This window comes from Zingiber officinale, chromosome 8B, assembly GCF_018446385.1.
Source record: "Zingiber officinale cultivar Zhangliang chromosome 8B, Zo_v1.1, whole genome shotgun sequence".
NCBI lineage: Eukaryota > Viridiplantae > Streptophyta > Magnoliopsida > Zingiberales > Zingiberaceae > Zingiber > Zingiber officinale.
The window spans coordinates 57,671,979-57,732,926 of NC_056001.1; the positions used below are offsets into that span (position 1 = coordinate 57,671,979).

Sequence of the window (60,948 nt, forward strand, 5' to 3'; positions counted from 1 at the left end):
TATGCAAACTCTAAATCCGCCTAAGTACCCCACAACATGAGTATAATCGTCATGACACCTCCACATATCCCACCAAACACATATATACAACTACACATGTATAATCAACCAAAAATCTCCAATAACTCCACCAGACACACATACACAACTCCCCATGTACAATCAACATGTATCCTCTAGTAAAAACACATTAGACACGTGTATAAACCACAGATATACAATTAACACAACTCCTCCAACAGTACATAACAAATACGTGTGTACATACAACATGTAAATGTAAGGTCAACATGATGACTCCTATAACACATACCATCCTACGTACAATCCCCGTCATATGCACAATCAGCATGATAATACAAACAACCCGACAATCCCTACTATACATATTCTACACGTGTGAACATAGCAGAGTAGATATCAAGAGTAGAGACTGTATATGATATAACTAGAAAACCTCAAAGATCAAGCATAAGTATCAAGTAGGGGAAATAACAAACGAACACGATATAAGGTACAACAGCCTAATCCATCACATAAAACCATGCATTAAGCTCAATAAAAATCTACATAGAGCCAAGGAAGAAATACCCGTCTTATAATGTAGATCGTGCAAAGTAATCCCGCGTTGAGACACTTGTCCCGAATCCAAGTCCTGCAACAATCAATATGTTTATATTTTATTTAGCTAAATTCATATGAATTAAATAGCTAAATAAAATCCCTAACCCAATAGGTTCACTCCAATCGAATCTGATCTCTGACTAATCCCCCAAATCAACACATCCTTTAATCCAATAACAAATTCATCTCTCTAATATCAATTCATCTCATAATGATATCAACCCACAATAACCTATCATAAAATCAAATCTCTACCATAAATCCACAACAACCTAACATCATCATCAATAATTAACCAAACCACCACATCTGATAACCCAACCAACAATCAATCCAATGATCCAATGAATGATCACATAACAATCCATATCAACCAATCACTATATCCACAAAGTCCAACCCAATACAAACCCTAATCAATCTACAATTTACAACTAAGCACAGTTAACTCCACTAAAACCCTAATTCCAACCCATTCTCTTTTCATAATCCCTCCACATGTTTCTATGTAATCAAAACTAGACAAAATCTAATAACCATTAGCAATCCTAACAAAATAGATTAATAACTGATCAGAAAAAGCACACTTACCCTGATGTGCCAACAATGATCAGATGCCTATCCCCCAGCCAAACATTGCTCTGCTAATATCAACCCTAGCAAAGAATCCATTCCTTCAAGAATCAATCCAATAAAGCAACAAATGGAACCATAACAGAGCAAGAAGAGGTAAGGAGACAACCATACCTTCTTGTGGCAGAACTCCCTCATCAAGCCATAGAATGGATGGGATCAGTTGTCCCGGCGATCAGAGATGATTGATGGCAACCGGCTCATACTCACAGTGGAAACCGACCAAGAAGAGAGAAGCTAGGGCTCGGTTGAAGGGAGATGGTGGCGCTGCCCAAAGCTAGGGCACAACTCCAATAAAGGCTCCGGCGTCCCGTGGGTCGATGGTTCGCAGCGGCTCGAGTGGGAGAGGGAGGAGGGAAGCTCGGCCGACGGTGTGTCGATGCGATCGAGATGCCAGCGGTGATGGCGCAACAGCAAGGGAAGAATCGGAGAGGAGAGGAAAAGGAATCGCAACACCATCGACCTAAAAGGGTCGGCTGAGGCCCCCTGGAGAAGACCGTTGCCGACAGTCAACGTTGATGCTCGGCGATCGACAATGAAACTGGATCGCGAGGGAGAGGAGTCGGGGAAGAGGATATCGCGCGAGAAGGGCTTCGGGAGATGAAATGGGAAATTTAGGGATTAAGGTTTTTAATTAAATACTTAGGTCAACTTAATTAAATCCTAAGTTAACCTCTTAATTAACTCCCAACTTAAATGGGTATTCCAAACAAGCTTCGCTTAGCCCCACCGATTCATCCCCTCAAAATGAGTCATACGGACCCCGTTTAAATCTCGAATTCTAAAAATTCTCGAAAAATCCCATAAGATTATTTCTCAAATAATCTTTTTTTTTTTGTTTGTGATATCTTACATCCACCACCTAGCTTCACTCAGTAGGGTCCGACTTCACTCATCGGGACTTCCACCACCTAGCTTCACTCACTAGGGCCCGGCTTCACTCACCGGGACTTTCACTTTGCCTAACCTTTGGTTAGGACTTACCTTTGCTAGTCATCTAGTCCTGACTAGACTTCTCTCTCCCAAACATCAAGTCCTATTTGGGTCAACCCTTGGTCATATTGTCAAACATTGAAACCCTAGAGGTCCAAACCTTTGCTAGTCATCTAGTCCTGACTAGACTTCTCTCTCCTAAACATCAAGTCCTGTTTGGGTCAACCCTTGGTCATATTGTCAAACATCAAAACCCTAGAGGTTGATTGCACCAACAATCTCCCCCTTTTTGATGTTTGACAATTTTTTTAAGTTAGGCTTGGGTCTTTTAATGGTTAATTCTCAAGATTTGAGAAATTCGAGAAAGTTTGAGAGAGGTTAGGAATGTTTTAACTTTTCTAACTTAAGATTTTTCTAACTTAAGATATCACTCTCCCCCTTTGGGACACATCAAAAGAACATGAACTTAAGGTTAGTTTCTATTAGGTTTTGCACCAACAATGTGTGAAAAAGACTTTCCAAAGTGTTTGTAAAAACACCTTTCAACGTATATTTTAACATATATTTTTCAATGTATATTTTGAAAGTTTAAGTATATTTTTTTCAAAGTATTTTTCAATGTGTTTTCATAAACAATTGTAAAGTAAAGAGAGATTTTGTAAAAGATGATGAAAATAATTTTTCAAACTTAGTTTCGAAGATTTGCAAAAGTAATTTTTAAAGATTACTTTTAGTCTTTTAATCAGGGCTCCCCCTCAACTTGACATATTCTTAGGACTTCATAAGTAAAACTTTTTATGTGTCAAGGGGTTTGATCCAAGTTAAAAGAACACAAAGTTTGAAGGTGAGTTTTCAAAATATTTTAAAAATTTTGAAAGTGATTATGCACCAAAACCTTTTAAGAAGACCTTGTCAACTTAAGTTTTAAAATGTTTACTAAGTAACAAAATAATTTTTTAAAATATGTTAAGTCGTAATGATTTTTGAAAAGCATAGAGTGTTTTTTTTATAAAATAGATTTGTAAAATGATTTTCAAAATGATTAAAAAAGTTTTGAAAATATTTTAAGAATATTTTTCAAATAAAGTGTGAGAAGGTTATTCAAATATTTTCATATTTACAAAATTTTCAAATATTTTTATAAAAATAATTTTTCAAAAGATTTTACAAACATAATTCTCAAGAACACTGATAACCATGATTTTGCTATATTATTTTGATTCATAATGTATGTTTTTATTGGTCTATTCATAGCTTAAACTCATTATTACTCCACATTTACAAATTGCATTTGATTTTGGATTTAATTATAAATTAGCCAGTTATCATGGCATTTGATGCTAATATTTGATTATTATTTTGTATGCATCAAAAGGGTCATGTACCCGATCAGATCATGCCACATTTGGGCTCAAATATAGGGCTAAACGAAGTGATCAAGTTTTGGATCGATTTGGACCGTTCATTGAAGATCGAAGAGATCTGAGCCATCCGTTAAGAATCTGGTCCATCCGACCTAATGAGGAGTAGATCTCGTCCGTTGATGAAGATCCAGAGGTTTTGATCTAGATCTGAGTTCATCCAGCCGTTGATCAAGCCCCGAGCAATCTGGACCGTCCGATCAAATGTGAGGAGGTTTAAATAGCGTGAGAAGCTATAGTGTGAAGTTGTCGCAATTTTGACGAAGGGGAAGAACGCAATCACCGGAATAGAGGAGTTCTTCAACCTTCCGTCGCCGACCACCGGAGTCCACCCACCATCGGGAAGAGTAGGAGGGGTTCTCTTAGCTAGTCCCAATCCATCCTCATCTTTATCCGCAAGCCACAAGCTCCGGGTACCGTCTTCACCGTCCAGACGTGCACAGCAGAGGACACACACTTCATCTTCTCCATCCGCCTTCCGCCGGTCACCAGAGTCCTTCCACCGCTGGAGTAGGGTAGTGGGGTTCACTGCTTTATTCTGCTTCAATTCCGTCCAAGTTTGGGCCATAATTCAGCTATCTCCGCCATTATCTCTTTCGTCACAGAGCACTGCCGATCCAGTCATTATCTTCCTTGTCTGGACAGCGTCATTGAATTATCCTCCCTTTGTGTTGATTTTCATGTTTTGGATGAATTAGCATTGGTTAAATTTCCCTTGTTTTAGATTTGTTTCATATTTGAATGCTCAACTTTGATTCATGTTGATTGATTGTAGATTGTTTATGTTCACGTTGAGATATCATGCATTTACCCTTAATTCATTGGTGCTCGTTATGTGTTCGCTGGAATGTTTCTTAGACTTTAGTTTGGTAATTCCTTAGTTAGTTACTTGCATTGTTTGTTAATGTTGAATCCATTATGTTTGAGCTTTACTTTGAACACAATTAGATTAGGTTTTATTATATGCTTTAGGTTCAGTTTCATTAAATGTTCACTTTATGTTTTCTGTAATTTTAGTGCAATTATAATTTAGATTAGGTTAGTTTTCCTTTACTTCATTGTCTTTCATTTACTAGGATAGATTTCATTTAATGTTTTGCTATTTCACTCCTTAGTTTAATTCCGTTAATGGCGAAATCGTAGCGTAGAGTGACGATGCGCTATGAGATCACTATTAATAGATAGATAGGATGTCTTTCATTAATTAGGATTAGATTTCATACTTGCATTGCTCTTTTGTTTCTTAGGTTTAATTTCATACTTGTTTGTTATTTCATATCGTAATTCAAAATTCAAAACCCAAACCCCCAGTTTCATATCAAAAACCTAAAGCAATAATCAATCCTGAAGTTATCATCCTATTGTTACATTCTTTGGGGAGACGACCCGAGTCATTTCTATACTACTTTAGTGTAGAGGGATTCAGTAACTTTAATTGTAGTTTGATAAGCTCCCGTAGCACGACACTCAAGCTCACATCAAATTTTGGTGTCGTTGCCGGGGATTAAATTGTAAAGGTGTTTGATAATTTTATGATTGTTCTTTATTTTGGAAAACTTAAAAATTTTGTTGTTTTGATTGCTTTCATGTCATATATCCATGTGTTTGATTGTATTTGTTCCTGAGTCTTCTAATTTTATTTGCTTATTGTCAGTGTAAGAATAGGAAATTTCTTTACCATGGATCCATATCAGTATTTTGGAGATTGGAGGGAGAGCTATTATTATCAGCCTCAGTCTAGGTATGAGGATGTACAAGAAAAATTTACAGAGTCAGTTTGGAAATTCAATGAAGTTATGCATCAAATGAGTGAGCATCAAGAGCAACGATTCTCAAGGATACAGAATATACAGAGTCAGTTAGATCAAATTGCATCATCCATCAACCAATTACAAGCGCAAAACTGCAGTGGAGAGATGGAAAGTAGTGATTTTGTCAGGCCTGACCCTACTTCCATTTATTCACAAGATTTATCTAGTTTTATTTGTGATGATGATGTAGTTGTTCAGATTTCTGATTCTACTAATAGTGTTGCTTTAGATGATGTGAATGTTGCAGATGCAAATACAAAAAATGATTTAAGTGTAGGGGATTGCTTACTGGAAGCATTACCTCAAGAATCACCAAGAATTGAAGATGTAAGTATAGGGACTTGCGCTATGGAGTCAAGCACCCAAGAATCACTACATGAAGTTATACATTCATCAAAACCAGAGCTTAAGCCATCACTTGATAAGAAAGAGGTAACAATCACCACTCCAGGTACCTCTCAAGATGACAAGGTGAGTGTTTTTTGTGATTTTTCAGAAAAATTAATAGAGGTATCATTTGTTGATTTTATTAGATGTAATTCATTTCTTAATATATTTTCTACCCATACTAATGTTCACCTATTTTCTTCTTATCCTACATGTGAGTGGGAGGTGTTCTCTTTGATTGATATTGTAGAAGAGCATAAGCTTCCGGAGTGGATGCTTACACTGAACCGCCTTAGACCTCCAGAAAGAATTTTGAATGGAAAAATTAAGAATAAAAAGGATTTGATTGGAATCACAATTCCTCCATTTCCGGGGTGGCTTCTTCTTTTAAATCTACTACAACCACCGGGAAAAAAGGGAGTTTGTTCCAACTTAATTTCCTTTTGCATTTCAATTCATGCTTAATGTTTAGTCTTTTCTTTAATAAATTCTTTTAGTGTAAAGGTTGATTTTCTTATGACATTTAGCTATGTTTACAATTGGCAATTTTCTTATTGCATTTGATTTTGAGTGTGAATAAGAAAATGATACCCCTAGCAATTTCTCTATAACATGTTAGAAGTAGGGAATGTGAGATAGATTTGAGAATCTATTTTGGAGCTTAATGTCAATAATGGATTTTTAATTTTCTTAAGGTTTCTACTTAATGATGAATGATCCGGCGGTAATGACGGGGGACCCCCTTTGAGGGAAGTCAACGCCACGTGGAGGTCAAAGGTTAAACGGCCGACTGGAGAAGGGGATGCCGACCGGACGAGCGGGATCCTAGCGGAATCAAAGACGACCCGACGAGGACTCGGGGTTCCGACGCTCATGGGAACAGGGTGGCCTGGCCGAGCGCTTAGGCCCGGTCGGACGATTACTAACATAGACTACTAACAGACTCTCTGTGGTTAGGCCCGGTCAAAGACCTATACTTATGCCCGGTCGGACGATTGTAGATGACCGAGCGCTTGGACGCTTGGCGTCAGAAAAAAGAAGACAAGGGCAAGGGGACATTAGGGAACATCATTTTCTGACAGCAGGTATGTTTGACGACCAGGCCATATATAGAATCGTACGACGAAAGGATCTGCTGTCCCATCAAAGATGTGATCAGACTGTATAGTATGGTGCCAGGCATGTTCCTCTGACAAGCTCATGCCAAGGTATGGTACCAGGACGCATGTACACCTCGGTAGGTGTGCACGAGTCTCCCCACAACTCTATATAAGAGCCTTCATACTTCGCCGGAGGTACGCGATCTCATACATTTGAAGCCACTCCTTAGTTTCCTCTTGCCTGACTTGAACGTCGGAGGGTCGTCGCCGGGAACCCCTTCCCGGCCCGACTTCCTTACAGGTTCGCCGGAGGTCCATACGATCGGTCGGAGATCTACGTCAGCAACTTGGAGAGCGCCACGTGCCCAGCGTCCATTGATTCAGCGTTCGGACAGGATCAAATTGGCGCCGTCTGTGGGAACGCACCTACATCCGAGCGGAAGCAATGGACGAAGCTGGACGACCGCATACGGTGATGCTCTCCACGGAGGAGCTCGACGCTCTGATCGAGACAAGAGCGGCCTAGCTTGTGGAACAAAAACAGAATGCACAAGCCGAGCGGATCGAGCAACAAGCAACGTCCGCATCGAGAGGCCGAGCGGAAGCACCGCCCGCCACAGTTCCATTTCATCGGGCCCTATTTTGTACGCCTCCTGAAGCCGCAACAGTTAATCGTGACTGAAGATCTTCATCAGATGAGGTGCCTATGCGAGACAGCAGAAAAGGCAAGGCCCCCCGAACGGACGCCTCCCCTGAGCGGATCAACCGACAATTTTCAGAGGCCATCCTGCGGGACCCTCTACCAAAGCATTATGTACCCCCTGCGATCGGTGAATACAATGGAACCACCGATCCGGACGATCATCTGGGTAAGTTCGACAACACGGCTACCCTACATCAATACACAGATGGAGTAAAGTGCCGGGTATTCCTTACCACTCTCTCGAGATCGACGCAATGGTGGTTTCGAAGGCTGCCGGACGGATCCATCGCAAGTTTCAGGGACTTCCGCATGACCATCCTCCACCATTTTGCAAGCAGTCGGCGTTATCAGAAGACTAGCGTCAGCCTATTTGCCATCAAACAAGAGCCCAGAGAGCCGCTCAGAGCTTCTATCCAACGGTTCAACCGAGTGGCCATGGATATTCCAACGGCCACCTCAGAAACGATGATGAATGCGTTCACGCAAGGCCTCGTGGACGAGGACTTCTTCCGTTCACTTATTCGAAAGCCGCCCCGAGACTACGATCATATGTTACACCGGGCTAATGAATATATCAATGTGGAGGAAGCCCAGGCGGCCCGAAGGAAGGAAGCTCCAACTGAGCGTCCACCCCCTGCCGAGCGGAAGTCGCACACTGCTCATCAGCCGCCCAGAGGACCGTGAGCTGAAGCAGCCCGCCCCAGCAACATGCAAGATCCCACGCCATTCAAGAAGTATCTGCCGAGCGGCCCAAACCTAAAAAGAAGGTATGGACCCCCAATGTTTTGCTCATTCCACCAGACAGACACGCATAATACAAGAGATTGCCGGAGCCTTCCCCTGATCTCCCACCCCGTGCCCCGGGGTGGCCACCGTCGATCGCCATCGTCCGACAGGCGACAGTGACACCATGAAGCTTATCGACGCCAGTCTCCCGAGTGGTATCACCCTCAGAGGCACGAGAACAATATTAGATTGTATACTAAAAGCCTAGCTTTTGGTATAAATATTTATCTAGAAATAAGAATCACATTGGTCAAATGTCTACATATATGATAAATGTAGTTGCTCAATTAATTTATATTGTAGATAACATGGTGTGTGGTGTCACACACAGAAGATCATGTTATCAATACCTTATAAATTATAAACAGTAGCTCACGACCATGATGGAAAGGAACAAACCATTGGAAGGTCGTAGTGTAATTAGGTATTAGTTTATATTAACTATATAATTACACTAGTACACTTAGAGTGTATTGAGTAGGACCATTAGAGGTCGTTTCTTTTATACTGACTTTATAAAGGAACAAAGACCTCAGTTATTATGGAAGTGTGTGCTCTTAATCCTAATATAATAACAAGCACATATATTTGATATTTATTTCTTTAATTTATCAATGGGTGAGATTTAGTTCGATGAATCAATAAGCCCGATAAGTTGGGAAATGATATCACTTATAGTGTGTGTTGTTGATTATAGAAGGAAACTGTGTCCTAGTAATCTAGGTTGAGAATGTCCCCAAGAGGAGCTCATAAGGATTGTCATGTTAAACCCTGCAGGTGGACTTAGTCCGATATGATGATGAAGTTGAATGGTACTACTCTTGAAGCTAGATATTAATTAAGTGAGTTGTCAGTAACTTACTTACTTAGTGGACATTTGTTATCTTAAACACAGGGAGACTAACACACTCATGATAAGAAGGAGCCCAAAATGTAATTTGGGATTGGTGCGGTAGTTCAATAATAGTTCTCTAGTGGAATGAATTATTATTGATAAAATTAAGTTGTGTGTTCGGGGCGAGCACGGGATGCTTAATTTTATCGGGAGACCAAAACCAATTCCTCCTCTCGGTCCCTATCGTAGCCTCTAGTATATAGAGATTTATACTCACCGCATACCCACCTTCTTACCCATCCAATGGGGCCGGCCAAGCTAGCTTGGAACCCAAGCTAGGGCCGGCCAAGACCAAGTGGATGAGCCATGTAGGTGGCCGGCCAAAGCTTGGGTCCCAAGCTTAGGTGGCCGGCCACTAGAATATTAAAAAGGATTTTTATTAAAATTATTTCTTATGTGGATATCATGATTTTAAAAGAGAGTTTAAAAATTAAAAATTTTCTTTTATAGCTTTCTATAAAAGATTAAGAGAAGAGATTAATCTCTTTCCTTATTTGTAGTTTAAAAGGATGGTTTTAATTTTTTGGTAAAAACTTTCCTTATTTGTAAATCATCTACATGTTTAAAAGAGAGTTTAAAATTTGAAATCTTTCCTTATTTGTTGATTAAAGGAGGATTTTAAATTTTAAGAAAACTTTCCTTTTTAACCATGTTCATGATTTAAAATAAAGTTTAAAAATTAATAATTCTTTTTTATTAGTTTCTACAAAAGATTAAGAAAAGACTTGATATCTTTCCTTATTTGTAGATTAAAAGAGATTTTAATTTTTAGAGATAACTTTCTTTTTATCCACATGTTTAAAATAAATATTTTAATTTATTAAATTCCTTTTTATAAACCAATCATGAAGAGATTAAATTATTGGAGAAATTTTTATAAATTTCCGGAAACAAATTAGGAAGTTTTAATTAAAACTTTCCTTGATTTGGGGCTTGAGGTGGTCGGCCATTGTATTTGAAAAAGAAAATTATTTTAAATTAAATAATTTTTCCTTTTCAATAGAAAAAGAATTAAGGAAATTTTTATTAAATTTTCCTTATTTGTCAAGACCAAGGATTATAAAAGAGGGGGTAGAGAAGGCTTCATTGATAATAATCTCTATTCTTTTCCTTCCTCTCCTCTTTGGTTTTGGTGGCCGGCCCTATTTCTCTCCTCTCCTCTTGTTGGCTGAAATTTATCTCTTGGTGGAGCTTTTGTTTGTGGCCGGATCAAGGAAGGAGAAGAAGGAGAGAAAGCAAGCCTCGTTTCTAGCATCCCTTGGAGCATGGTGGTGGTGGCCGAACCTCTTCATCCTAGAAGAAGTTTTGATGGCCGAAACTTACAAGGAAGAAGAAGGTGCTTGGTGGTTCTCATCTCGGAAGATCGTTGCCCACACAACGTCCGAGGTTAGAAGAGGAATACGGTAGAAGATCAAGAGGTTTTCTAAAAGGTATAACTAGTATTTTTTCTTTCCGCGTCATACTAGTTATTTTTGGAAATAATACTAAATACAAGAGGCATACGATTCTAGAGTTTCGAATTTGTTTTCGATATAGTGTTCTTTTGTTTTTATTTTCCTTGTGATTTGATTGTTCTTTTCGGTTAACCTAAAATTATTTTAGGAAATTAAATATTAGCTTTCTATAAAAGGTTTTGTCTAGTCGGTGGTGGTTGCTCCCATATCCAAGAAGACCATGTGCCTCGCCACGTCAGTACTAGGAACCAATTATGGAAATTAATATTTAATGGAATTAATAACTTAAGGTGACTTGGGTCGAACGTGTTAAGTTCCGCAGGAGATCCAAGTTAAAACCTAAAAGAACAAATAGATTAAGTTTTGGATCAAACGTGTTAAGTTCCGCAGGCGGTCCAAAATTTAATTTAAAAGAACACATGGTGGCTAGGAAAAGGTTCAGACCTTTGTACAAATTTTTTGTACAGTGGAACCTCTAGGTTTTCCGAGTAGCAACCAACAATTGGTATCAGAGCTAGGGTTTTGCCTCTGTGTATTTAGTATTAGTTTAATTATGCACATGTCATACATAATTTAGGCAGGTTAATAGTAGGATGTGCTAACTTTGTGGATGCAGGATCCAACTATTATGGCTTATAGTTATTATGTGTGTGATTGGACCCTTGGACATGTCAAGGGCATTTTATTGTGTGTGCATGATTGTATTATAAAATACAGCAGGAGCTGTATTTAATTTTATTAGGATTTTATTTTTGATCTAGTTACATGTACATTCCTTTTATGGAATATAGGATCGATGGATGTAAATTTTATTTTATGTTCGATCTAGTTTACATGTACATTCCTTTGAGGAACATAGGATCAAAATGTAAAATTCTATTTATGTCGCGGATCGAATCTTGCAAAGCGTGGAACCTTCTAAGGACTAGAGGCGCAGCGGAACTAGGAGCAAGATGGATGCGACAGCTAGACCCAGTGGCAGTGGCCAAATATGACAGCAGCTTGGGATGACAACACACGGAGGACAACAAGAGATAAAAGCCATAATAGTTGAAAATTAGATTTTCTATTTATTGCTTTTATATTGTGCTGTGTGTGCATGTTAGTTTACATATTTAGTAGGCTAGCATAGTTAAAATTCCTCATTTATAAATAACTAAGTGGGAGAGGGATTTTTAAGTAAATCCCATGGTCTCCATTACTGGTTTGTAAGTGATGCAAACAAGTTTGCGCGTTGGCTATGAGTGCCTTCCTCCATAACGGATGAGCTTGTTTGTGGATCACTAGAACAGACTTCCATTTTTGGATGACTATAGGAAGTTAATTAAGAGCGTGTGATCTTCCCCAACGGAAGGGGCATAATCTTATTAATGGACTTAGTGTCAAGTAATGGTATACACTTAGACACATCTAATAGTATCCTACCCATCGGAGTCACTGCTATTATTTGTGTGACCAAATGATACCAACTATTAATTTTATTTGTCAAAAAGTTAGGTTGACAAGATAATAAAATTAATGGGTTAAAATCCTCCTTTTACAAATGTTGAATTTGTATAAGTCCACACTAACGTGGCATGCAAAATTCACGGTGTTTGAGGTGTTGGTGAATTTAAATAATATTGTTTGAGGAATCAATATTTTTTAAATTCAAAAGTTTTTGACCAAATATTTGATCAAAGATAGATCAACTATTAATTTTATTCGTCATAAAGTAAAGTTGACGAGATAATAAAATTAATGAATAAAATCTCCTCTTCGATTTTGTATACGTCCACACTATCGTGGCATACAAAATTCATGGGGATTTTTAAGGAGTTGATCTTGACCAAGTATTTTTGTGATTCTTAGGATTTAAAATGTTTGTTAATCCCCTAGTAGTCATACTATAAGAAAGACTTAGTAATCCCAATTGTAATGATTGGAAATAGGACTTGGACATTAAGGTAAACTGTCTTCTTATAACTAAGAACAATATAGGTGTATTTAATTAATTAGTTGAAACATGTTTAGTGGTGTTATCTACCAGAACCTGGAGTGTAGATACAGATGCCATTAATCATGTCCGCAATTCATTGTAGGGTTCCAGGAAACCCGACAACTAAATGAAAAAAAAACACTGTCTACATGGGCACTACTGTAAAAATGGTAGCTGTTGCAGTGGGAGATGTTTATCTTTTGATAAGAATAAAACATGGATTTTTGAGTAATTGTCTTTACGCACAAAGTTTAGAGAGAACTAGTTTTCAGTTTCTAAACTATTCAAAAAACTTGATATTCTGCCTCTTTTAATAACAAAGTTGTTATTAAGAAAAAGAGGGAAGTTATCTGTTCTGGTACGTTGGTTGGCAATTTATAAATCCAATAACTCTCACGATGCAACAAATGGAAATTAGTAACACATCTTCTAACTTTAAGAGAAAGTTGTTAGGATGTATACTAAAAGCCTAGCTTTTGGTATAAACATTTATCTATAAATAAGAATCACATTGGTCAAATGTCTACATTTATGATAAATATAGTTGTTCAATTAATTTATATTATAGATAACATGGTGTGTGGTGTCACACACAGAGGATCATGTTATCAGTACCTTATAAATTATAAACAGTAGCTCACGACCAAGATGGAAAGGAACAAACCATTGGAAGGTCGTAGTGTAATTAGGTATTAGTTTATCTTAACTATATAATTACACTAGTACACTTAGAGTGTATTGAGTAGGACCATTAGAGGTCGTTTCTTTTATACTAACTTTATAAAGGAACAAAGACCTCAGTTATTATGGAAGTATGTGCTCTTAATCCTAATATAATAACAAGCACATATATTTGATATTTATTTCTTTAATTTATCAATGGGTGAGATTTAGTTCGATAAATCAATAAGCCCGATAAGTTGGAAAATGATATCACTTATAGTGTGTATTGTTGATTATAGAAGGAAACTGTGTCCTAGTAATCTAGGTTGAGAATGTCCCCAAGAGGAGCTCATAAGGATTGTCATGTTAAACCCTGCAGGTGGACTTAGTCCGACATGACGATAAGGTTGAGTGGTACTACTCTTGGACTAAGATATTAATTAAATGAGTTGTCAGTAACTCACTTAATTAGTGGACATTCGACATCTTAAACACAGGGAGACTAACACACTCATAATAAGAAGGAGCCCAAAAAAAAATTATAATTTGGGATTGGTGCAATAGTTCAATAATAGTTCTTTAGTGGAATGAATTATTATTGATGGAATTAAGTTGTGTGTTCGGGGCAAACACGGGAAGCTTGATTTTATCGGAAGACCAAAACCAATTTTTCCTCTCGATCCCTATCATAGCCTCTTGTATATAAAGAATTATATCCATCCAAGCCTATCTTCTAGTTCATGTTGTTGTTGGTGTTGCTTCACATTGTTGAAATCAACGTGAACAGAACAGCAACTCACGGGAAGCTTATGAACGTTTTGCTTGCCAATTAAATCAACGTGAGAAGCTTTAGCAATTCATGTTCAATTAAATCAACGTGAGAAGCTTTAGCAATTCACGTTTCTTCTCAATTCACGTTTTTGCTTTCCAATTAAGTCAATGTGAGAAGCTTTGCCAATGCTGATGTGTCAACGTGATCACATGGAATTAAAAGGAGAAGAGTTATAATTAAAATCTTTCTTTTTGTGAAGACATGTTTTAAAAGGATGGTTTAAATTTTAGTAAAAAATTTTCTTTTTAGTAAATCATCCACATGTTTAAAAGAGAGATTTTAATTTATAAAAATTTCTTTTTATAATCCACCATGAAGGGAAAAATTATTGAAGAAATTTTTATAAATTTCCGGAAACAAATTAGGAAGTTTTAATTCTTGTTTAATTAAAACTCTTCTTGATTTGGGAAAATAAGTGGCTGGCCATGTTATAATGAAAAGAAAAATTATTTTTTAAATAATTTTTTTCCTTTTCATGGCAAAAGAATTAAGGAAGTTTTTATTAAATTTTCCTTATTTGCCAAGACCAAGGATTATAAAAGAGGGGTAGAGGAGGCTTCATGGTGAACGACTCTATTATTCTTTTCCTCCCTCTCTTCCTTGGTGGCCGGCCTCTTCCTCTTCTCTCTTCTCCTTCTTGTGGCCGAACCATCTTGTTCTCTTGGAGTCCTTGTGGTGGCCAGATCTAGCTTGGAGAAAAGGAGAGAAAGGAGGCTTCGCTCTTGCATCCCTTGGAGCTTGGTGGTGGTGGCCGAACATCATCCTTTCTTGGAGTCATGTGGTGGCCGAACCTTGCAAAGAAGAAGAAGGTGCTTGGTGGTTCTCATCTCGGAAGATCGTTGCCCACACAACGTCCGGGATTAGAAGAGGAATACGGTAGAAGATCAAGAGGTTTTTCTAAAAGGTATAACTAGTAATTTTTCTTTCCGCATCATACTAGTTATTTTTGGAAATAATACTAAATACAAGAGGCATACGATTCTAGTGTTTCGAATTTGTTTTCGATATAGTGTTCTTTTGTTTTTCTTTTCCTTGTGATTTGATTGTTCTTTTTGGTTGACCTAAAGTTATTTTAGGAAATTAAATATTAACTTCCATAAAAGGTTTTGTCTAGTCGGTGGTGGTTGTTCCCATATCCAAGAAGGCCATGTGCCTCGCCACGTCAGTACTGGGAACCAATTATGGAAATTAATATTTAATGGAATTAATAACTTAGGTGATTTGGATCAAACGTGTTAAGTTCCGCAGGAGATCCAAGTCTAAACCTAAAAGAACAAATAGATTAAGTTTTGGATCAAACGTGTTAAGTTCCGCAGACGATCCAAAATTTAATTTAAAAGAACACATGGTAGCTAGGAAAAGGTTCAGACCTTTGTACAAAATTTTTGTACAGTGGAACCTCTAGGTTTTTTGAGTAGCAACCAACAAAAGTAACCTTCGAAAATGAACCAATTATATCTTTGGCTTCTAAGGCTAGGTTATATTAACTTGAGTAGGATTCATTGGTAGCTGATGAACTTTTGGGTTCATTAGTAGTGGAAATCTTTCCAACCTACGAGTCTTACTTGGAAGGAAAAATAACCAAGAAGCTTTTAAGTCGGGGTATGGAGTCAAAGATATATTGGAATTGGTTCATTCTGATTTGTGTGATCCTATGAGCATCCAGGCAAGATGTTGTTTCAAATATTTCATCTATTTTATAGACAACTATTTGAGATACGGATATATTTACTTGATGTGCCGCAAGTCTAAGTGCTTTGATTAGTTCAAAGAGTACGAGGCTGATGTGGAGAAACGACAAAGTAAAAGTATCAAGACACTACGGTAAGATCGTAGTGGCAAGTACCTCTTGGGAGAATTTAGGAGTCATTTATCAGAAGTAGGGATTCAATCCAAACTAACTGCACCTGGTACACTCCAACAGAATGGTGTAGGAAAAGGAAGGTATATGACTCTTATGGAAATAAGTAGATTGATGAGTTATTAAGAAAATTATCAAAATCATTTTAAGGATATACTCTGGAAACGGGAGTGAATATAGTACCTTCTAAAGTCAAAACTCTCTACTCATATAGAATTGCTGAATAGGCGTAAGCCTATTTCGAAGCATATTCGGATTCGGGTAGTCCAGCACATATGCAGAAGAGAGACAATGATAAGTTGGACAGGAATTCACTTGTTTGTGGGTTATCCTAGTAAAATGAAAGTAGGTTTATAGTCTTACAAATCAGAAGGTCATTGTTAGCATCAATGACCGATTTTTAGAAAAGGACTATGTATCCTCGTTTCTAGCATCCCTTGGAGCATGGTGGTGGTGGCCGAACCTCTTCATCCTAGAAGAAGTTTTGATGGTCGAAACTTGCAAGGAAGAAGAAGGTGCTTGGTGGTTCTCATCTCGGAAGATCGTTGCCCACACAACGTCCGAGGTTAGAAGAGGAATACGGTAGAAGATCAAGAGGTTTTTCTAAAAGGTATAACTAGTATTTTTTCTTTCCGCATCATACTAGTTATTTTTGGAAATAATACTAAATACAAGAGGCATACGATTCTAGAGTTTCGAATTTATTTTCGATATAGTGTTCTTTTGTTTTTCTTTTCCTTGTGATTTGATTGTTCTTTTCGGTTAACCTAAAGTTATTTTAGGAAATTAAATATTAGCTTTCCATAAAAGGTTTTGTCTAGTCGGTGGTGGTTGCTCCCATATCCAAGAAGATCATGTGCCTCGCCACGTTAGTACTGGGAACCAATTATGGAAATTAATATTTAATGGAATTAATAACTTAAGGTGACTTGGGAGAATTTTACAAACATAATTCTCAAGAACACTGATAACCATGATTTTGCTATAGTATTTTGATTCATAATGCATGTTTTTATTGGTCTATTCATAGCTTAAACTCATGATTACTCCACATTTACAAATTGCATTTGATTTTGGATTTAATTGTAAATTAGCCAATTATCATGGCATTTGATGCTAATATTTGATTATTATTTTGTATGCATCAAAAGGGTCATGGACCCGATCAGATCAGGCCACATTTGGGCTCAAATCTAGGGCTAAACGAATTGATCAAGTTTTGGATCGATTTAGACCGTTCATTGAAGATCGAAGAGATTTGAGCCATCCGTCAAGAATCTGGTCCATCCGACCTAACGAGGAGCAGATCTCGTCCGTTGATGAAAATCTAGAGGTTTTGATCCAAATCTGAGTTCATCCAGCCGTTGATCAAGCCCTGAGCAATCTGGACCATCCGATCAAATGTGAGGAGGTTTAAATAGCGTGAGAAGCTACAGTGTGAAGTTGTCACGATTTTGACGAAGGGGAAGAACGCAATCGCTACAACAGAGGAGTTCTTCAACCTTCCGTCGCCGACCACCGGAGTCCACCCACCATCGGGAAGAGTAGGAGGGGTTCTCTTAGCTAGTCCCGATCCATCCTCATCTTTATCCACAAGCCACAAGCTCTGGGTACCGTCTTCACCGTCCAGACGCGCACAGCAGAGGACACGCACTTCATCTTTTCCATCCGCCTTCCGCCGGTCACCAGAGTCCTTCCGCCGCTGGAGTAGGGTAGTGGGGTTCACTCTTTATTCTACTTCAATTCCGTCCAAGTTTGGGCCATAATTTAGGTATCTCCGCCATTATCTCTTTCATCACAGAGCACTGCCGATCCAGTCATTATCTTCCTTGTCTGGACAGCGTCATTGAATTATCCTCCCTTTGTGTTGATTTTCATGTTTTGGATGAATTATCATTGGTTAAATTTCCCTTGTTTTAGATTTGTTTTAGATTTGAATGCTCAACTTCTGCGGTTAGGCAAAGGGAAAACCTTAGGGGGTGGTAACCCTAGGTCCTAGAGGGTGGTAACCCTAGGCGGAAAGCCTTGGCAGATCGATGTCTTCAGGAAAAAGTCTTAGAGTAGGATACTCTAGGTGGAAAGTCCTGGTGTCGCGAACCAGGTGGAAAGTCTGGACAGATCGTGGAGCGGATGTCCAACGGAAAAACCTGAAGATTCGGGCACTGAGAAAAAGTCCAATCGGTCTGGAGGGCCGGACTGGCAATAGGTATACTCTCCTGAGTGGAGTAGGTGAGGACGCGCTCCCCGCTGAGGGAACAGTAGGCGTCAGTTCGATCTAGGGTTTTCGGTAGGAAATCTGAAGTCAGGATCGGACAGTCCAGTGACTGTCAGACTTCCATATTCATGTTATTATATGCTAACTTTGTGTTGCAGGATATTTTTGGGACTAACATATCTTGCAAGGACAAAGGAGCAAGCTTTGCCTCGGATGAACAATACCCGAGGTGCCCTCCATGGAGCTTGGAGGCGCCTCAGGTGCAAAGGCTGAGGATTGCGCGCAACAAAGCTAGAGGTGCCCTCATGAAGTGCTGAGGCGCCTCAGATGGCATTGAAGGCGCCCTCAAGGAGGTTGGAGGCGCCCTTAAGTGGATAGGAGAAGACTGTTTTGGAGCTGATCCACGTTGTAGATCCGGTGGTGATGGAAGCACCCTCAAGGGGCTTGAAGGCGCCCTCAACAGCTTTTATAAGGCAGTCTCGACCAGCAGCTTGAGCAATCACATTCTGAGTCATATTTCTTCAATGCACTGCTAACGAGATGATCTGGGAAAGCTGTAACGACATTTCGACGACATGAAGCTTCGAATTTACGATTTCTTTATTGTTGATATATTTCTTTATAGAATTCTAAATTGTAATACTTTTTTTAATATTTCAGAATTGATAATAAATTGGCCAAAGTAAACGCTCAATGAGCGTGGGCCTTGGAGTAGGAGTCGCCCTAGGCTCTGAACCAAGTAAAACCAACCTGCGTACTTGGTGTGTTCTTCTTGTGTTGGTTTTCTTTTATTTCCGCTGCATTTACTCGATAGTTTTTCAAATACTAAAATTGAAAGCTACGAGCGTTATTCACCCCCCCTAGCGCATCTTGATCCAACAACTTATAACTCACCCGAACTGGTCGAGAGTCTTTGACAATTAGATGTGAGGTCTTTGCTAGCTAACTTGGCTGAACGGCTCAACAGTCTGAAGGCATGAGAGCTCAGCTCACTTATAACTCTCCTGAATAACCCAAGAGTCTTTAACACTTAGACGCAAGGGCTTTGCTTGATTATAACTTGGCTGAACGGCTCAAGAGTCTGGAGGCGTGAGAGCTCAGCTCACTTATAACTCGCCCGAACGGGTCAAGAGTCTTTGACACTTAGATGTGAGGGTTTTGCTAGCTTATAACTTGGCTAAACAGCTCAAGAGTCTGGAAGCATGAGAGCTCAGCTCACTTATAACTCACCCTAACGGGTTGAGAGCCTTTGACATTTAGACGCGAGGGCTTTGCTCGTTTATAACTTGGCTGAACGGCTCAAGAGTCTGGAGGCGTGAGAGCTCAGCTCACTTATAACTCGCCCGAACGGGTCGTGTAACGACCCAATTTTCCTCATTAGGAGTTCTAAAAGTTCTTAAAAATATTTAGAAATATTTTAGAAATATTCTAGAGATTTTTAGAATATTTTTATGTAATTTTTGGAGGTCGTTTGGTATTTTTACTAAACGAAGGAAGTTTCGACAAAAAAATGTCCAAGCCGAGAATTGAACCCACGACCTTTGACTCGGTCAAAACCCAGTTGACCAGGTGTGCAAACAGATTTTTCTGTTTAGAAAAGGTAGCGAATTTATTTAAGATAGTTAACAGAATATTATAAAAGGGATAAGTTGATGTTGGATTTGTCTGTTTAGAAAAGGTAGCGAATATATTTAAGATAGTTAACAGAATATTATAAAAGGGATAAGTTGATGTTGGATTTGTCTGTTTAGAAAAGGTAGCGAATTTATTTAAGGAGTTAACAGAAATATTAAGTTATAAAAAGGGATAAGTTGATGCTATGTTTTCCGGTGACTTAAACGATTCTCTCCTTCTCTTCTGCGTACGATGGCGGAGCTCGGGCAGAAAACGAAAGGGAGTTAGGGCATCATCTCCGACGGCCGGCCAAGGTCCGAGAAGCCCTTTTTGTTCGGTTATGAGTCCAAGAAGCAAGGTAAGTGCTTCTCACCTGCAGTAAGAGTAGTTTTGGACCTTTGTTCTTCTTGAATTCGAAGCATAAGAAGCGTTTATAGTGTAGATTTTTAATTAAGCCTATAGTGCAGATTTTAATTAAGCTTATAATGCAGATTTTTATGTAGAGCTTATATTGCAGATTTTAATTAAGCGCTTATAGTGCAGATTTTTAATTAAGCCTATAGTGCAGATTTTAATTAAGCTTATAATGCAGATTTTTATGTAGAGCTTATATTGCAGTTTTAATTAAGCTTATAGTGCAGATTTTTAATTAAGCCTATGGTGCAGATTTTAATTAAACTTATAATGCAAATTTTTATGTAAGCTTATAGTGCATATTTTAATTAAGCCTATAGTGCAGATTTTAATTAAGCTTATAGTGTAGATTTTTAATTAAGCTTATAGTGCAGATTTTAATTAAGTTTATAGGTGCAGATTTTAATTAAGCCTATAGTGCAGATTTCAATCAAGCTTATAGTGCAGATTTTTATGTAAGCTTATAGTGCAGATTTTAATTAAGCTTGTAGTGCAGATTTCTTAGAGCTTAAAATGTAGATTTCTTTAGAGCTTGTAGTGCAGATTTCTTAAGAGCTTATGGTGCAGATTTCTTTAAAGTTTATAGTGCAGATTTTTGGTGGAACTTATAATGCAGTTTTTAAAGAAAAAGATTATAGTGCAGTTTGGTTAAGTATTATAGTGCAGAATTTATGTTTGCATAGTATGCAGAAATAGTGTAGCATAGAATGCAGAACCTTGATTAGAATAGTATGCAGAATTTTGATTAGCATAGTATGCAGATTTTTGTTTATGCATTTCAAAGTTAGAATTTGTTTAAACATTTCAGTTTTTAAAGAAGCATTCTTTTATTAGAAGTATTAACAAGTGTAAGAAAGATAAAGAAAAGAAAGAGAAAGGCCAAGGCCTTAAGTAGATCACAAAGTCAAGACTTTAGAGATTTTGGCACACAAGGTGCTTAAAGAAAATGCCGAGGCATTATATATTAGAAGTAATAAAATATAACAAGTATTTTACTTTATTTAAGAGGCTAGTACCCGACTTCCGAGGTTGTCGTTAAACAAATCCAGGTGTCCAATTCCGAGGTCTTGGCCCTGGTAGACCGAGGTCTGCTCTTTTAGGATTGGTGGCTCGCTACCCCAACCTATTAGGGAACGCGCATAAGATGGTACTACGCCTGAGCCCAAGAAGAAAGTTGATTATTATTTTGAAGTATTAAAGTATAAGTTTTCAAACAAAAGAAATAAGCTTCACATAAGTTTAAAATTCAGCAAGTTTAGCTTTCTTATATACTGACATGTTGTTTAGATTTACTTACATGTTTAGTATTTCAGTATGCTATGTTTCATTTGCTATTAGATGAGCATTCAGTTTCTAGATTTCTTTCAGCTTACATGCATACTCGAGTTTTGTGAATTAGATAGCGCTTACTAAGCAATTTTGCTTATAGATGCATTTCCTCTTACTGCAGATAAAGGAAAGGAAAAGTTATAGCAAAGGAAGGCGACAAGGAGGTGCGGATGGATGTGTGATGCCTGGACTATAGAAGCCTTGGGATTTAGCATAAGAATTTATTAACAAAGAGTTGAGTAGAATGTATTAGATGAGTCATTTAGTCTTCCGCTGCTAGTTAATTGTATGTTTTGAGTTTTTTTTAGAGTTTATGTATTGATCTTTACATGTGAACAACTCTAATTAAGTAAAGTTAGTAGTCCAGTAGTGCTCCGCCCTCACAGTCCAGTAGTGATGAGGGTGGGGTGTTACAGGTCGAGAGTTTTTGACAATTATACGTGAGGGCTTTGCTCGCATATAACTTGGCTGAACGACTCAAGAGTCTCAAGGCGTGAAAGCTCAACTCACTTATAACTCCTCCGAACAGATTGAGAGTCTTTGACACTTAAGTGTGAGGGCTTTGCTCGCTTATAACTTGGCCAAATGACTCAAGAGTTTGGAAGCGTGAGAGCTCAGCTCACTTACAACTCGCCCGAACGGGTTGAGAGCATTTGACACTTAAATGTGAGGGTTTTGCTAGCTTATAACTTAGCCGAACGACTCGAGTCTGGAGGCGTGAGAGCTCAGCTCACTTATAACTCGCTCGAATTGGTCGAGAGTTTTTGACACTTAGACGCAAGGGCTTTGCTCGCTTATAACTTGGCAGAATGACTCAAGAGTCTGGAGGCGTGAGAGCTCAGGTCACTTATAACTCGCCCGAACGGGTCGAGAATTTTTGACACTTAAATGTGAGGGCTTTGCTCGCTTATAAGTTAGCTAAACGGCTCAAGAGTCTGGAGGCGTGATAGCTCAGCTCACTTATAACTCACCCCAAACGTGTTGAGAGTTTTTGACACTTAGACGTGAGAGATTTGCTCACTTATAACTTAGTCGAACGACTCAAGAGTCTGGAGACGTGAGAGCTCAACCCACTTATTATTCGCTCGAACGAGATGAGAGTCTTTGACACTTAGACATGAGGGATTTGTTCATTTATAACTTGGCCGAACGACTCAAGAGTTTAGAGGTGTGAGAGCACAACTCACTTATAACTCGTCCAAACAAGACAAGAATCTTTGACACTTAGACGTGAGGACTTTGTTCGTTTATAATTTGGTCGAATAATTCAAGAGTCAGGAACACTCAATAACTTTTCATTTAAATTTTCCTACATTCATGGAACAAATATTTTTACAATTTATATGAATTTAATTGCAAATTTACTACTTGATTCGATAGGGCTGTAGATGGTTCGTGCTCCAAAATTGTTCTAGATTTATCTCATTTTCATTTTGTAAATAATCAGATCTTGAACTGAGCTTCTAGATTACTTTATATAATCCTCTTTAAAGGACTTCTAATTTACTGACGTCGCCGACCAACTTGACTCTTTTCAACTCGCCGACCAACTTGACTATTTTCCAACTGCTTCTGGCTGCTTCGTGCGTAAGTTTCTCAAATTTTACATCATAAAAATTTATTTACATTTGTTCAATGTGAATAAGGATGATGAATTATTCATAAATAAAATTTATGAATCATTTTAAAAAATAATATGTATTTATAAACTTGTTCGTAGCTCTATGGAGTTTAAGAGACGATTTTCAAGAAACTCCAAGATCGATAACTTTCAAAAATAACCATATAGTTCATTAATTTCAAAAAAAGTGTATTCATATATATATCAATTAGTTGCTAAGTATCCTGAAGATGGTGCTGCTTTTAGACTAACTAGTTTACTCCTATCTAACTAAATACATTATATCTCTCAATAATATTACTTAAAAACTTAGATTTAATATTAAATTTCACTCATAATTTCTTGTTGATACTTTCATTCCTCTCGACCTCTTATCAAGTTGGCCTAGAGTCCAATTTACTAGAGATTTCAATCTCTCAAATTCTCTATCATCTTTTAGCCAGCCTTGTAACGAGTTATCAAGTCCTTGAACGAACAAATGCTCCATGCATGCCCTTGTATATTAAAGTTAAACTTCTTCCACCACTTTTGAGTTCACTTTGTTACGAATTATAATTCATCAAACATAAACCATCCAACTTAAGTGCGTACATCAAAATAATATGATCGAACTAAGTTATTTTACCTATCTAACTTGATGAATGAGTGTGATATATTGCACATAAAACTTTTAAGATTATGAAGTACATTTTGATCATATAATTAAGCAAAAAGATTAGCATCAAGTTGACCACTTTGCACTAGCATCAATCAATAACCCTAATCTCTACTTTAATTACTCAAGGAATCCCTTTTGTGTCATCAACATAATAATACTAATAATAATAATTATTATTAACTAAAACAAAGAATAAAGAAAAGAGTGAATAATCTAAAATAATCTTAATTGCCTTTCCTACAACATGCTCCATTAGATTCTTTATGAGGAACTGTTTTATAGGCATCATCTGTCTCATTGAAGCACTAACCTCTAATAATTGACATAATTATATGATTAACTTTAATTAGTTGAGATAATTATCTTAACTAATTATGCACGTGCCGAGGATCCAATTCTCTGTCGGCTAATACAAGTATAATTATGTTTGACTTGACAATGAGCCCACTAATATTATAGTAATATATATAAATCTAAAAAATATTAAGGTTGTTTTTTTAAAAAAATAACTTTAGTTGGACCTTTTTAGATATAATTCATATTTAAAACCATGAATCCGGAATCCCTTTGTGGGCTCCTTTCTTTACTCCTGATATTATTAATGTTTGATAATTTTAAAACAAATAATAATAAAAGCGAGAGATTACCATATTCTCGAACATGTTTTAATATTTTATTTTATTTTATTTAAAAAACTCAGCCTTAATCAATTTGACTTGCAAGGGCAATTTGGACATTTCATCCTTTGCTAACTTTAATGGCGAGAGCGTGCACCTGTCGATTATTTATTAATTATTTTGTTCGCGGCTTTTTTTTCTTCCGGGGGCAAGTCGACGTGCAGAATTTAAAATCACGGCGTGGCGTTATCACCATTCCCCAAAACACATTAAAAATATTCTGCTGCTTTCTGTGATCCATAGCCCACTCTGCTACGCGCATCGTGATTGGACGTCGCACTCGGCGGCAGTGGGACCCGCCACCTAGTAGACGCTTCAGGTGGGAAAAGCTGCGGGACGGTTCAGTCGGTTACCGGTTCGGCCGACCCGACACGCTTTTCTCCGGTTTCCGATGTGTTACAAATAAAGTTAATCCTCCTTTTTCGCTTTTATGGAAATTGTATTAGTTTATTCGAGGAGCTTTTGTATTGTCCTCTAAAATTTATTTCCTTGCTCAATTTACATTCAAAGTTTTTACAAATTACAAATCACTTCCTTAATGATGGTGAGCTTACCAGCTCAATTAGATTCATTTTTTTAGCTGACCAGGCTCTGACCCATTGTATCGATGGGAGAAATTCCATAGCTAGTATATGATGTATTGTTATAATAAGATTTGAAGTTCGAATTTTGATAAAGTCGAGATAAATATTTTCCTTATGTACTAATCATTATTCCAAAGGCTAGTAGTCGTCCATGATTTACTTCCTCTGTGTTGGCCCTGGGACGGATTGGCGGGGGGAACTGGGGACGAACGTATTCACCTTTTAGTACAATAAAAGGACGGATCCTTTGGTCCGCAAATTGTGGAACAAGGGATGATCCACTTTTTTAGACCATTGATTTGGATGAACCCCACCTAGTTAAAAATGGGATTCATCCAAATCAATGGTCCTCATGCAATGAATCATTATCTAATCACAATTTACGGATCAAAAGATTCCTATTGATCTACTAAACAGATGGGAATTAATGAATCCGTCCAATCACTATCCTGGATCCAAGAATGGACCAAGATAGATAGGATCAGAAAATCCCACATGTAATTAAATGTAAAAAAAAATAACTCATTAATAAATACATTTGAATACATATTCAATTCGTAAATAATACTAATGAATTGTGTCTATCAAAGTTAAAAATATCATAAATACATAATACAATGTTAAATTTAGAAAATCTCAAAGAGCGATTGATAAATATTCAAAAGATAAATTTAGAACCGAATCAAATAAAATCATCGGAGTTAAATGAATCAAGATTAAAAATAATTTCTTTCCATTAACATTGTTCGTCTTCTTTACTTTCTATCGTTGCACCACGAAGTTAACTTTTGATTCTCGAAAGTTTATTGAAATCATATGTAATTTAGCAAATTAAATTGGGGTTAAGTGAAAATGTTACTAAACTCAAGCTAATGCCCAAGTCGGTTGACCTTGACTTGAAGACCGACAAAGTGAACCGGACCGAGCCGAAATCACGCGTTCCAACGACAGCGAGTCGCCAAACCTGCGGGTCCCATACAAAGAACACGCGTGGGATCATGACCGGTGGGCATATATTAATAATCTTGTCCTTGATAAAACAGCGGATCTGAGAACCTGCAACAGCCGAAAGCAAACACGGGGGGAGCACCGAGCACTTTCCTAGGAACATTTCATGTTGCCCCCTAAAGAACTATCAACTTTTCACTTCTCTTCAACTAGTTTGAAAAATAACAATATTTTTTCTCTAGATTTTCTATGAATGGTAATATTTTTCTACAATATTTCATCATATTAAATTAGAAATAATTAAATAATACAACGCAATCAAAATGCAATTTTAAACAAAGAAATTTATATAATTTTAAAAGGTTTTGTTACTCTGTATGATGAAATGTGAATAGATTGTAGAACTATTTTGAACTTTGAAGGGTACAAATGATATCAGAATACGAAAAGGGAGCAAAGCGAAAGTTTATCCTCCGTGTTCTATACGCTCTGTCGACGCCGCCCTTGACGGCGTCTAACGCCTCGTGACGCCGTCACGTCGAGTGGCAGAGAATGGTAATAAAACGACTGCTCGGCGACGCTGGATCGGATTTAACGGGGCTCTGAATTCCATCTTCCGAGAGAGAGAGAGAGAGAGCGAGAGACAGCGTTTTAGCGGATTGCAGCGCGGAGTCCTGGCTTTCTCTTAGGGTAGATCCCCTCGAGCTGTTCCCTTTCCGACGAGACTCGTAAGTTTATCTAGGAGATTCAGGGATTTCATGCGCGGTTTTCGTTGCAGTTTACTTTAGGAAGTTTTGACCAAAAAAAAAAAACATTTTGTCTTGTTGAATTAAGCGATCTTGGAGCTATCTTACGTTAACTGGGAAAAAGAAGTTCCTTTTTTTGGTTCTGTTGTCTCATTTCCTCATCGAAACCTGATAAAGTAGGGAGAAGATTTGGGGAAAACCCTAACCTTATGCATCTTTTTACATGTGTCGGTATTTTCTCGCTTGTTTTAGATTTATAGGGTAGAGTGATATGGTAGTTGAGTTTTATCATTCGTGATCCGAGCTTAGTGAATTCCTTGCTCGATCTTGCTGGTCTATCTCTGGCATCTTCTTGTCTGATCCGAGGACAAGATTTTTGTTTGCAAATCCAAGCTTCTGTGATCTCTCATACACACTTGTTTATCTGATACTTGAACATACAGAAATCAAGGTAAATCTGAGGCTCGTTTGGTATTTGTGTGAGTGAAACTGAGCCATAGTTTTCTTACACTAAACTAGTTTGTTAGTAGCAGCATAGCTTTTTTCAGGCTGCTTTTTTCTGCATGGACACTTGCTTTATGGTTTACTCCTTTATAATTGGTTTCTTAAAAAAGTTATTGTAAATGATTGTGTTGTCCATGAAAGTATGTGCCAAGCTAGTCTTTTAATTTACATTAACCATTATTGTGTTTGTTGGCATGCTATGTTCTTACATAACCTTTTTAGACTTCACAGTTAACACTAGAATTTTGTGTAGTTCAATTTCTGAATTCAGAAGAATAGAGTTACAAAAGAAGTGGACTTGTACATTTATCCCTTGGCTGGTTCCTTTCTGTCTTTGGCTTCTCCCTTTCGGGGTGCAATTAGCCTAGATGTCGTTCCGTAGTATAGTTCGTGATATAAGAGATGGCATCGGGAGCCTGTCAAGGCGAAGTTTTGAAGTGAAACTTGGGAGTCTTTCAGGACATCTCAGGGGAAAGTCTCAAAGCTTTGTCGCTGAGCCACATGATTCATCTCCTGTTATTCAGTCGAGTCGTTGGGCTAGCCTTCCACCAGAGCTTCTTCGGGATGTCATCAAAAGACTGGAGGATAGTGAAAGCACCTGGCCATCCCGAAAACATGTTGTTGCCTGTGCAGCTGTGTGCAGAGCTTGGAGGGAAATGTGCAGAGAGATAGTACGAAGTACAGAGTTTTGTGGGAAGATAACTTTTCCAATCTCATTGAAACAGGTTAGTGTTTTCTCATTTTCCCTCCTTTGATTTTATAACAGTAATAATATGAACTAGAACACACTGTATGGACAATTGCACATGATGTCTTTGTTCTAATTTGCATTTGCTTTTGCAGCCTGGCCATCGAGATGGAATGGTCCAGTGTTTCATCAAGAGGGACAAATCCAAATTAACTTACCATCTCTATCTTTGTCTTAGTCCTGGTAAGCTTGCTCTCAAACATCATTTTTTGTTTGTTTGGATATTGTAATGGCACAAAGATCATTACCTGTCACCTTGTAAGTTGATGACACAAACTTACAGTAGCGTAAAACAAAGAGCATCATCACAACTAATATGTTCGTTGTCCATTTTATTTACAACCAATATCTCTGTAGCAAATTTTATACTTTTGTCAGTCAAGTCCTTCCTAGAACATTAGAAGTTTGAACTTCTCAGTCCTTTGGGTTATGTATCACACTCATTGTGTTCCTCATTGTAATAGAAGACTAAACTGAGATATTAACATATCAAAGACACCTTTGACTAGTTAATCCAAATGGAAGATCACATGATAAAGGTATAAGTTTTGGTATGCAAATTAAGTTAACTCTAAATATCCTGCAAATATGCCTGGAACTTGTTGCCCGGTTAAAAATGATTCTATGATGAGCCCAGGCTCTCTATACTTGGTGTTTGAAGTGCATATGCTTTCCTTGTATCTAGGCTTTCTTCTGTGATGCTTCATGTTGGCATTCTTCTTCCTTTGCTGAGAAATGAAGCTATTTATTATTCCATTCTTACAATTTGAGTTGCTTTTCCTCTTTTTTTTCCTTCTGATTTAATAATTGGTGATCATACAGTTAGTTTATGCTAGTCGGATTCTTATCTCATTGTTTCCTCTATGGGAGTTTAAGATTGTTACATAGTGCTAATGATCATTTGATCTCAACTAATCATGCTCATGTTTGATTTGGGTGTAGCTGTGCTTGTAGAGAATGGGAAATTCCTTCTCTCGGCAAAAAGAATTCGTAAAACAGCACGTACTGAGTATATCATATCTATGGATGCTGACCACATATCGAGATCGACCAATACCTACATTGGGAAGTTGAGGTATTGAAATTTATTGGTAAAGTGGTCGTTGAATTGGCGTTGGTAAATAAATTAATTGCTCTCTGTTACATTTGCAGGTCCAATTTCCTTGGTACTAAGTTTGTAATTTGTGACACTCAGCCTCCATACAATGGGGCTGCTATCTGTCCGCCCGGACGGACAAGCCGCAGGTTTTACTCAAAGAAAGTTTCTCCTAAGGTCCCATCCGGCAGCTACAACATAGCTCAGGTGTCATACGAGCTGAATGTTCTTGGCACGCGGGGACCTCGTCGAATGCATTGCGTTTTGCACTCTATTCCTGCTTCAGCACTTGAGCCTGGTGGCATAGTTCCTGGTCAGCCGGACAACCTTGTTTCTCGCTCACTGGAGGAGTCCTTCCGCAGCATGTCCTTCTCCAAGTCCATGGACCGTTCCATGGATTTCAGCAGCGCTCGCTTTTCTGATATCATTGGGGGAACTCAAGATGGGGATGAGAGTATCGAAGCCAAGGAGCGACCACTGGTTCTTCGGAACAAACCCCCTAGATGGCATGAACAATTGCAGTGTTGGTGCTTGAATTTTCGAGGTCGGGTCACCGTCGCCTCCGTAAAGAACTTTCAACTCATTGCCGCAACGCAACCTTCTGCAGGTGCTCCTACTCCATCCCAACCAGCACCCGCAGAGCACGATAAGGTCATACTTCAGTTTGGCAAGGTCGCAAAGGACATGTTCACTATGGATTACCGCTACCCACTCTCAGCATTCCAAGCTTTTGCTATCTGTTTAAGTAGCTTCGACACCAAGCTGGCTTGTGAATAAACAATGAAAAACTCACTCTATTGTCAATTCATCATGGCTATCCAAGTACAATTAGTGTCCATGATAAGTATGGGGCAACACCCCATGCCCTTTGATAAGTATGCATCTTGATCAAGTCATTGAAAACTTATCAACGGTACCTTCCAATTGTGAGCTAGAAGTTAAAACCTTAACTCACTAAATATTACCGTCAAGGCATTTACTTCCCCCAAGTATTTTCCTAAAGTTGGTCAGAGCAGTGTCACACTAAATGATAACTCACTTTTCCTTTATTTTTTCGTTCTTTTTTTTTCCTTTCTTTCTTTTTCTTTGTGGTGGCCAGGGCTGTTGGGGTTTACTTTTGACTGTTCACCAGTTCAGCACACATGTTTGTTGTCTAGATTTGTGTAGGAAATCTGTCCTTTCATTGGAATTGTATGTAAGCTTTTCATACCAGCTGGGAGAACAAAGTCTTGTGACCAGAGGAGGAGAGGGGAGGTAAAGAGTACAGCTGGTAAGCACTCAATGACAGTGTTGGTCCTTGGCTTTTCTATTGATTGGATAAGATAAACTACACATGGAGATCTGTGATCAGTCTGCAAGGGTTTGGATTGGCATAGAAAGAGTACAAAGCAACTGGTGTCTCCCCTGTCTTATTGGGAATGAATAAGAAAATTAGGTTTGTGACTTGTGCTTCAAAATAAATATTTTGAAAAAATTAGCTATGATCTTGTGATCAGCAACTACGGCGTAGTTGGCTCACCTGGTGTGGTTGTTGTTTAATACAATGTTAAGTGTTCAAAAGCAACATGATAGATTTCCAGTATCTAGATGGATTGATACAGCTGACATGTTAACTTAGTAAACTAGAGTCTACCAACAAAAAACAGTACTAACTCTTCTTAAAATTTGAGAAGAAATACTAGGTTAAAGAAAAAAATTGAATCAACTAAAACCATCTTATCCATGCCATGTAATGTTGCCATCAAGGGTGGAAAGAATCAGCACCTTGCTCGACATCATCAGTTTCTATTCCTCCATTCTGAGCCATGAGTATCCTGTACACTCTCTTCGAACAAACATCGCCAAGCCGCCTTACTTCCGTGCCCAGTGCTCCCTCTATCATTAGATCTTTGAGCAGAAATTCCTTCTCGTGTACCTGAGATAACCAAAGGGAAGAATTTCAGTATCAACTGTAAGACCAAGCATATTTCATTTGGTTATGACACTAACCGACTTAGTTGGATCCATATACACGTTCAATAGGGATCTCATAGTTGGATATTTCTTCCAAATGGCAACGGCATACCTCGGTTGAACCTTCGGAATGGCTATCAAAGCTTTAAGCCTGACAAAAATAAAAGCAAGTGGTAGTCAAATTTGGTTAGTTAATTCAGAGCAAAAGTGATGAAAGGAAATCACAATTGGATCGAAAGAATAATCAAAAGACAACCGGTAGTAGGGAATTAAGGTTGAAGCTGAGAGATTCATAGACATAAAAAAATCCTAGAAATTACTTAACCAATTTTTAAATTATATTGAGATTTATAATTTATCATATACAAACAAAAGTTCTAGGAATCCTAGCCTAATTTAGTTTTTAATTGGGATCTAGATTGCCTAAGCTAATTTGAGTGACCATCATTAGGGCAAAAACTCCAAATCCAAATCTTAAAATATGAGGGAAAGTGATACAAAAGATGTTTAAATGATAGAGCTCTATACTTAATTTTATCATTCCTTCATTCTCCCGCTCCCTCCTTACTTCCCTCCCAAGTAAACAGAAAACTGAAAAGTATTGTATGCAGTGAATTAAGAAACAAGCTAGGAAGAAACAATCTCTCTAGTAATTTTGAGAGTAGAAAAAAGGAAAATTATGTGAAGAATATGGATATGCACGCATGGAAAGGTAAATTATCACAAATAGAATGAGTAAAGATTGTTGTACCAGACACTTCCTTTGATCAACTTCCTGTCAATGAAATCCTTGGGAATAATGGTCCCATTAGCATGTACAGACAACCAAGTCGGCTTCTTTCTGCACCACAATTGAAAGGCAGTTGTGATACGATACGACAAGCGGCAAATCACCAGGAGGTAAACTAATCTTTCAACTCAAATTTCTAATGACATGCACAAGAATCTGTAACTTGGCAGTATCAAGCTAAAGAAAACATCATCAACAACCAAATGTAGTAGGTATAAAGATTGAGGATAAATATAAAGAATCACAGATTCTTTCTACATGGGTAGTTGATGTTGTTATTGTTCTTTCTCTAGAACTATGAAGGAAAAAAGGTTCAAGATGTTTTGTTTCTTAGTATCTTTTCTGATCAAATAGTTATGCATGCAGTGGGAATCGTTAGCAAATTTAGTTGAGACCATGCTCGTGACTTATCAGGAGACCCCAAATTACTATGATTAGCTTCAACTTGTTTGTAAGCAAAAATCTACATGCCATCGCCTAATATTTTTACCAATTGTATCATTGCATTATGGTAGTTTTCTCATAGTTTTACTAAAAGGCAAGTATCTGGTTCGACATGAATTGATTTTTAACAGAATCCTTCAATTGATTGCAATTAGAATATTAACCTACAGTATATGACATTCTACGAACTCATACCATTGGGAAATAACAATTTTCTCGTTTCAATTTTCTAGGTATACTTTTGGTTGAAATTTTGACATTGAGAATCAGGTTTTGAATAAAACAAGTGGCATTCACCCGGTAGACTGGTTTTTACTAAGAACAGCAATAAACACAACTGTTGATGGACTTATGACTTTAAACTAAGGTTTTTAGTACAGAGCATACTCTCTCTCTCAGGCCAGACAAGGTTATTGAATGATCCGTGCCATTTAAGGTGCAAGCTAGTACAATCAAGAACCTATTTGTGATCTAATGAACAAAACTATAAACAGTGATCTTCATGCCATAACATTGTCGCTTACCTAAATTGACAATTAGCGAGGCTGAATGTTAAGCCAACAATGGTTTCTGCTACTTCTGCTTCATCTATGCAATCCCTGGAGTGAACTTCTGAGTAATGAGTTACCAATTTCGATAGAACCTATGTAAAAATATGCCAAACCTTAGAGGTGAAATAATTTAATTAGATGATCTCTATGATGCAACTCAAGAGCAAGTATGATGAGGATACAGACCTCCTCAACAGGTGGGCGTCTCCAGTTACAGACATTTGATGGATTTTTGTATTGAGCCTGTTCACTAAGAAGGAATCAAATTTGTATTAGAATATGAACTGTTTGGATTTTTAACATCCGAGAAGAACAAAAACTGTAAGATCAAACTAGCAATGGAGTTATTATTGTCAAACTACAACAATAAAATAAGAAAAGTATACCCATATCTTCAAATAAGACATGACCACTCGTAGTGCCACCGATTTCACATAACAACACAAATCACAAATGCCAGAAATTTTACATAGAACTAGGAGATGGCGTGAAACTAAAACAAGAAAAACCTTGCTTGAGACAAATAGATAGGGGACCAACAGGATTATTAACTATGATAAAAGAAGATTGTGCGATTAAGAAGACAAGTTAAAAAGTGTTTTGCTCATCTGGTTGCTCCACAAGAGGAGCATTATTTAATTTTTAAATAAATATTTATTAAATAAGTAGAATTGGTCTATAATATTATTGGAAGAAAAGTTTTCAGATTGTTTATTTGTATCAAAGAAGGAAGCCAAACAGCCTTGTTTGAAGAAAACAACACTAACCATAAGCATGAGGCACCCAAATGTGATTAGCTGAACTCAATGTTGGTCAAAAGAAGGGAATCTACCTAGTGGACAATTAATAAGTTTAACAATGTATCCTTGTACTGCAGATCTACAAGGATATCTAACCATAGGATGATACAGGTGGTAAGTTGATAACCGTCATGTTGTCATGATATTTTAACTCATATACGCATACTATTTAATCTTCTCATGTGTTAATTCCATATTTATATCACATTTCATGAGTTGCATTTATTTTTGGACTTAATTGTGAATTATCTTATATTTATAGTATTTGATGCTAATATTTGGATATATTCTTTGTAGACATCAAGGATTATGGATCCGAGTCAGATTAGACCAAGTTGGACTCAAATCTGCATTTAGATGAGAAGATCAAGCTCTAGAGCAATTTTGACAGTTCATTCAAGATCTGAGGAGATCTAAATTATCCATGAAAGATCTGTTCCATCCCATTTAAAGAGAGGGAAGATCAAGGCCATTGATTAAGCTCTGGAGCTTTTGATCCAGATCTTATGTGATCCCGCCGTTAGATAAAATCTGAGTTGATTAAAGCCGTTGATCTAGATTTGATGAGATTTAAGAGGGAATTGAAAAGCTACAGTGAGAGGTCTTTGTCAATTAGCTACAATAGCAGAGGGAGGCAGGCACGATCCTGCTCTAGCGATCCCGGTCCAGTTTCCACCGCCAGCAACCAATGGAGGTCAGGGGCGCTTGCCTTCCTCCGGTCATCATACATCTTCAAGTCGGCGACACCACTTCAACCATCTGATCTCTAGCTTAGTCGCGATTTCTGAGCGAAGAGGAAGAAGCGGAGAAGTGGAGCAATCTGGAGGTTTGAGCCGATTCGTTTTCCTTCCAGCCGGAGATCTTCTTCCTTTGAAGCTCTGACCACAACGAATGGCGAGAGACATTTCTTTCTATTTCCTCTTCTGATTTACAGCTTCATTTTATTGCATCTGCTTGAACCAAAGAATATGATCAGTTCATCACCACTTGTGTGACCCAGACATCTTCGTCCAACCCAATGAGTGCTTGGGAATGCTCCAACTCACCTTGGTTCATCACTTCTCCTGGATTTCATTTCTGTATTTCTGTTTTTCCAATTTGCAGTTTCTATTTTCTCGACTGTTCAATTTCATAGGCTCGAATTGGTAGGGTTGGATGAAGTTTAGATATGTTTTCCTTATCTTCAATTCATCTGAATGTTTGCTAATTCCCTGAGTAGAGATCTGGATATGATGTTTGTGCTTGGTTCTTGAGCTGTTTTCTAGTAACTGTTCATCTGAATTCGAATTTCCTATTTCAATAATTGATTGAATCTAATTAGATTTTGTTCTTGTTTAGTATTGTTAGTTTCTGTGGCATTCATCTTCATGAACCTAGATAGATCTCCTTCCATGTGACGAATGGTTGGATTTCTATTCCATGTTCTTGGTATCAAGAGGAGTTAATTCTGTTTTGCTCTGGTTTTGTTCCTGTTTTGATTCTGCTATGTTTAGCTTTGTTCAATTCAATATGCAGTAGTTAGGTTAGTTTAGTTTCATACTTGTCTTGCTATTGCGTTCCTTAGTTTAATTCTGTTGATGATGATTTTCATAGTGTAGGGTGACAATACGTTGTGGATTCATTGTGGATGATTAGTTAGGATTTCCTTGTATTGCATTAGGTTTAGTTTCATTATTTGCTTTACTTTTCAGTTGTCAGGTTAAGAACTCAACAAAATCCCAAAACCCCATTTTCATATCAAAAATCCAAAAGCAATAACAAATCAATCATGAGATACCATCATTGCTACATTAGTTGCGAGACGATCCGAGTCATCTCTATGCTACATTAGTGTAGAATGAATTTGATCACTTAATTCTTTTGATACCCATTTCACAACAAAATTGTCCACTAGGGAATCTACCTATTGGACAATTAATAAGTTTGACAATGTATCCTTGTACTGCATATCTCAAGGATATCTAACCATAGGATGATAGAGGTGGTAAGTACATTTTATTAATTAAACTCGGTAAAAGTTCCTCCACCCCTTCCTCTCCACATCTCTTTTCCCTTAAAAGCATGCTTGAGATTGTGAAAATTCTGATCATTTTCTGTCCACTTCTAAAATCAACTAGTTAGATCCATCATAACATCCCAAGGCTAAAAAATTTTGGCCATCCATCGGCTGTTGAAAATTGTCACAGAACCAACACAACACCAAATTAATTTCCAACAACAAAACTTAGATTAGGAAAATGGAAATTTTGAAGAGCGTTTGATTGCTATTTTTATTTTTTGAAAAATGTGCATTTTTTTTTTTAGAAAATGACTTTTAGACGTTCGCTATTTTCCCATAAAATGATATATCCTTTTCTAGAAAACAAATGTGAAAATTGCCAACCAAATAATGTTTTTTATTTTCTCAGAAAATGAAAATAGAAAATTTACAAACCAAACGTTGCCTTACACGTGCACTAAAGAACTAGAAATTTGAAAATAGAACAAAAATATAGCAAATTTGATATTTAGAGGGCAAACAAAATTTGAATATGGAGACCAAAGATTAAATACTCAGAAACAAAGTCAAAAAACAGAAATTACAAAGTTACCAGCATGTGAACAAGAACAAAGAACTAACCATTTCTTGATGTAACTCATTAGTTTGTTGGTGAGATAACATATTGTGAAACCTGGATACTTATTTTGAACTATCTGGATATTGGCAAAAAGGGATCCATTAGACACAAGGTCACAGAATTCCTCTGCCTGATGCACTAGGAGTATGTATGGCACGTCTGATCCAAGAAGTGAAAGCTGCATATAATAGGCAAAGTTCAGTTACAAGCCAATAATTAAACCACAAAATGTATAAAGGGAAATTTGGCTCATATTTTGATATAATAATTTAATGATTTAGAAAACGCAAAACAATAGCAGATTGAACTTCAAAAGTAAATATAATTTCTCACCTCTGTGCTATACATCATATTCTAAGTTTGCTTTCTGTTTGCATCTGTGCCGAAGTGTTCTATCCTAGACAATTTTTATGGTGGTAAATTATATCCAAATTAAGTTTCACACTTATACATTTTCAAACCTCTAATAAGCAGTCCTCTATCCCACTGTTTAATGTTCCCACGTGGATCTTTCAGATAAGCTTAGGTCTTGAAGGATCTTTGCAATTGTTGGATTGAAGCAAAACTATAGAGGCACCACTACTGAACTCTGCTAACAAACAAAAATATATTAACATAAATTAATATTGGACCTCCTAATGCTTTAGCCACCTTCCAATCTTCGTAGGAATAAGTAGTAAAGAAAGGTGTTTTAACAGAGAGAAAATGATAAGAACCATATTGATTAAGAATGTAATCAATATTCCACATAGTCCTTTATTATAGAGATAAGACTCAGAGATCACGGAGAGCCTCCATTATGTTAATTTATCTAATACAATCCAATCTTCAAGATTCGTGAGATGGGCCAAGAGGCTTCAAAATATAGAATAATGATTGGGCTAAACACCAAGTTAGTTTAATATAAAGTGTAAGCAGCCTTTCTTAGTTGGAGCATCAAATTAGTAGGTTGGAGCTGAAAAAAGAATTCAATGTTGAGTGCAGTAAGATTGAACTGAAGCCACACTTGTCTCAAACAAACCAGGGTACCAAAGACTGGCCAGTAAATGCTGAAAGGTATTTGGATATAGGTTCAAGACATAACTAATAAAATATTTGCCACCAAGATCTACAAGCATCCATTTTTTCAAGTAGACATAACTCATCAAATATATGTCACCAAGATCTACAAGTGTCCATTTTCTCAAGACGTGCACCATCGGAGCTATGCCAATAGTCGCACATTAACAACTATAGAGAATAGTGATCCATGTTGGCTATAATCTACATATCAAAAGAGGGTGTCTCCATCTCAAGTCGTATTCATTTTGGGATGGAATGAACTCCAACCCACTTCGACATTTTAAGTAATGATGTGTATGGAGGGGGGCATACTAAAGTGAGGTTGCTTTAGGCCCCTTCTTAGTGATTATGAGTTTAGCATAATACCGTCAGTTGTCAGTAACGGAACATTGAACGAAATCTGTCCAACTAAAAAGCCTCCTTAAAGCTTTACATTAACAAGCACAATTCAAATTTATACATTCATGATACCATCTAAAACTTATAGAGAAACACATAAAATATAATAAGAATAATTCATCTCTACCCCCCTAATCCTTCAGTGTTCCTATTTGAATTCAGATCATTGTATCATTCCATTAGCTACTACCTCTAATGTAGTGGCCAGCAGTCACTGAGTAGTATGTTTAAAAACTCCTAAAATTTTTACCTCTGTGATATGATCAGGTGCATTAATCTTCCATAAAATTGATCTTTGAATTGGATTTGAGGTTATGCGAAAAGAGAGACCTTTTTCAGCAAACCTCGTCAAAAGAAGGCCTGCATCAAACCAGAACCAGATTTAAGCATGGAAAATGGTGATGATGCAAAAAAAATGGCATGGCCAAGTGCAGGCATCACTGAGAATTGGCATACCACCAACTGACCCATTTTCAATGATTTTAGCATCAATCTCAGCCATCATGGATTTCAGTGCAAATTTTCCTTTTTCCCATTTTTGCCTCTCCTTCTCCAATTTCTTTGCCTCGGCTGCTTCAGTTTTAAGAGCTTCTTTCTGTAATTTTTCTTGCTGCACACAGAAATCCATAATAATTAAGCTTCTGCTGATTTCTTTAATTTTCATTGGTAAAACATAGCAAATACAACCTCACCTGCTTTAGTCGTTTTCGTTCTTCGCGTAAATGAAGCTTCTTTTCCTTAAGTTGCCCCTTTCTTCCTTCAGCCTCAGTTCTTTGGTGTGTTTTCCCAAAACCCTCTTGATTCTCTATCACAGTGATATTTTCCTTATTGTACATGCCCTGACAGCAACTGTCTTGTCCAGTCTGTCACATATTAATAAGTATTTAGTTGTCATTCTTTCTTCATGCATACAACTAATGCTTCAGAGAAAAAGAAACAATGGGATAATGATGTCAGTTAAATATGCTGTTTCAAAAAAGAAAAGATTAGTTCAATATAAGTATCATAAAATTTAAGGAAATAATTCAAGTAAATGAGATATGGATCTGGAAGAGGTAATTAATATTAAGCAACCAAATCACCATACTCTGAAAGTCTAAGGAAGATAGACCAGTAAGGATGCTTTAGTCATTAAGTATCCAAGTTCTTAAACTAGAAACAATTAATAGCAAGTCTCAACTCCAAAAACTTTCATATGCAATTAATAGACTAAGGAAGATAAATGTTGTGCCCAAAGGATGCCCACATATCTCCACAATGGTATGATATTCCACTTTGAGCCTAGGCCCTTATGCCTTTGCTCTTGGGCTCTCATCAAAAGGTCTCATGCCAATGGAGATATTCTATATTCTTTTAAACTCATAATCTTTACCAAATCTTTCCAATGAGGGACTTTCATTGAACCCAACAATCCTCCCCTCAAACGAAGGACCGCCATTACTCTCATAGTCTACCCCCGTGAGCATTCAGTCACCCTGATTTGTTCCGGGCCTCCCCGCAAGCAGCTGGATCCAATCAATCTTGACCTACTTCGGACCTCCCTGTAAACATCCGGTCACCCTGATATACTTCGAGCATCCCCGCGAACATTCAATCACCCTGACCTCCTTCGGGCCTCCTCGCAAGTATCTGATCACCCTAATCTACTCCGGGCCCACCTTCAACTTCGTTTAAGACCGCCCCACATAGCATCTGATCTAGACCATGACTCTGATATCATTTGTTGTGCCCAAAGGATGTCCACATATATCCACAATGACATGATATTGTCTACTTTGGGCCTAGGCCCTCATGGCTTTGCTCTTGGGCTCTCCTCAAAAGACCTCATGCCAATGGAGATATTCTACATCCTTTTAAACTCATGATCTTTACCAAATCTTTCCAATGTGGAACTTTGATTGAACCCCAACAATAAACCAGTAAGGATGATTTAGTTATTAAGTCTCCAAGTTCTTAAATTAGAAACAAATTAGAAACAATCAATAGCAAGTCTCAACTCCAAATAATTTCATATGCAATGAATAGCAAGAAACAAATTAGAAATTAATTGACTACCTGGAATGGAGTTTGTTCAACAATGTTGTCAATATCTGGTGGGCTCTCTCCAATAATCTGTGTCTCTGAGAAGAAAAAAATAAATTTATAAACCAAAATGAGTGGGCAGTGATCCTGATTTTCTATGTAGCATTCATAAGTTATACCATTGTTGTCATCCATTATTCCATCTCTGCCATGCTTCATAAGATCTTTATCATTGTTATTATAATTGTCAAGAACTAGGTCATACATGGGGAAGCAATCCTGTATTACCCCTGAACCTTTCGGTTCTTCAACTCTCTGAGAGCTTAAGTGTACCTGAGAGTTCTCATATGATGTTGATGCAATGATATCTGTCCCTGATTTCTTTGTAGTTATCAAAGGTACATCAAGTTCAGATTCATTATCTGACTCCAAGCATATCAAACGCCCAACTCCTGCAGAGACAGCAGCAAACAAGCATATCAAATGGCCAACTCCTGCAGAGACAGTCAACTCCTAAGATAATTAGCCTTTGAAAAATTACCAGGAAGAAAAAAATTATTTAATGAGGTTCCAAGAAAACTTTATTTGACAATAAATAAAGGATGAACATACTGATATACCAAAAAAAGTTTAATGATGTGAGCCAGAAAAGATAAATCACCACAGGAAACTATAAACAGCAATAATGGCCTATCCCTAACAAAAACAAGGAAAGACCGTTCCCTAAGGGCTTGTTACCTAGCAGATGAAAAACTAGGCTGATGAACCTTCCTTGGTTATTTCTTTGGCGGAAACATGAGGAATAGGAAAAGGCAGAGGGAACAACTATATATTACCATACAAAAGTTCTCCACTGTTCAACAAAGCTAACAACAGAAGGAATAATTCATGTCAGTTCTCTATCCTCCCATGATATGTGTGGTATGGTAGAAGTTAAAGGGAAATGGAATCATCTCCCATTTTGAATTCAGGTCCTGTTTTGGTTACACAAGGAATAGCCATTCCAGAACCCGTTCCCCTTTTTAAAAAGTACAAAATTTAACAATATATTTCTAAGTTCACATTCTAAAATAATTTCAATACCTAAATATGAATGAATAAATTTTTATGTTTCATTCCCTTCTAAAATTTTTTGTTTCATTCCAAAACAATTGTAAAAAAAAATGGATTTTAGTTACAAGATTAGAGTGACCAAAAAGAAACCATTCTCAAGAAATCACCAGAAAATTCTGACGAGTCGTTGGCTACTTTGGCACGAGTAAGGCTGCATTTGACAATGGAAGGATCGGAATCGAAGGGCTTTCCAGGAGACATAGGCGTCTCCGGGATGAAATAGGTCGTGCGAACTGGATTCTCTTTTTGCGGAGTTACGCCGTCGTCGATGACGACGACGGTTAAAGGCGGCCTTCCCCGTCTGTGCCCCTCTCCATCCATCTTCGACGCCTTATTTGGAGGGCCCTGCAAGGATGAGTCTTCGTTTTCATCTTCGTCGGAGATGATATCGATGGTGCAGGCGGTCGGCGGTCGGCCATCCATCACGGCGGTGCGCAAGCGAGGAGTCGGAGTGGGGAATTGGGGAAAGTTTTGGCGCTTCGAACTTCGAAGTCTCCAGATTACAAGAACGAATTGCCGTAAGCCCACATAAAGGCCCATAAATCGGCCTGTAGGCCCATTAATGTTGCTTATGACTTGTTGGTTCCGCCTAATATCCCATTGACGAAAAATCGAACCGGACCCAACCTATTTGAGCCATTTACCAGTTGGTTCGGCCCAAACACACCATGCAACCCTACTATAAGAGGAGGATGAGAATTAGGGTTTCGACTTCATCTCGCAGCGGCTCCTGGCCATTTGGTTCTTGCAAGCTTCAACGGCGTACTCTTCGATCTCTCTATCGCAAAAATGGTGAGCAATCCTAAGTTTTTATTAAAAAAAAATGTACATGTTTTTTTTTCTATCGTTCTGTAATGATCTTTACTTGTGGCTCTCTGCTAGATTATTCCGAAGAAGAATCGCCATGAGATCTGCAAGTACCTCTTTCAGGGTATATTTTCTGAAATCAGGATTTTGAACGTATTATGCTCAATTATCGTTCCTTCTCTGAAGAAAGATCTGATCTTTTTTTTTTTGTATGGATTTTGTTTAGAGGGGGTGCTCTACGCTAAAAAGGACTACAACCTTGCTAAGCATCCGGATATCGATGTGCCAAATCTGCAGGTGATCAAGCTGATGCAGAGCTTTAAATCGAGGGAGTACGTGAGGGAGACCTTCGCTTGGCAGCACTATTACTGGTATCTGACCAATGATGGTATTGAGTATCTGAGAACTTTCCTTAATCTTCCATCTGAGATCGTTCCTGCTACTTTGAAAAAATCTGCACGGCCGCCTGCCCGCCCGTTTGGCTCTGGTCCTCCGGGTGACCGGCCCAGGTGATATTGATTCCTCCAATCGACAATGATTTTTAATTATGATGAGTGTCTTCTTGTTTTGCTATATTTTTGAGGTATTCTGTCTTGATAGAGGGCCGCCAAGATTTGAGGGAGACCGACCGAGATTTGGCGATAGGGATGGGTATCGTGGAGGTCCACGCCCAGGGGGGCCTTCAGGAGAGCTTGGTGACAAGGGTGGTGCGCCACCTGAATTCCAACCATCTTTCAGGGTATGCATCCCTTAATTTCTCAAGATTTTTTTTTCATTTTATTTCAACAACTTATGGTTAATGGTACTTTATTTAGATTAACACAAGTTTGAATTGCTGTTGGGTCTGTATGAATTTGCTTCCAAGAACCATATCCACTATCATAATAGCCATTCCCATCTAACTTGTGCATAGAATGTAAGAGCTATTGCAGTCTTGTATTCCAGCTTCGCTGCTTCCTGGGATGTAATCAAAACTGATATGGTTTGTTGTTTGTCAATATCTTAACAAGTGTAACAATCTTCAGTCTGGGATGAGATAATCTCTGATTTTTGTGCAGTTGCCAATTTGTCTAGATGCAAAGCCAAGTTATTTTGTTTAATTTGGGATTGATTCTGTGTCGAGATTCTATTTGTGCTTCCTCTCTATAAGTTCCCGTCATGAATTGTTGCAGATATTCGTCTCATTGTACTTTTACCATCACACTCCTTTATGATTTACTAAGAGTCTAAGATTGTCCAGTTAAATTCATTGCCATCATACTACATACATTTTTGTGCATGTTTTAAAATTCATATCCACTAGAGATCCCAAAGGAAGAGCCATTTGATAAGCTAGTGTTTTTTAAATCTAACTAACAGTCATCTGAGATAGCTTTGTGCTGATACAACAAAGATCTCCTGATGGCTTTCCTTTGAGAGTTTTTGCTGAGTCTTTGTTTAAATATTTTTATGATTGTTGAAAATTGAGAACCAAATTATTTTGCATGTGAAACTAAATCTTGTCTGATATGCAATAATATGAGTACATGATTATACCTTGATGTGTAGTTTGGGTTATCTACACTGAATGCTTAAACAGTAAATTATGTATGCTTCATGGAATACTGGCTTGTTTGCCGGTGGCACTGACAAGAAATTTGGTCGTAGTCTGAAAATCTTGATTTCGAGCATAGGTGTTTTTGCTAGGAGTTTCACATGGTTTTCAATTCTCAAAGGAAGGAATCAGATGATGAGCAATCTCCATTTAATCTCATGACGGTCATCTGAGATAGCTCAGGCTGATAACTAAGATCTCTGATGGTTTCTGTGATTTGGGATTCTGTGGTGTGCTTGTAAGCATAGTTCAGAACTGGACCATATTAACCTGGGAACTAGAAGCTATCCAATTGAAACCTTAAAAAACACCCCTATCGGAGTTTTTGATTGGCTCAATCTTAAAACTTTAGTCCTTCAAGCTGTTCGGTTTAGACTCATTCATCCATATTTTAACTCATGTCTGTGCCTTATTTTTCCTAGTGTTTTCATGTTATAGTGGCTGTCTATTAATTGCCCGAACAGAAATGTTATGATGGTTAAATTGTTGAAATCTTGTAGGGTTCTGGCAGTAGGCCTGGATTTGGACGTGGAGGTGGAGGATATGGAGCCGGTCCTGAAGCTGGATCTGCTGCTTCTCTTCAGTAGAAAGATTGACTAGAACTATAAAGTAGAGGTTTAATGTCATTTTTTACAACATATTTTGCTCTTAAAAAGTGAGAAATTGCCTAAGTTAAGTTCAAACTAATCCCTTCCTGAAATTGACATTCTACTTGTTGCTGCATTTATTCAGTTACTATATGATATCTGATTTTATCAAAAAAAAGGGGAAACTCCTTTTTGATCAGCAGAATTAGTCATTCTTAAGTTGGCTTAGCTGATATGTTGAATGCAGAATGTTTTACCTTGCAAGCTAACCTTCGGCTATTTTAGTTTGGCTTTCATTGTACAAGGATGAACTCAACTTGCTCGTGGTCTTTTCGTAGTCTTTCCATTGCTAGCCGGTCTGCTGCTGTGTTGCCACTTTGTTACTTGTGGAAATGTTTTCTTTTCTACATTTCCTCATACTATAAGAGAAACGAGTATCTTGTAATGTTTATGAGCCTAATGGGAAAATATCTCGATGAACATTTGCATTTGTATTAATTTGATAAAACTCAATTTTTCCTATAAATTTAACAGTTTTGTTCTATCAAATTTAATCTCATTCAATTGGACTTGAACTGACTTGAGCCCAAAACATCAACACCTTCAGTCGGAAGAAATATAATTGTGCATAATCTCTCTCTCTTTTTAATCATGAGATATTTTTATATTATTAGTTATTATGCACACTTATCGCCTTTGTTATATATTATATAAATACGTGTAAATTATGTCTCAAGTCTATAAATTAGATTTTGTAAGGGTGTATCATACTTATGCAGTAGTGTAACGTAAGAGTATTACTCAAGAATCTAAGCAGTAAGTTATAAGGGACTCTATCTATTGGTCGGGTCCTAGAACTTGCCGGAACAGATATTACACTTGATCTTAGTCAAAAGGTTTGAGAAATGCATGCTTTTTAATGTTATTGGCTCTAAGTTATTTATAGAAGATTCTTTGCTCGTGATATTGTCAATTTAAGATGTGAGATATTTTATATCTAATATATAAAAATTATTAGTGAAAATTACTAATAAGTTTTAAAATTATTTGAAAAAAATAACATTAACTTAATTTCATTTTGAGTTTCACAAAACTTAGTTATTAAAAGATTTAGATTCTTTTATTTATACTAGTCATCGTGCATACGTATTGTATATGTAATATAATATATAAATACACATAATTTAATGTCTCAGGCTCATAAATTAGACTTGGTTAGAGTGCGTCAAGCTCATGTAGTAGTGCAACGCAGCGACGCTTGAGAACCCAGGCAAACTGCTATAATAGACCCTCCCTCATAAAAAATTAATTAATTTTTTTATATCAGATATTAAATTGATAAGAGTAAATACTACACTTGATCTTAGCCAAAAGGCCAAGAAAGGTATATTTTCTATCATCGGCGACCCAAGGTATTTACAGAAGATTCTTCGCTCGTAGTGTTGTCAATCCTAAGATATGAAACTAAAAACAACAAGAACAATGCATATTTTTTATATACAAAAAATTAGAGAAAATTACTAAGAGGTCTTAAAATTTTTTTTAGTATGAAAAAATGGAGGTAATTTCATTTTATGCTTCAACAAAATTAGTTAATAAAGGTTCAAGAGAAAAACCCGAACCGTAGAGGTAAAATCTTATTAGCTTAAACTCATTATAACCCAAGAGAAAAATCTGAATTGTAGAGGTAAAATCTTATTAGCTTAAACCCATTATAACCCAACCCCTAAATCCTAAAATCTTAAACCCTAAATACATATAATATGTTGGTGCAGGGAGCACTAGGCGATCGAACATGAGTTTTGATTATTGCAAAGGATTCAAAAGTTAAGATGTCTTGTGATCTAACAAATGTGACTGAGCTTGCAAGAAAATCCTAAATGTTCTTAGGCAAAAGTCCTAGTGGATTCTAGACAGGTGGAAAGCCCTAGGGGGAGGTAACACTAGGTTTTAGGGGTGGTAATCCTAAGTTGTGAAAAGTCCTAGTTGTAGTTAGGTAACGAAGTTCTAGTTCGGGGGACTGGGTAAAGTCTTAGCATGTAGAAGATGTTAGGCAAAATCTGGGGGGTCACGGACACCAAGTGAATGACTGGACGGATCGGGGATCGGACATCCAACGAAAAAATCCTGAAATCTCGAATGCTGAGAAAAAGTCCAAACAGTCAAGAGAACCAGTCTGGCAAAAGGTAAACTCTCCTGATAGGAGTATGTGAGGACGTGTTCCTCGAAGAGAGAATAGTAGGCGTCGATCCGACTTAGAGTTCTAGCGAACTCAAAGTCAGGACCGGACAATCCAAACGCTGTCAAAAATTATCTTTACATGTTATTTGCCTTTTATTCTAACTATATTTTGCAAGGATACTGACACATTATAGGTTAGAATTTTGACTTGTTTGGTTGATCGAACGTCCTGATTGGTCGACCGAACTCTCAAGTAAAAGGAATTACCTTGTTAGCCCCCCTTAATTCCTTCACTTTCTCTCTTCCTTAACTTTTGAATATTCTCTCCTCCTTTAATATATATCAAAAACAACTTAAGGAAGTAAAAACACTTAATTTCAAAATAAAACATTTTAATTGTTCAAATACTGTGAAACAAATTTTATTTTTGGGATAAAATACTTACAAACAAATTATGTTTTAAAAGTACTTTACAGTTTTGTAAAAGTCTCGAAGAAGAACTTGATTTTTAAAAATTTATCTAAATTCTTAGATTTGAAAAATATTTGGCCACGTACTTAACTTTTTGAAAAATTTCAAACAAACTTAGTTACTTAACTTTTTAAAAAGCTTAATTAAGTAAAAGATTCTTAAAATAAAACTTATTTAATATTTCTAAAAAGATTTTATAAAAACTTAGATCTTTTTTTTCAAAATTTATTTTTCCACATAAAAAATTTAAACTTGTCTTTTTTTTAAAAAAATATATATTTAAGCTTACCTTTTAAAAATAGTTTAAACTTTCTTTTAAAAAATAATTAAACCTTAAAAAAACTTAACTTCCTTTTTAAAAATATTTTGACTTTGTTTTAAAGAACTTACTTTTTTTTAAAAAAAATAACTTTGAAATTTAAAAAAAATACTTTAACTTAAAAGGATATTTAATTTGAGATTTTGGAAAAATACTTTAACTTTAAAAAAAATATTTAACCTTTTTTTTAAGAAAAAAATTCAACTTAACTTAACTTCTTTCACTTCTCCTTGATTAATACCTTAAAAAATTTTAACTAAATTATTTAAGTTTGAGGGTCCTAGAGTTCTAGCATGAGAAATAAAAAAAAACATAAAATTATTATCTATTTTCTTGATTTCTCATCTCACTCTTTCTAAGTTATCAAATATGCTTATATTATGAATTTATGTGAGATGGAGTTAAGTTAATTTTGAAATTAATTTTAAATTTTAAAAATTATTAACTCTGAATTTAAAATTTTAAAATATTTAAGTTTGAATTTGTAAAAGGTATTTTAAAATAATTAAGTTTGAGTTTTAAACTATGAATTTGACAATCCAAACGCTGTCAAAAATTATCTTTACATGTTATTTGTCTTTTATTCTAACTATATTTTGCAAGGATACTGACACATTGTAGGTTAGAATTTTGATTTGTTTGGTTGATCGAACGTCCTGATTAGTCGACCGAACTCTCAAGTAAAAAGAATTATCTTGTTAGCCCCCCTTAATTCCTTAACTTTCTCTCTTCCTTAACTTTTGAATATTCTCTCCTCCTTTGATATATATCAAAAACAACTTAAGGAAGTAAAAACACTTAATTTCAAAATAAAATATTTTAATTGTTCAAATACTGTGAAACAAATTCTATTTTTGGGATAAAATACTTACAAATAAATTATGTTTTAAAAGTACTTTACATTTTTGTAAAAGTCTTGAAGAAGAACTTGATTTTTAAAAACTTATCTAAATTCTTAGATTTGAAAAATATTTGGCTTAACTTTTTTGAAAAATTTCAAACAAACTTAGTTACTTAACTTTTTAAAAAGCTTAATTAAGTAAAAGATTCTTAAAATAAAACTTATTTAATATTTCTAAAAAGATTTTATAAAAACTTAGATTTTTTTTTCAAAATTTATTTTTCAACATAAAAAATTTAAACTTGTCTTTTTAAAAAAAATATATATTTAAGCTTACCTTTTAAAAATAGTTTAAACTTTCTTTTAAAAAATAATTAAACCTTAAAAAAACTTAACTTCCTTTTTAAAAATATTTTGACTTTGTTTTAAAGAACTTACTTTTTTTAAAAAAAAAATAACTTTGAAATTTTAAAAAAATACTTTAACTTAAAAGGATATTTAATTTGAGATTTTGGAAAAATACTTTAACTTTTAAAAAAATATTTAACCTTTTTTTAAGAAAAAATTCAACTTAACTTAACTTCTTTCACTTCTCCTTGATTAATACCTTAAAAAATTTTAACTAAATTATTTAAGTTTGAGGGTCCTAGAGTTCTAGCATGAGAAATAAAAAAAAACATAAAATTATTATCTATTTTCTTGATTTCTCATCTCACTCTTTTTAAGTTATCAAATATGCTTATCTTATGAATTTATGTGAGATGGAGTTAAGTTAATTTTGAAATTAATTTTAAATTTTAAAAATTATTAACTCTGAATTTAAAATTTTAAAATATTTAAGTTTGAATTTGTAAAAAGTATTTTAAAATAATTAAGTTTGAGTTTTAAAATAAATAAGTATGAATTTTAAAAATATTTCAGAATTAAATTTGAAGGATTAAGTAAAATTTAAAAATAATTAAGATTTTGAAATTAAAATTTAAAAATTAATTAAGATTTTGAATATTAATTAATATTTAAAAATAATTAAGACTTGAAAATAAATAATATTTTGAAATTAAAATTTAAAAATTAATTGAGATTTTAAAATAATTAAGATTTTAAAATTAAAATTTGAAAATTAATTATGATTTTAATATTAATTAACATTTGAAATAATTAAGATGTGAAGATAATTAAGATTTTCAAATAATTTAAAAATTAATTAAGATTTTAAAATTAAAATTTAAAAATTAATTAAGATTCAATTTAAGTTTGGTTAAGTTTAATTAAGTCTAGGTTCATTTGAATTATATTTTCGTTTATTAAGAGGGTGTTTGACTGAGCTTATCGGTTCTCTAAAATAGTTTATAAGTTGTTTTGAAGTTTATAAGCTCTTCAAATTTGTTTGGTAAATTTTTTTTCAAACAACTTATAAGCTGTCAAAATAAGTTGTTTTGGAGTTTATAAGCTGTTTTTAAAAAAATATGGAAGACCCTACTTTTTAAAAAAAGATCTTATTTTAATATTTTTTCTCTAAAATATCCTTATATAATTTCATAAATCCTCATCTTATCCTCTATAAATTTTTATAAACATAATATCTTTCTATCTCCGTCGACTTTTCTTCCAGCGTTGTGTCATCTTCTCCGCCAACGTCTCTTTCCAATTTTCTCTCCCCCGGTGTAGAAATTCGCCAAAACTCTCTATTAATAAAAAGCCCAAAACCCTTTATTAATAGTATTATACCCTTTTTGGTAATTTTATCAATAAAAGGATCTTATAATACCAAACACATCAATACCTTTAAGTTGATTGTAATAAATTCACCCAAACACTTTAACAACTTATTTTTAAAATAAAACCTAACGACTTATAAGCTCCTAAAACAACTTATAAGTTGTACGAGCTTATAAGCGTTTTTTAATAAGTTTAGTCAAACACCCTCTAAGTTAGGTTAAAGATTTATTTAACTAATTTTAAAACTAAATCCATTTCATCCTTATTCTAGATTGTCAATTAGGGAACCTTATCTGTTTTGTGAGATGATTAATTTTATCTTCAATTTAGATTCAAAATCTATGGATTGATTTACACATGGTTAGAGTAAGCTTTAACAGTTAGTCAATTAAATATTTATTTCAATAATTGGCTTCTAAGCTGTTGCGAAACACTAGGCCTTCTTAGATATTGGAACAACAACTACTTCTAGACAAAATTTTTTAAATTAATTAAATATTTAATTTTTTTTCTGAGAATCCTTAGTCTAACTAAACAAATATCGATGAAGCTTAAGTCCTTATCTATACTAATCTAAGCATGTATAAGGAAAAAGCAGTAAATCAAACATCCAACAAGTTTATTTAATAATGAAAAATAATCTTTTTATTGGCTCCTCCTAGATCATAGTCTCAATAAGGACTATCAAGGTAATGGATTTTATCCTTGGAGATCTAATATTAGTTAATTCTAACTTGATTAACCAAGTTAGTATTGGGGACCCATGCTTGGACTAGTTTTATATTTGGTTGATTTACTAAGGATAAGTACGATTTAAATTTATAGTTTGCCTTATATCCGAGTCCTGATTAATTATATACAACTCTTTGTTTTCCAAGGATTAAATCAAGATTCTTGGAACCCAAATTGAACTGTTCCAATGAGTCCCTAAGTTCCTTGACTTGACTTTTCAAGTTAGAATTTTCTTTCTCAAGTTGTTGGGTTTAAGTTAAAGTTCCATCTTGAACAGATTTGGTCAAGGAGCTTGGGTTAGTCACTTCCTTAAGGGTTGTTATCTCATTTTGGAGTGACTTGACCTGGATATTGGATTTGGTCAACTTCCTTAATAAATATGAAACCAAATTCTGTAGATTATCTACTTGAGCACTAACAACCAAAGAACTTACAGTATTATTTGACCCTTTGGAAACGGATACGGATCCGTGAATTCTTTCTAACTCACTTTCTGATTCAGCTCTAGTTTTGGACTTGGACTCGATTTTGGCAACATAAGCTTGTACTGGTAGAACAAGGAAGCTCACTTGTTCGTGTTCTTCGCCGGAGTCTTCTGAAGATTTGGATCACGTTGCTTTCAACACCTTCCTTGTCCTTTTCTTCTTTATCAATTTTTGAATTCGACTGACTAGTTTAGAGGTGATCTCCTTATTGTCTTCTAATTCGAATTCGGGTTCAGGTCGGAATTTGAGCTTTGATTTCTTAGTCTTGCTTGTGCTTGCAACCAAAGCATTTCTCGACTCGGCATGCATTAGTCTGTTTGTGTAACTCAAAATTGAAAAATAATTCATCTAATCTAATAATTGAAAGATCCTTAGATACTTTGTAAGCATCTACCATCGATGCCCACAAGGTATTCCTCAGAAAAGCATTAAGCGCGTACCTGATGACGTTGCAATTTTCCACTTTTTGTCCGATCATGTGGAGGTTGTTCAAAAGATCTTGGATGCGAGCATGTAAGTGGCTCGTTGACTCACCTTCCTACTTTTTAATGTTATATAACTTATTTAATATTAAGTCACATTTACTTACTTTTGCATCAGAGGTGCCTTTGTGTAGTTTGATTAATTTCTCCCATAACTCCTTGACACTGTTGAAGGGGCCAACTCGGTTCAACTCTTCTTTGGTTAGGTTGCATTGGAGGGTGCATGTTGCTTTTTTATCGACTTTAATCTTCTTACAAGTTGGTGCGTCCTTTGTCGTAGGGAACGAGAGCTCCATCTTTGATGGGAAATGTGAATCCCATTTGGATAATTATCCACATTTTCACCTGCGTTTTGAGGTGGTACTGCATTCAGTTCTTCTAGTAGCAGCAATTCTCGTTGGAGAAGAGAGGTGGACAAGCGGTGTTGTAGCATCTTGGTGGACCATTTAGAAAAATCTTGCACACAAAAAAAAGATGACAAATGCCCCAAGATTTGGTCTTGAATTAGTAGTGCTAGAGAAAAATAAAATAAGAGTGTTTCACTAATAATAAAATAATAATAAAATAAAAAAATATTATAACAAATTTTGTTAAGTGCGATATTTCATCAACTCTGACTAATGGTGAAAAAATGAAAGTGAATTTTTCAAAAAAAAATGAAAAAAATGAAAGGTTAGCAAGATTTTGACAATGAGTCATAATCCTACCATGTAAGGGAGCAGCGTAGGTTCTCTCTAGCTTCTGTCACGTGTCTCTAGATAAAGAAATAAACTGCACAAGAGTAGAAGACATCGAACCTATAATAGTGTTGAGAAGAAGTTGATCTTGACATAGCCAGAGAATATGATCAAGATTCGCCTGAGGGAGCGTGGCGCCTGTAGGCGTTATCTGCGCAGGAGGGCAGGGATGTGAGCCATCAACAAATCCCAGTAAGTTATATCCGAATAGAAGAGACGTAAACTGCAAGCGTCAGACAGAGTAATTGGAGGTGGTGAGTTTCAATGGTGCTTGAACATTGACGTTGAGAATCACAAGGTCGGAAGGTGAATCATGAACATTTGTGAGAGATACCCGACAAGGGATGTTGTCGGCGGTAGTTATTGTAAAAAGGCGGCCAGTGGGTATTGTGGAGAAAATAAAAAAGAAAATGAAAGTTATTGTTAAACTTAGCGCTCTGATACTACATTGACGATAGAATTCACATAAAATACTAGGAAATAAATAAATATTTCCTAATAATGAATATTGCCTAATAACACATAAAATAGTAGGAAATAAATAAATATTTTCCTAATAATAATTATCCCCTAATACACTAATCCTACAAGTGGTATTAGAGTCTTATTCATTCTGAATTAGTGCAACCACTAATTGAGCAAGGGGATTTTTTCTTTGCTTTCTTTTGTTTTGGTTTTAAATTTTTTGAATATGTCTGAATTGATATAATTACCTCTTCGAATAATTTTTCGTTGTAATATACTCGAATCGCTCCATATTGATACAACATCAGTCGAGCCCTCTTTTTAATCATCTCTGACACTACTAATCCATGACCTAGTCTTGGCAACTCTTCCCTTTTATCTTCTTGTGGGAAAGATCTTCTCACATAAATAGCTCAAGGCAAATGATGAAGCATTCACAAATTTCCACCATACGAAATGAATTACTTCAAAATATGGAAGCATCAAATGGAGTGCTTCGTTATGACTTCGACTACGGGATAACATTGAAAAGGTCCATCCAAAATTAAGAAGCAAATCAAAAGGTAATCAACTTTATTTTAGAATTATTACCTAATAAAATTGTATGTAGAACTAGAGAGTTCAAATATGTCTATGACCTTTGGACCTGGCTAAATGAACTTCATGAGGATTTGTCACAACTGGAAGATCAAGTCAAACTCAAGCTCAAATCTGAGTCTAAATCCCAAAAATCATCATCAAAATCATACTAAAAAAATCAAACCAACTAGATTCATGACACTCATAGCTACGGAGGAGGTAGTTGAATCTGAATATGAGCCAGAGTAAGAGATGGAGTCCAAATCTGAGATGACAATGGACAAGGAGAAGAATCCTAACGAGGATTCAAAAGGTAAATTAGTAAATTCAAAAGTTAAAGATTATATAACACGTTTTAAAAATAGTGAAAGAAGGTATTACAAAAGTAAATACCCCACTTGTAAGACTCAAACCACACAATAGGAAGTAAAGGAGAAATCGATACCAAAAGTTCAAAAAGGGAAGGAGCATATCCAATACTTCAAGTGTAAACAGATAGGCCGCTATAAATATCAATATCCAGAAAGAAGACCTAAGAATCCAGAAGGAGCAATCAAGGTTAGTAACTTTACAGTATATGAAAATTCAATTTTTATTACCAATGTTAGTAACTTAGCTAATCATTATTACTCTAGTTTAGATTTTCATCAACAATTAGATATGCATGCTTAACCAAATAAATTAACTAATAAAAATCGAAACAATAATTTAGAAAATAATTCTTTAATATTTTAAAAAATAAAATTTATAAACTAGAAAAGATAATTAATAATCTTACCAACTCACTAAATCTAGACTTGGGTTACAAGTCTAAGTTAAATCTAAATCAAAACTAAGATATAATCAAATATCTTTTGATTATGAAATTAATCAATAAAAATAATAACAAACCTAATCTAAATAAAAAACATAAATTAAAATTCATTAAACCTAGTCTTAACTCAATTAAAATACTTAAAACTTAAATAAAATAAATTAAACCTAATAAAACAATGCCTCTATTATTTAGGATAGGAACCAAATTAATTGGTACTTCTAGAAATATAATCTACCCATTTGGATAACTACGTCTAGATTATAAAGATAATTTGACTCTTGTCCAACTATAATATCAAGGTGGGGCGAGATGATAGTACGTTAGGAAAACTTGGTCTAGGGAGTCAAATAGGGTAAATAGGGTAAGGTGTACCCTACTTGGTCTACTTAGTTAAGTGAAACTAACCTAAACTATCTCACAACATCCTAGACTAGTTAGACAAAGGTTTATCAATAGGAAAATTAAATGTCCAATTTCTTAAAAAGGCTTTGTCTAGAAGTGGTCGTTGTTCCGATATCCAAGAAAGTTCTTGTGCCTCACCATAGTCTGGAGTCTATTTTTGAAATGTATATTTAATTAACTAACGATTAAACCTGAATCTAACATAAGATCAAATTATCATCAAACAAAAACTTCAATATAACTCATCTCACAAAACTATAGAAATAACTTTGTTGAACAATTAGATTGGGTGAGATGATTAAGGTAATTTTTTTTAAAAAAAAACTCAATTAAATTAAAAACATTAAGATTCAAAAATAATAATTTTTAAAAAAATTTTAAAAAATATTTTTAAAATACTTTTAAAAATTATTTAAAAAATTCTTTTAAAAATATTTTAAAATTATTTTCTTAAAAAATCTTTTATTTTTTTAAAAAAACATTCTTTTAAAAACTTTTTTTAAAGTTATTTTAAAAAATTCTTTTTAAAAACACTTTTAAAAATTATTTTAAAAAATATTTCAAAAATCTTTTAAAAAATATTTTTGAAAAATCTTTTAAAAACTTTTGAAAATTCAATTTAATTAAAAAATATAAGGTTAATTAAAAAAATTCAATTTAATTAAAAATTTAACCTAACTAAAAATTCAATTTAATTAGAAATTAACATTAACTAAAAATTTAATTTAATTAAAAATATAACATTAACTCAATTTAATTAAAACATCAAACTAAATTCAACGTCAATTTAATTAAAATTAAAGTTTAACTATAACCTTATTTTAAACCTTAACTTTACTTCAACTCACTTTAAATTAACCTTTACCTTAAGTAACTTAAACTTAACTTAATCCTAATTTAAATGAATTAACGTTTATCTCAATTTAACCTATCTTTTAAGTAAAGACCTTAATACAATTTTAACTTAATCAAATTTGCTACCTAATTAACTCTAAATTAATAGTAACTTCAACAATTTAGTTAATCCTGATTTAACTTAATTTATCTTTAATTAATAATTTAGCTTTAATTAAAGTTAAATCTAATTAAAACTTAAACTACTTAGACTTAATCAACTTAAGACAAAAATGATATTAAATGAAATTAATTTATGATTGATTAAGTACAATAACTTATAATTTTCAAATAATATTACTTTTCTGAAAATAAGTATTCCCAACACTAAGTCCCATAGACACTTAAGTAGATCTACTTGTGACTAACAAGGATAACTAGTAGGTGTTACGTTAAGAGGGAGGTACTGCTTTGAAAATATGTTGAGAAAGTTAATTAACATACCACTTAGTATCAACTTAAGGGAGAGTGTCAACTTAAGAGGGAGAATTGTTTGAACAATATTTAAAATTGAAAAATTATTTTAAAAGTGCATGCCCTTTAAAAATACTCTAAAAATTTACTTTTAATATTGTTTTAGAAAAAAAACTTGCTTGTTTTGAAAAATATTTTGAAAAGTATTTTGAAAATTGTTTTCCAAATATTTTTTCACTTTAAAAACCATTTATTTAAAAAATGTTTTGAAATTTATTTACTTGAAATCTTTTAAGAAATACTCTTAAATTCTTCTACAAAATTCTTAGCTTGTGTTTGAAAATTGTTTTCAAAATTGATTTAAAAAAAATCCATTTTAAAATAGTTGTAAAATGTTTTTGAAAAGTTTTGAAAACTTCTTTGAAAAATATTTTGCAAAATTCTTGTAAAGTCTCTGATTTTTTTTTAAAAAATACTTATTTTTTTTTAAAAAAACTTGCTTTAAGCAGTAAAATCTTTTGAAAATTACTTTGTAAATGTTTTCAAAATCATTTTGCTTTGACAAATTTCTTTGAAAACAATTTGAAAAATATTTTTCAAAATTCCTCTAAAGTGTTTAAAAATTACTTTGAAATTTGGTTGAAAAATCATTAAAAATACTTTGATTTTTTTCAAAATTTACTTTGAAAACCTTCTTGAAAATCCATTGCAAATTTGCTTAACAAATTGTTTTTGAACATTTTCTTACTTGAAAATCATTGTAAAAATCAAACTTTTCAATCATTTCCTCAATTTCTTTACTTCAAAAATGTGTTATCTTTAAGTTATTTGTTTTAAAATCCTCCCTGAGTTAGACTTGACTAGCTTTAGTGTTGATAAAGTTACTTAGTCTTTTTACCTACTTCATACTTTTGGTATACTTATTTACATATTTTTTTGATGAATGTCAAAGAGGGAGAGTAAGGGTTTAAGTAAGAAAACTAAAAAAAATCTAAAAACCTTAAACCCAAAATGATCCAAAGAATAGAACAAAAATTCAAATTATTTAAGTTCTCTTAAATCATGTTTATATTACTATTACCTTTTGTATATTTTTCTAACGTTAATCCAATTTGTCATTGCATCAAAAAGGGGGAGTTTATTGATGTAGTTGACACCAATGATCAAACCTAAGTTTTGATGAATGATAAATGGATTAAAATTAGATTTGATATTGTTGGGATCTTAGATGGCTAGAGGGGGGTGAATAGCCTCTTTGAAAAACACTAAACAGAAATTTCTTCAAGAACTTTGTTAGCACAGCACAGCGGAAGTAGAAAAACTAAAACGAAAGAAAACAAACACACAGCAGACACAAGAATATACGAGGTTCGGGGATAACTTGCCCCTACTCCTCGGCGTGTCCGTAAGGAGGACGACTCCTTGATCTTTCGGTAGATCACACCCCGGACAAGATCCGGCTCAAGATGTCTCCTTCTCGGTGGAGCAACCTCTCAACAAAGTCTCAGATGACTATAGATTTAAGCACAAGACTTACAGTGGCTGAGAAAAATATTAAGATGAGCTTACAGCCACGCGGAGAAGAGAACAGAGCAGAGAGCGCACAATCAACCTTCTCAGCAAAGAGCTCACAGCTTCACCAACTTGCTTTCTCGAAGGCTTGATCACAAAAGACAGAGAATTCAGAATTATCCTTTCTGAACTTCTCTTCTTCCTTCTTATGTCTCTCTGCTTCACTGGCTCGAATCACCGCCGTCTGCAGAATCGCTGCTGCCAGCCAGGCGTAGCCAATCACACCTCCTCCTCTTCTGATTCTCTGAACCCATGCCAATGGAAATCACTGGCGTCTCTGGATACGAACCAATAGCTCGAGGTCAAACTGAGCAGCCCAATCGTAATCAGATTTCGTCAGAGAACGTTGATGCCTCAAATGCATCTGTTGCAGCAAATTACAGTGAAAAGGGTACTTGTCTCCTTCTCTTAATGAAGCTTAATTTGAATCCAAACATGAGAATGTGACCGCAACCTGCAAGCTAGAAAGACTCACGAAATGGTTAAAAACAGATAGGTGAATACAAATACGGCAATCGGAAAAAGTGCATGCAAAGCAAACAATACCGTGGGTCGGAACCACGCTTCTGATCATCGCTGATCGGTCTGCGGACCGATGGGAACCTCCTGATCGGTCCCGGACCGATCAGGCGTCGCTCTGAATGCGCAGCTCGATCGGTCTGCGGACCGATCAGGCTATCATCTGATCGGTCCCGGACCGATCAGATGTCGCCGTCTCGATGCTTAAAGCCTCCGATCGGTCTCGCCGATCGGTAAAATCTCGATGAGCTCGATTGATTTCGATCGGTCCGCGGTGATCGGTAAAATCCTGATGGGCTCTGATCGATTCGATCGGTCCGCCGATCGATAGCCAGCGATCAATTCCGATCGGTCGGCGGACCGATCAGGTATAAAATTTCCTTGGATCGGTGCGGGCCGATCCGACTCTGACTCCGGGTCGAGCCCTCTCGACCTAGTCCGGAGAAATGAGCTCCCTAGCCCTCTCCGACTTCATACGGTCTAGAGAACGAGCTACCAACCCTCTCCGACTCCGCATGCCAAGTTTCCTTCTTGGACTTTTCAACACGGATGTCCGATCACCCTTGATCCATCTGGATTTTCCTGCCCGTCACTCACCGGGACTTGCACCTAGCTTCACTCACTAGGGTTTTCACCGGCTTCACTCACCGGGACTTGCACCTAGCTTCACTCACTAGGGTTTTCACCGGCTTCACTCACGGGACTTTCCAACTTCGATCAATCACCTAAACCTAGTCAACTTTAGTAATTCTGAGTTAATTATCGATACAAACTTAAATCGATGTCAACAAAGAAACAACATCCGTGTCGATCAACAATCTCCCCCTTTTGTTGTTTGACAACACGATTTAAGTTTAGATCAAAATGCTCATATACCCATAATTTTAGGGAAATCAGGAATCCTCCCTAAGACGGATACACCACCAAGTCAAGGACGGGAATCAAGATCCTTCCCGTTATCCTCTCCCCTAAAATCAAGCTTTCATACATTTCTAAACTTAGGTATCCTCTCCCCCTTTGTCAAACACCGAAAAGGTGCAAAAGAGGTGACAAAAACTACAAAGGCTCCCCCCTAATCCATACTGCCTTCTTTTAACTGACCTAGAGTTCCCTCTAAGGTCACAATACGACAGTAAGAAAGACAAAAGATACAATCAAATCATGGCATAGGAACAGCATATATAAAAAAAACATAGAAAATGAAGCATAATAAGGAGCAAGCAAATATAAAACCGAGTAGCATAAATATATGAGTAGCATCAGAAGTGCAAACATCCAGGTCAGACTAACAAATAACATCCAAAATACATACAGACAAGGTGACACACAGACTATATCAATCAACGTCCTCAACATGAGGAGCATCATCATCATCGGCAGGAAGGGTGAAATCCTGAGGCGGCACGCTGGAGGATGGATAGCCTGGGTAAGACTGCGGAGGCGGGTAGCGTGCCATCCATCCGAGTAGCAACTGCTGTGTCACCACCTGATGACTGCGCATATCATCGAAGCGCTGGTCAATATGCCCGCGCAGGTCATCGTAGCGCTGGTCAATCCGTATGCGTAGTCCATCGAACTCAGCAGTCACCATCTCCTCGTGACGATCAAATCGGCTCTCCAACTCAGCGATCTGCCAGCGCAGGTCTGGATCCCGCCAATGTCAGCAGGAGGAGCAGCTGCAACCTGTCGTGGAGGTCCCCGTGGTAACTCACCTAAAGCTCTCCCATCCTTCCACTGAACATCCCCATTTTGCCCTATGATTCCTGACTTGGAAAATGCCCGTTTCCCAAGTCGGCAATCCTGCCTGACCATTTTGATTATTCTACCCTTAGAGACATCAACCTGAAGGGTCTCAAGCCAATCAGTAATTATATGCCCATAAGGCATATAAATAGTGAAGCCGCTAGGCTGAGAATATGATACGATCGAGGAGTATATGTTCGACATGATATCAAAATCGAGACGTCGACGCAAACCATAAAGCATAAGACAATGATATGATCGGATCTCAGATAATGGTTTAGATGTGATAGGTAGAAGGCAGTTCGTGACAATTTTAAAAAGAATGTAATCTTGAGGAGATAATCTCAAGGCTGCAAAAGTAGGGAAGTCAACATCTAGCTCATCTAGCCCTCGTCTAGGCTGTCTGAAGAAGTACTCATATATATCGTCAGGTGAGATATCAAACGGTGGAAGTAACTGATCTGGTAAGTCAGGAAATATCGAAAAGACATCACCGGAACACCTCCGACAATTGAGATACTCAAAGAAAGATGAGATACTGAAATCAAGAGTCCGCTTAGCAACTCTTGTTTTAAAACCTTGATCATTAGTCTCATGAAGGTTATTATAGAACTCAGAGACCAAGTCATAGTTGATATCCCGTTCCAAGTAGACTAGTGAATCGAGTTTGTAGTATGCTATGATTTCGGACACTTGTGGGCAAAATTCGTCCATGAATTTTCTATCCACGGACCTACAAGGGAGTAATTTGAATGTCCTTTGTTGAAAAGCTTGCTCAGACTGGCGGTTTGGGAATCTACTGGAACTAGCTGGTTGGGGTCGGGAAGGAGCAGCAGGAGTTTTGGATTTGGATGTCTTGGTTGGTTCCTTAGAGGTTCCCTCACCATCAGTGGGTTTCTTCCTAAGGGGATACAATGGGAAAAAAATGGGGCAATGAGTGAGAACCGGAGCCACCAATAATCAAGAACCGAGACAAACACAACAACAGAAGATGAGAAATGAAAACACAATGCCAAGTTCTATAGAGGTAAGAAGGTACCTTGGTGCCATTCGAACTTTAGGCTAGGGCTTCCGAGGGCTGGAGCTTCGGCGTGCAAAGAGAAGAGAAAAGGGAGGACTGGTGGGGAGAGTCGGCTAGGGTTCGCGTGAATGAGGGAAAGAAGGGATCGGGAGGTTTTAAGGGTTAAGATGGGTGTACAGTGAAGAAATGATCGGACGGTTGTCCGATCAGAAGGTATCCGAAGCCCCCTGATCGGTCACCGGACCGATCAGGAACCTCGAGAGTGGGCAGATCGAAGGTGATCGATAGCATTCAGCTGATCGGTCCCGGACCGATCAGGGAACTCTGATCGGTCCGTAGACCGATCGGAGATCGATACCTAAGTCAGTCGGAACAACCGAACCACCGATCGGTCTATGGACCGATCAGGAGCCTTCCGTATCAGATATCCCGATCGGTCCTCGGACCGATCAGGAGGAGAAAATAACTCGATCGGTCCTGGACCGATCAGATTCTGATACAAAGTTGGAGTTTTTGGATCTGATTCGTAGACATCTTCTCTGATCGCAAGGCCGATCGATGTCGATCTTGAAATTTCAAT

General features: G+C 36.2%; 3 protein-coding genes and 1 pseudogene across 3 annotated transcripts; 2 read left to right on the forward strand and 2 right to left on the reverse strand.

Annotated features, from left to right (window-relative positions):
* The first annotated feature begins 26,711 nt into the window (after positions 1–26,711).
* LOC122015154 (tubby-like F-box protein 8) lies at positions 26,712–30,169 on the forward strand. The gene is made up of 5 exons (XM_042571894.1): positions 26,712–26,869; positions 27,645–28,116; positions 28,235–28,322; positions 29,082–29,214; positions 29,292–30,169. The coding sequence occupies exons 2-5, from the start codon at positions 27,760–27,762 to the stop codon at positions 30,010–30,012; spliced, it is 1,299 nt and encodes a 432-aa protein (XP_042427828.1). The 5' UTR covers positions 26,712–26,869; positions 27,645–27,759; the 3' UTR covers positions 30,013–30,169.
* A 552-nt stretch (positions 30,170–30,721) lies between these two features.
* Positions 30,722–41,542, reverse strand: LOC122015153 (crossover junction endonuclease EME1B-like). The gene is made up of 12 exons (XM_042571893.1): positions 41,095–41,542; positions 40,054–40,326; positions 39,908–39,972; positions 38,545–38,715; positions 38,309–38,462; positions 38,103–38,212; positions 36,394–36,569; positions 33,160–33,223; positions 32,947–33,065; positions 31,940–32,029; positions 31,225–31,339; positions 30,722–31,150 (listed from the first exon to the last, which is right to left on the reverse strand). The coding sequence occupies exons 1-12, from the start codon at positions 41,525–41,527 to the stop codon at positions 30,977–30,979; spliced, it is 1,944 nt and encodes a 647-aa protein (XP_042427827.1). The 5' UTR covers positions 41,528–41,542; the 3' UTR covers positions 30,722–30,976.
* A 107-nt stretch (positions 41,543–41,649) lies between these two features.
* LOC122015155 (40S ribosomal protein S10-1-like) lies at positions 41,650–44,174 on the forward strand. Its single transcript, XM_042571895.1, has 5 exons — positions 41,650–41,779; positions 41,870–41,918; positions 42,021–42,303; positions 42,395–42,533; positions 43,889–44,174. Exons 1-5 carry the CDS (start codon positions 41,777–41,779, stop codon positions 43,973–43,975), a joined length of 561 nt encoding a protein of 186 aa, XP_042427829.1. The 5' UTR covers positions 41,650–41,776; the 3' UTR covers positions 43,976–44,174.
* A 1,016-nt stretch (positions 44,175–45,190) lies between these two features.
* LOC122018160 lies at positions 45,191–45,363 on the reverse strand (annotated as a pseudogene).
* Positions 45,364–60,948: the final 15,585 nt, after the last annotated feature.

Excerpts from the sequence above, each read along its gene's own strand:
- LOC122015155 (XM_042571895.1), top strand. Across the intron at positions 42,304-42,394 it reads CCTCCGGGTGACCGGCCCAG|AGGGCCGCCAAGATTTGAGG; the intron begins GTGATATTGATT and ends CTGTCTTGATAG. Across the intron at positions 42,534-43,888 it reads AATTCCAACCATCTTTCAGG|GGTTCTGGCAGTAGGCCTGG; the intron begins GTATGCATCCCT and ends GAAATCTTGTAG.
- LOC122015154 (XM_042571894.1), top strand. The coding sequence starts at position 27,760 with ATGTCGTTCCGTAGTATAGTTCGTGATATAAGAGATGGCATCGGGAGC. Across the intron at positions 28,323-29,081 it reads CTATCTTTGTCTTAGTCCTG|CTGTGCTTGTAGAGAATGGG; the intron begins GTAAGCTTGCTC and ends ATTTGGGTGTAG. Across the intron at positions 29,215-29,291 it reads ACCTACATTGGGAAGTTGAG|GTCCAATTTCCTTGGTACTA; the intron begins GTATTGAAATTT and ends TTACATTTGCAG.
- LOC122015153 (XM_042571893.1), bottom strand. The coding sequence starts at position 41,527 with ATGGGCCTTTATGTGGGCTTACGGCAATTCGTTCTTGTAATCTGGAGA. Across the intron at positions 31,340-31,939 it reads TTGATCAAAGGAAGTGTCTG|GCTTAAAGCTTTGATAGCCA; the intron begins GTACAACAATCT and ends TATTTTTGTCAG. Across the intron at positions 31,151-31,224 it reads ATATGGATCCAACTAAGTCG|GTACACGAGAAGGAATTTCT; the intron begins GTTAGTGTCATA and ends TGGTTATCTCAG.